Here is a 64,001-nt window from a genome sequence, read left to right on the forward strand (position 1 = left end):
ATTGTAATTTATGTTGACATCTACCCGAGGGTAAAAGTTGTGATCGACCCTCTTGGGTGTTTGTTTATGTAATTATATCTATTTTTAGGGGTGTTTATGTAATTATATCTAATTTTAGGGGTGTTTATATAATTTATTCTTATTATAATTTTCAGTTATATGTGAAATATTCTGTTTTTTACATAATTTAAATATTCTCGCGTAAGTGGGTGGGAGAAAAATAATTTAGATTTAAACCTATTTATATATGTATTATATATAAATACAGAGGATATAATTCAGAGGATTCTGGAATATGGCGTGTTGTGATTATTGCTCTAGAGGAAATTAATATCAAGGGATAATCACACCCTCCTTTCGTGAGATTTAGTGTGATTATACGTAAATTTTCTGTGATTTGAAAAATTACATTTAATATTTTAGAGATTTGATTTCGTCTAAAAAATAAGTCTCTTCATTAGTTAAAATTAACTGAATTTGCTGAAATTAACGAAAAGATTGAATGAAAAATTGATATTTACCCTTAATTGACTTAAAAATCACTTATTGCAGGTCAAATAATTTTTTTTGGGCTAAATTAATCTTATAATAGTGAAAATATACCTCCTTATATCCACTAATGTGTTAAGACGTATAGGGATAATTTGATTATAAAATGATTCATTTGACCTACTATAAGTAAGTAATAAGTCAATTTAGAGTAAATTTTTTTTTATTTTTTTTGTTAATGACAAATTCAGTGAATATTGACTAATGGTGGGACTTATTTGTTAGATAGAAGCAAACTTCAGGAGTGATAATTGTAATTTTTCAAATCACATGGGACTTACGTGTAATTATTATATTCATAAGTTGTTATAAATTGCATTTATTTAATAAATTGATATATAATGTATTGATATGCTACATATATATACATATGCATGTATATAATATGTTATGCGTTAATCGCTTTTTTAATGGTTCGATCAATCGAATAGTGACTCAATAATTTATCTGATTCAATTATCGATCCAATTTTCAAAACATTGACTACAAAACTGCTATTTTTCTGCAATTCATACTCACATTTTAGCTCTCGTTTTCATATCCAAACTCTGTACATCAATTGTTTGATCATTATCTCACGTCTATTCAAGTTTTCTTATTTTATCTTTTTTAAGTTAGTTATTAATTTAAGCATCGAAGTGCTAATTTAAGTTAGTTATTAATTTAAACTCGATTTGATCAGTGAAAAATTAATATAATATATTTAAAAATACCAAACTACTTGAGTTGGATTATATTTGTTTCATTTAAAACTTGTTCGAATTCAATTCGACTGATAATGAAATAAAAAATTCTTATACAAATTTTCAAGTTGAATAACAATGCAATCAAGTTTAAACGGTAATGTGTTCGATTCGACTCAAATTATTTACATTTGTGTCCCCCATGACTTGGAGCAAAGTGTTCTAAACAAAGAAATTTTTGGGGTGTAAGTTGATTTTTACTTAATTTTATGGGTAAATCAACAAAACAAAGAAAGTTAGGGGGTAGAAGTGATATATTGCCTACCGAGTTGGATTAGATACCCGAAGCTGACAGTGGAGAGTCGAACTTCAATTCACTCGGTTTCTTCTTCTTTGCACATTGCGATCTCATTCCCCACCAAAGCAGAGAGAGTTTGCCGCCCATATACTTCTGCTGATCTGCTCTGCGAGAGAGAGAGAGAGAGAGAGATTTGAGCGAAAGGAAAGAAGGGGAAAAGGGGGAAATGGCGTTAAGAACTGGGGTTTTGAAGGCGGTTCTGGGATTGATGGCAGTTTGCCTGGCAGCATACATAGTGGGACCGCCTTTGTATTGGCACTTGATGGAAGGGTTGGCGTCTGCTTCTGGCTCAGCCTCTTGCCCGCCGTGTAACTGTGACTGTGATTCGCTGCCCCTTTTATCCATTCCCCAAGGTATTATGTTAGATCTGCTTCGATCTCTCTGTTTCAAGTGTTTTTGCTGCATTGTGCCATCTGGACTTAGCTTTGTTTTGTGTTTAAACTTGAGTTGGATGTGCTATTTCGTGGTCTTTCTGGTGGTATTTGCTTCCTGTAGGCATGAGTTTCTTCTTTGTTTGTTTGATGTTGATTAAGATTGAGCCTTTTGGTGGCGGTCCTAGTTACGATTCAATGTAACTTGTTTTTAGATGATCGAATGTCTGAAGATGCCGATTCGGCTCTGTTTGCTTGTTTGTTTCCACACTGAACTATATGGGCTCACGTTCTCTTTCGTGTTAAATCTCGATTTTGGTTTGAAGCCGAAACATTTCAGTGCTTTTCGCTTGGTAGCACAAGGTTTTTGCTTCTTCAACTAGGAACTGAGTAAAGACTAAGCCGTGGTGTGGTGCTTATCACTGAATATATCTGTATGTTTTTTATGACTTAATACTAGAGTGACTGAATAAAGATGTGAATTTTACAGCTGTTTCAGTAGTATCCCTGTTAGGATTTTCTATTTGGCGGTCAGAATCTGATGAAGATTCTATAGCAACCATTCATAAATGGGTGAGAAAGGACATGTAGAAATAGTCTAGGGAAAGTCTTTCCAGAAGACTGTTAAGCAAGCAAGATTCAAGCTGTGGCTTTGGCTTATTCAGTTGCTATGGTTCAATCAAAGGCCTTCGATTATAGTGTTATGTGCATGTCCTGGTTACAGAACTTCTACTAGTACGGTACTCTAATATCTTAGATAATTAAAATACTTAATAACTGTGCTGTATCCCCTTAAACTAAAGACCTCACCATTTTTACGGTTAGAATGCTTTTAATCACAGTAGAAAACCCTGAAGAGAAAGATTGGTGAATGTTGATCTTAGAGCAGGTTAGTTCTCATTAAAAGATGATAACTGAAGATATCCACAGAACCACTTTGAGAAGCCATTGTGATTAGTTTGGGTTCGAAGTTATGCCTTTTGTGTTAGTAGTACCTTCAATCTCACATGGATGACATCTTTGAAGCTTTTTAAGCTTACTACTTTTGACTGTAAAAGCTGAAAAGAGAATTTCTTGGAATGAAGGGGTACTACTTCAATTATATATAGAGCATGCATTCAATTGCAAGCTTTTGTACTATATAGTCAAAGAAAATGCATTGCAACAGTCCAGAGCAAATCATATGGTTATGCCCACCTCTGATGATTGCGAGTAATCAATGGAATAATTCTGTTGCCGCATTCAATTACTCTATTAACTAAAAAAGGTGACAAATGGTATACTAAAGTATAACCTAGCTCTAGCTCAATAAAGAATGGTATCATGCTGACTGAAGCATGACCAATAAAAAATTGATAGTTGGCTAGCGATATATCGCAAACCTAAGGAGTTGAAGGTAAGCATAAATCGGTATCATGTTTGGTGGCCTTACAGTGATGTTGGAAATTATTGCACAACTGGAACTGGAAGTTTCTGTGAGCTTCTTTTATTAGCACGCATAAAGGTCCTCCAAATGATGCAACCATATCACATCTGTTTCTTGCTACTAATAATTATTCTTCCCCTTTGTCATAGCCCAGTACTTGCAAGTATTGTTGCCTCATCATGTAGGTTGTATAATAAGGTATCCTAGGTGTAGTTTGTGAAGGATGCACCTTTCTGAATTTGGACGTATCTCGTAGTTATTAACTTCCTGAATCGTGTTATCTTTCACTGTTCCATGGTTAGAGCTTGTATTTAATGATTACTTCTTTATCTTTCTTGCAGGACTGAATAATTCTTCGTTTGCAGGTAAGCATTGTAGGCTTCATTTTAGCATTTTTGCAGTTTCACATGTCTCTACTTTGTTTTGATCTGGTATCATGCTTTAGTTGTTGGTTGTTGCATAATGTGGTATTACTAATAAAACAAAGAAAAAACTAACGGAAAACGTGGCAGGATAATATCATCTTTCTTCATTCATCCAGGTTAAACTTTCAATTGATAGAATACCTTCACTAGTTTACTCCTTAAGTTTTTCTGAGCAGTTAATTCGATAGTACGAGAACATCTTGAAGCATTATTTCTTTTGAATGCATAAAATGTTATTTTGGCCAATATGAATTGGTTTAGCTGCTGAACAGTTGGCAATCACATTGAAGTTGGTCAACTAAACTACAGTGGACAAACTTGGTCTATATATATATATATATACCTAAGTAGCAAAGTGGTTATTTAAAAATATACTTTCATTAATATTAATTCCACTGATGATGGATTTCCTGTTGGTTTCTAGTTTGAGATTGGATTAAGTTTACTCAATCTACTGCTCTACTCCACCTGAATTTTATTAATTTCTTGTAAGAGATATCGTAACTATTGTATATCATGTATGTCAAAATTATAATACCTCTTGATCTATATTTGGTTTGTTTGTCTAACCCTTTTTTATGCATGGTAAGAATGCTTTGGACGTTGGTTTTTAGCATGGAAACCACTTGAGGGATGTTTAGTTTTGAATGGGAACACGAATTAAATGGGTGTAGAAATTTGATTACGTGATATATTTTAATTTATACATCCGTTCCATTTTTCTTCATTATGCTCAACAACATGCAAAAAGCATTTGAAAATCATTCATATATGATTCAGAAAAAAACAAGGTATGGGATTTAATTTTCTATACTTGTTCCTTTTAATCCACTAAACCCTTGATGCAAAAATTTTATAACTTCATATTGTGTTATATTCCTCGCTTAGAATACTTATATCTGGTACTCAAATGTTAAGCTGTTTGAAGCCAAGAGTTAGTTTTCGGGAATGCTTTTTTCTTCTGACTAGATTAATTGATTCAAGTTTCCTGTCTAAATGTTTCATTTTATCTTCTATCACCATATGGTCCTTGGAACATGACATTGGCACTTTGTTTACCATCATATTAGGAACCAACTAAAGGTGTCCTAATTTTAGATGCAATGCTTGTGAGATTTTTTATCCTGTAACATTTATCTTCCTTTAAAAGGGCAGTTAGATGAGATGGAATTAGTCTATGATAGGGAAAATTTACTGAAGTTCCATTAGTTTTGGAGTATCTCTGAATTGAATCCTCAGACTGTGTGCTTCATCTGTTTCTTTCATGTATCTCAGAATGTGCAAAGCATGATCCAGACGTGAGTGAGGACACACAAAAGAACTTCGCAGAGTTATTGTCTGAGGAATTAAAGCTGAGAGAAGCAGAAGCTTTGGAAAATCAGCAGCGTGCGGACATGGCACTGCTTGAGGCAAAGAAGATGACATCCCAGTACCAGAAAGAGGCAGACAAGTGCAACTCGGGAATGGAGACATGTGAAGAGGCCAGGGAAAAGTCTGAAGCAGCTTTGCTGGCACAGAAACAGCTGACGGCTATGTGGGAGCAGAGGGCACGTCAAAGAGGTTGGAGAGAAGGAAATGGCAGGTCGCAATCCTAGTCGAACGTTAACACGCAGTCTATTAGAATACCAGCAAATTTTTATATATAGTTCTTCGAATTGGTGGATTGGATCGAACGCATCAGAGAAGCTCCGAGTATCAGGTGTCAGCTGAAAGCGGGCATCAGGTTTACGTGTATCATCAAACTGTCAAGAAGATGTAACATTTTACCCATTGTTATTACTATTCTAGGAAGTTCCATTTTGTGAAAGAAGTTGGCATATCCATTTGGAAGAATCTTGCATATATATATATATAAATACCTGTGGCTCTGAACTAGTTATTTTAAGTGAAGCAGATATTCATATCTTTGAAGTTAGTTTTGGTTCATGAAAATATAGGATTACAATTTTTATATTTTCACAGATATGGACACAGAATCATTTTGTTCTATGCTAATTTTCAGTTTGTTTGAGAGCAATATCTGATTATTCAAGAATTTCTGTCAAAACAAAGCATGTTATGAATGTGCATCTGATATCATAAAACCAGACAAGCGTACGGAAAACCTCCAATCTTGCCAATTTCTTTTTATGTTACCCATTAATCATCACACACACTTCACACAATGTTTAGACTTCATGGATTTGATATATATCTCAAAATCCCATCACTTGGCCTTCTTAAGAGTGGTGAAGGAGGAAGAAGAAATAGCAATCTCATCATATCTCTGAAACAAGTAAGCCAGAAACAAAGCAGCCGTCATTGGCACGACATCCCTTGCAGGGCACTGCTTGTTGGAGGCCGACGGCGCGTTTGTCCCACTCTGCGGTCCATTCGACCAGAACAGGTACTTGAGCAGCTTGTCACCACCTTTTTCCTTGGTAAATCGGTTGTACACAAAATCCTCCGGATTTTCAAAGATTTTAGGATCCTTCATCACCAGTGGCTGGTAGCCACACAGCATTTCCCCTTTCTTGATCTCAAAAACAGCATCATGCGAGCTGAGCTCGAAGTCCTTCCGAGCTCTGCCAAACTGCGATGGGACCGGTGGGTTCAAACGCAGAGTTTCATACACGAAGGAGAACACCAACTCCATCTGTTGCACCGTCTCGAAACTAAGCACATTATTTGATAGTTTCTCCCTCACTTCCTTCCTGAGCTCGTCATGTACGCTCTTCTGCTCTCCAAGACTGCTGAGAAGCGAAATAAAGAAGATCAAGAACCCGCCAAAGGCGTTGAACCCGAGTATGAAGAGGAGGTTGTGGACGGCTTCCTCTTCGGTGAGTTTGAAATCCGTCTCTGCTCGTTGCACTGTTTCTTTTGCTTCAGTTTTCACGAAATTCGCAAGCTTTTGGTAGTCGGATTTGACGAGCCAGAAGGGGTACGAGAAGGAGTGGAGGAAGATCTCCTCAAGCGGTTGCAGAATATTGATGCTGATGGTGGGGAGGAGCTGCAAGGCAAGCCACTTGTCGAGCATTATGTAGCCGGATTTCTTGATCTCCGGGACAGCTGAGGGGTCAGCATTGAGGAGGGCGCGGCTGAGGAAGGTGAAGAGGAAGTCTTGGAGAGGGAATAAATAGCTGGCGGAGCTGCCGCCCTCGAGCTGGGCGTCGAAGGAATCAAACATGCTGTCGAGGGAAGTCACCAGCGTCGATGTCCAACTCCTGGAGCTCCGTTTCAAGATGTCTAAGGTGAAGTTCTTTATCTGCATGCACCACGCCATTTTGCCTTATGAATTTTCCGTTTTGAATTCAACCAATCACACGATTAATAACTATACTCAAACTATACATTTCGAGATTATTAAAGTCAGATCTAAACACGCTTTATTGATATATTACGCTTTTCAAATACGTGTTATTACGCTGATTTAAATAGTTTGAATTAAACATTATGACTTTAATTCGAACACATTCAAACATTATACTCAAAGCATAAACAATGATGCAAAATCAGTAATAATTAATTGGGGGTAAATATAATTTTTTATCCTTACTTTGTTAACATCATTAAATTCAGTAAATTTTAACCAACAATGAACTTATTTGTTAGACGAAAGTACTACAGTAAATATAATTTTCCAAAATTATAGGAGATTTATGTATAACTATACCAAATTTCAGAGATGGGAGATGTAATTATGTCTAATAAAAATGTGACATGTCAATAACTCTTCAATGCTCATTCTAATTTTTTACTTTAAATCCTATTCTATTAATTAAGTATACAATTTTTTTTAAATAAAATAAATAACAGGTGGCCATGCTGGCAAGCAAATGGACCATATCAAATCGAAGTAGAAAGGGGGGGGGGTTACCTCAAAAGTCAAAAATAAAATAAAAAGTAATTATTGCCAATCAATTAATCAATTCATGTCTATATTGAAAAATAATTGAAAGCAGGGGTAATGTTATGATCTTACAGGAAAGTTATAATTACACTCATTTTTATGAGATTTTGTATGATTACACGTAGATCTCTTGTGATTTAAAAAATTATATTTAGTATCCATCAGTTTTGTATTCCTCTAGCAAATAAATCCCTTCGTTAATTAAAATTTATCAAACTTATTTATATTAGCAAAAAAAAGTCAGATAAAAATTCATATTTATCTCGATTGACTTATTGTTGATTTATTGCAGATTAAATAGATATTTTTTTACCACTTATCCTTATTCATATTCACACGTTAATCCATGTATGGAAGTATATCTTCAATGCCACAAGAGTAGTTTAGACAGAAAAAATTTTGTTTGGCCTGCAATAAATCAGTAATAAGTCAATCGATGGTACTTATCAATTTTTACTCAATTTTTTTGTTATATCAACAAGTTCAGTGAATGAGAAAAAATATAAATAAACCAATACATTATATTTCTAAAAAGAAAAAAAAAACGAAAGAAAGAAAGCAAAAAAAAAAAAAATCAACTTAGAGGTATAATTGGTATAGCGATAAAATTGGTGTGGCGGTGTCATAACCGCCATTTGTGAGAGAAAAAAACATTTTCTTTTTATATAGATAAATATTTATATTTATATATACTAATATAAATAGGAAACAGAAATACTTTTTACTCATAAATAACTGTCTATGACACCACTACACTAATTTTTTTCGGTTATGTTCGATAATAACCTTAAATTGTTTTTTGTCTTTTATTCTATCTTTTTTTATGAAATATAATGTATTAATTTATATACTTCATTTCTATTTAATTATATTTTAAAACATAAAAAAATTATATATTATATGCACATGTTCGATAATAACCTTAAATTGTTTTTTGTCTTTTATTCTATCTTTTTTTATGAAATATAATGTATTGATTTATCTACTTCATTTCTATTTAATTATATTTTAAAATATAAAAAATTATATATTATATGCACACCTAAACAACATATCATGTCGGTAAGTATGTACAGAAAGGAAACGAAGATATTTCAGAGTAAAAGAGTTGAGACAAGAAGACATGAAATGTAAATTTTGGGCACGAAAAGGAAAATGGACCCATTAAATTGACAAACTTTGTCTTATCAATTGAAAACAACACATGCAATTATGGCTAGCTTACAATTTTTTTTTATAAGCTCAATTTTTATGTCAAGTTAATTAAAAATTTCTATTTGTAACATATGATTATAAATTTTATAAGATAATAAGCTAGCCAAACATCCTCTTAGTCTGTCTTTAGTTTTATTTTTTTTAGTTTTTTTTTATATTAACGCACACACATAAGTTCAAAATACATTCCATCCACATGCATATTTATAAAAATTTATTATGTTTAATTAACTTTAAGAAAAAAAGAAAATAAAATGAACTAACCAAATCTAATAAAATGAATTAACCTTAGATATTAATTAATAAAAAGTTATTGATAGAAAAGTAATAAAAATAAGTATAGTTGAGGGTATTTTAGACCACACACATCTTCCCAATCAATAATTATTATTATAATAAGCCAATCAGGCTAATTTAAAAGCGAATTTGAAACCCCATGACTTTAAGGTTATGGGTTCGAACCTCACCAATATGTCATGATGTTATTCTATTTTAATAGTAAGTGTTGTTTTATTTTAATAGTAGTTATAAAAGTTGTTGATTAGATGTAATTATTTGATATTGGTGATTAATATAGTTGTCGATTGTTGTCAGGTCTACATATTTAATATTGATAATTGTAATTGATTATTCAACACATAATAATTCATTATTTTCACTTAAAAAAATATATTGTTATGATAAACTCCTCCCATGCTCCCACTTAAATAGTATTAGCAATCGAAGCACTCCTGTTGTGTACGGACAATTTAATTTTTTTATTATATTTAAAATTAATAAAATAGATAAAATTTGAATTTATATGAATAAACAACAATTAACATAACTAATTAATTAAATAAATGGTAATTTATTCGAAAAAAAGTATTTTAATTAATCCACGTCTTGGCTGTTAAAAGTAGTTTTTCTGAGGCCTTAAACTTTAATATATAATTAGCAGGAGGAGGAAACTGGATAATTAGGTTCGGTCGAAGAAAATCAATGATGTGATCGATCATTTTTCTTAAATTGTATACTAATCACACGATAAATATTTTAAGGACATGTAACATTTATTCAATAGTATAGATATAGATAGATATATAGGTAGGTAGATACGTCCATTCTTCTAGCTACTATATCATAATTTTTAATATATTTATAAAATTAATTGTATTATGAAAATTAGTAAATCGCAATTATTTCTTTTGAAATTTGGTATAGCCCCTCAACAATAATGTGAAAAATATGATAAATTTATGATGTGATTAATCATTTTTCCTAAACTGTATACTAATAACACGGTAAGTATTTAAAGGCATGTGCTTTTGTTCAAAGGAAACCAATCACAGAAAAGTATAATAAATTTATGATGTGACTGGTCATTTTCTCTGAATTATATATTAATCACACGACAAGTATTTTAAGAGCATGTGCATTTATTCAATAGTATAGATATAGATAGACATGTGGTTCGGTAGGTACGTGCATACTTCTAGCTACTATATCATGATTTTTAATATATTTATAAAATTAATTGTATTATGAAAATTAGTAAATCGCAATTATTTCTCTTAAAATTTGGTATAGCCCCTCGACAGTAATGTGAAAAGTATTATTTTAACCTTATTAAATATTTTTTATTTTAAAAAAACAATGTCTGAGAAAATATAAAAAAAAAATGAGGGTGGATAAATAAATAATCAATAAAAAATATTAGCCAATAAAAATAATTTAAAAAATTCTAAAAAATATATAATATTATGACTTATAATCTAATTAGACATTTTAAACAGTTCACTAAAAAAATTAAATAAAAATCTTACGAGACTAATAAAATAAATTTATTATTATACGAAGGTTAAAAATGGGATTAATTATAAAATTTTTAAATAATAATAAAATATTTATTATCACGGCAAATTTCAAAAGGGACCGTAATTATCTCAAATAATATTTAATTCACTTTTTTCTCTCTCTATTTTTCCGCACCACTTATTTATTAATTTTGTCCTCCCGTCGTTTTCATATGACTTTTCTTATCAATATTTTTTTATTAGTTTTTTAATCGCTCATATTATTTTATCTTATTTTAATCAATTTTTCCTATTATTTAACGTAAAGACAATAAATATATTATATAATAATTATTAAGATAATAATTTTTACAGAAAATTACTAAATATTTATAATGTTATATTTAAAAAATTAAATTTACACATCGAATATGCTAATGATGATAATTAAAATAAAAAATTTTATCAAACAAATTAAAAAAGAAAACATACACACACACACACACCAGAATGATAGTACTGAATACATACCTGAGAATGTTTAGGCTCAGAGGTATCAAGATACGCACAAACCCTCAACCCGCCGGTGTAATTCACGCTGGGCATGAAATCTCCGACGAGCGAGTTCGCTTTCTCCACCACCTCCATCTCGAACAGGTGGCCGAAGGATTTCACGTCCAGCACCGCCACCACGTTCGGGTTCACGCCGACGAAGAAGGGGAACGCCGGCGGCACGTTCGTCCTGAAAACCGTGCTGCTGTACTTGTCGATTCTCTTCTTGAAGAAATCGGACGGCCCCTGGAACCAGAAGTACTGCAGCCGGTCCCACAGCGGCCCCACCACTGGCCACCCGTACCCGCCGGGAACCGCCATCCGCTGAAGAGCCGGAGGCGACTGCGGCGTCAATGACGGTGGCGTTGCCATTCTGATTTTGGAGAGACGATGAAGTGTGTGAATCTGTTAAGTAGGAACCAACTCTGAAGAAGGCGTTGGGAAAACGTGAAGTCGCTGGCAATTTTTATACTGAGAGATGCATTTTTCGTCGGCTGGTCGGCTCTATTTTTGTTTTGCAATTAAAGACAATAATTCTAAAAGTACTATATGAATTTAAGGATAATTACAATCTTCTTCCCAAAATTTAGTATAATTATACTTTAACCCTTTGTGATTTAAAAATTGCATCTTAAAGATTACTTCCGTCTAGTAGATAAATTCTCCCGTTAGTCAAAATTGATCGAATTTGCTTATATTAACAAAAAAAATTGAATAAACATTTATATTTACCCTTGATTGACTGATTATTGACTTATTTAAGGTCATATCATTTTTTTCGAACTTTACTATCCTTATAATGATGAAAAAATATATATACCTCCTTACATGCATTAACATGTGAAAACGTATGAGAATAATTTGATCATAAATAAATTTTTATTTGACCTATAATAAGGCAGTAATAAGTCAATCAAAAGTTAATATAAATTATTTTTATTTAATTATTTTATTAATATCAGCAAATTTGGTAAATTTTGACCAACAAATGGACTTGTGTTAGACGGAAGCAAACCTCAAAAGTGCTAGATGTATAGGAATTTACGTGTAATTACACTAAATCTTAGGAGAGAAAAATGTAATTATCCCTTAATTTAATTTTTTTAAAAATATATATAATATTTACTATATATATTTTTTATTTGGTGAATTGGCATTTTCCGACAGAAATCTAATGGAACTTGTTACTTTTTTAAAATCATTTTCGTCAATTGTAAAATGAAAATCTGGGTGACATAATTTTTTTATTTATACTTTATTATTAAGGGAGAGCAGTAGTTTAGTGTCTCATTCTTCGTTGTCTGTATTCTTTTTCCTAATTTTATCCTTTTCTCATAAACACCAAGTTGGACATTGTTCTCAACTTTAATTAATTTTAACTTATAACTTCTTTATCTTTTTCAGGAATTATTACACTCTCTTTTTTTAAAATTTGGTGTAATTATATTGGAGTTTAAAAAATTACATCTAATACTCTTGATATTTTCTTTCATCTAACAAATAAGTCTACCCGTTAGTCAAAATTTATCGAATTTGTAAATATTAACAAATAAACCGAATAAAAATCCGCATGTACCCCGATTAACTTATTACTTATTTATTGCGGGTCAAATAAATCTTTTATGCCAAAACTGTTCTTATACATCTTTGCATATTAATGCATGTGAGGAGGTATATCTTCACTATTATAAGGATGGTTTACTAATAATTTTTTTTTACCTACAATATGTCAGTAATAAGTCGATCGATGAAAAATATCAATTTTCTTTCAATTCTTTGTTAATATCAATAAATTCAATGAATTCTAACTAACGGAGAGGGACATATTTATTAGACAAAACAAACCTCATGGGTACCAAGCAAACCGTGGATAATCTGCGTGTAATTACACCAAAGAGAGTGTAATTATCCCCTTTTTTATTTTTTAATGTTTTCAATTCCTTCAAATAATGTTAAATTTCAATCTTAAAAATAAAAATTATTTCTTAAAATTTTTATTTAATTAATTGAGTGTGCCACATGCACTAGTTACTAATTACAGTAAAACCTCTATAAATTAATACTCCATAAATTAATAAACTCTCTAAAATAATAAAATTTTCCGATTTCGACTTAGGCCTTTGTAAAAAATCATCAAATTCGATAAGATAATAAGATAATAATTTTTCAGAAAATTTCTTTATAAATATTAGGTCCCATTAAAACTCTAAATTAATAATTCATAAATATTATAATTATAAATATTATGGTAATTTGCTAAAAATTGAAGTCTGTAATGCTTTATGCATTTGATCATTCAAGTATAATTTTGCGATGCCTTTTAGATAAGGAGACATGGCCGGGTGTTATAAATTATTTTATTTTCAAATTGAGATTTATATAGTATATGTTTCTGAATTATAAATTTGTACTAAATTCGCTCAATTTAAAAAGTCTCTCTTTTAATTAATATCTCTCTGAATTAATAAAATTTCATGGTCCCAAGGTTATTGATTTATAGAGGTTTTATTGTATTGTAATTATCATTTTTAATACTATAAAAATTTGAGGAAAAAAATGTCTAGTAATACATAAAACCAATGATAAAAATTAATACTGCCATTTATTTATTTATTCTTGTTTAATATTTTCCTTTTTTTTGGTAATGTCATTTCATTTTTAAATAATTATTCAAATAAATTGTTGAAAATAAAATATTAATGAAAGAGACGAATATGACAGTTGATATTATTGAACACGACGAACTGGCTTTCTCCAATTGTCAATTATTGAGCTCTTAGGTGGTCCCAGTGGCAGGACAGAGATGAAGGTTGTGTGATGCCATGGGAGAAATGAAAAGTTCGTTTTTTTTTTTTTTAGATTTGACATAATTATAAATGCTCTCTTGTTGATTGAAAAATTATTAATATTTTTTATTTAATGGGTATTTAATAATTTTTGTTAAATTTTTATCTATTTTAATTTTTATATGGTGAATTGATTAAATGTCCTTGTAGGTTAAGAATTATAATTTTATTTATTTTTAAAAAATTTATGAAGTTTTTTTTATAGATTAAGTGAATATTTTTTTATAATTTTATAATTTTTGTTTGAAAATACAATAATGAAAAAATTGACAATTTAAATCTCCATTCAAGAACTACATAATTTCATCAAACACGAGAGGGTATTTTTCAAATGAGCTACATTACTTTATTTTAAAAAGTATAGGGGGGTAACTAACTATATTTTTTTCATAAAGAGGTAATGTGCTCATTTTAAATATCACAGAGGGGTAAATTGTTGTTCACCCCTTCTCAAAGTGTGGTAGAAAATCCTTCATCAAGACGGACAATATGTTTGGTTTAGTTTTTCAATAAAGTTTTCTTTATTACACTTTGATGTTATGTATTAATGTCATATCAATATATAATTGATACTATCTATTTTAAAATTCTTAAAAAAAATATACATGTCCATCAGCTACTTTGCATCTTTGGGATGATTTTAGGACTTGACAAAAGAGCATATCGTTAGGTTTGTTGGGAGGTTCCCAGGTAAGAATCTCCAATGTTTAAAAATCAGCAAAGTAGTTCGAGGTAGAAGAAAACGACCTTAAAGTGTTTTCAAAGTATTTAATGCGAGTTTTAGTGTAATATATATTTTATCATAAATAAACTGTAGATGAGGTATTTATAATATTTGAATGAGTCTATTTACTTGTTTGAAGGGTACATTTGCATTGAGCCACATGTCATGATCCTACCTTGTAAAATATAGGTGAAATCAATGGTCTTCAGCAATGGATCCTCTGAGTCGACCTGGATCTTGCGACCCAACCTAGAATAAGAGGGCGCAAATCTTTGGCTTGACCTTGTACTAAATGCCTTTTTTTGAGGGAATTTGTGTCATTTCTTTGATAATTTCCTTAATCCCCATCAATTATATATTCATATTTTTCAATTACAGCTTGATTTAGATATATATTTTACTTCTCAAAAACACATCGCAATCACACATTAACATGACATCAAAGTGCGGATCGCCCTCTGAAAGAACAGTATAGAAAACGTTCAAAGCCTCTCCAGAAACCATACAAAACCCTCAATCACATATCTTAATACACATCTCAAGATCTTTAGCTTCGCTTGTTTCCATCTTCTCACTGTTCCAGAAAATAGCAAAAAACATTCTTAATGCTGAATGCTTATCCACAATTAAAGATAATTATATAACAAGATCTATTTTAGTATCAGTTGATAAGATGAATACAGACCAAATGAAAAGAGACTTACGAATTTGTGACTCCACTATTAATAGAAAACCCATAAACTCAATTAACACATCACTTTTTACGTTTTCTCGATCACAGAAGGGTCTCGAATCTGTTTCGAAATACAAAACATATCAAGAAGAAAAAACTCATCTAATTCAAGTTACACGAGATCCACAAGATTAGTGTTTGATGGGGACCTTTTTCTCTTAAATCACACAGCATTCACAAAACGTACAATTCAGTGTGTTTTCATTTATCTAAAACTAAAAAGACAAAACTCCGACGTCGGTAGGCTGGAGTTGATGTGATGGCCACACATTGTCACTCCACTCAGAAATATCTTGTTTGAATTTCAGTTCAATTATAAACACGTGTATCATGTGATGATAGTGTCATAGTTGTAAGAGCAGATATTTTTGTGTAGCTTATTTTTCGAGGACATTGAAATAAAAAAAATAATATTAATATTAAAATATTACGTGATAGTATTTAAATTATTGATAAATATATGTATTGAGCGATAATAATTTGATCTTATTATAATAAAAATGATAGTGATAATAATCGTGCATAAAATTAGCCATTGTAGATAATTAGTGATACATGTATAATGATCAGATAATTTTTTTCGTTTTTTGTTTCTATTCTTTTACTTTATTTTTGAGTGAATTAATTATGCTTATATTATGAAGTTTAATTAAGAATTAATATACTCATAATATCTAATTTTTATAACTAATTAATTAATAACTACTATGGTAAAAAGGGGCCGACATGTGCACATGATTGATGGGATTGGCCAATTGAGTAAGGCATTATGACACTGGAATAAATATAATTTTTTTTATAATTAATTATTATAGTAAAACAAAAAAATTATGGCGATCACAAATTAACCACAGTTTCGCAATTGTTGTTTCTGCAGGTAAGACCATGGCAATATTGCAACGAAATTGATTCGTGGCAAAGTGGCATCTTGTAAGTTGTTGCAAAATCCATAGCAATATTTTGCCCCGACTTTTACAATGACTTCAACCCGTGGGCCATTCTTTGACCAAATTTTGCAATGGGTAATTCAGTATAAAAATTCATCGTTATTTTGCAATGAAATTAGCTAAAAAAATTTGAAAATCTTTTATAAGGTTATGACAAAAGCCATTGTAATATTTGTTACTATAAGTCTATTTTTTTGTATTGTATATCAAATAGAAATTGTCTTACTATAATTTCTATTAACGAGGACTTTAATGTTGTCATCACTTTATGTAACAAATTTAGTATTACAGATAAAATAAAAATTATTATTGATTTTTAGTATAGTGAGGAATTTAAATTATCATAATAAATATTTGTAATGAAAACACTGTTCCGATTCAAACAATTGGTAACAAATTCATTTTCTTTAGTAAAGTTTCCATAAGTTTACTTGAGGATAATATTGTAATTGTTATAAGGTCAAATTGACGCGTCTGGAATGCCTTCAGAAAGGTTTCCAAAATGTCCAGTACCAGATTGTCAGGGCTCCCGCAAAGGAGTAGCAGGGTGTCCCCTTCTCCGAAGCGGTAATGACGGATGAACTCCCAACAAATTGACGCACCCCAGCCATTGCTTGTTCTTTTATTCGTTGGCCCAATTCCAACATTGAAGTCCAAACTTGTTAGGCCCGTGCTATTTTCACACACATAATTATATATTTTACTTTGTTTTATAACATATTTTAAAGTATATAAAATTATTTATTATAATATACACGTAAAGACACCGTGTTGTGAAAGTTAGTAAAAAAATATACATCCAAAGCTTATGTTTATGCAATTTGACCTTATCTTAATGTATGTACGCTTATGTAGCTGAGAAAAAATCAAAAAAAAAAAAAAAATCAGTCAGTATAAAATCCCCAAATAAAAAAGTGTCTCCTCCCTTTTTTGCATGACATTGTTTGGTGCGCATTGTTTATTTAAAAAAAAAATTATAAAATACAATTTATCAATATTATATATTAAAGTCAGATAAAATCGATGCAAAAAATTAAATTTTACCATAAACATTCACTATAGTTTTATTTATGGTCAAAATATTTATCACAATTTTTATATCTTGATTTTTTACCTTTAACTAACCATAATAAAATGCCATATTTCTTATAAGGAAATTTGGTCTCTGACATAATATTTCACAAAATATAGTTCAAAGTAAGAGTTAAAATATCTCAAATTATTTCTAATTATGGAATTTCCAAACTAATACAAACAATTTATTATTGGGTATTTGACATTCTTATCTTGATGAAATCCATCAAATGCATATTAAAACTCAATTAAAAAAAAAAGAAAATCAACCAATATTTGAGTAACAACATGTTCAACTAGATTTTACATTTATTCATCACAAAATTGATGAATGAGAGACTTCGGAAATAATAAAAAGCATTAAAAAAATGAAAAATCAAGAATCTATTGACGAGATCGTTGAATCTTTGCCCACCTCTCCTGGATCCTGGCTTTGGACTTGATCAACGTCTCCTGCTTCTGCTTCGCTCGCTTCATCAACTTCGCCAACGCCGTCAATGGATACTCTCCCAGTTCGCGCTCCATCTTCATAAACTCACGCCGCCCGCCGTACATATTCCGGATGCACGCCAGGTTAAGCGGCGAGAAATGCTTCTCTATGTCTGCTGGAGATGAACGGCCCCGGAGGAGGTGCCGCCGGAATCTCTTGGCGCTCCTTTTGGTTGCAATCAGGTTGCTTATCTGTACTTCCACGTAAGACAACGAGTCCTCCATGTCGAAATCTGTTTGCTCATCGGGGCTGACGATCCTTGGCGGGTTTCTTGGTGGAGGCTCTGCTTTCTCTTCTTCCTGGTTGTGGCCGGAATTTCTGGTTCGCCGCTGAGTCGTTCGCGACGGTGCTGCGGGGGTTTTTGTCTCATCATGGTTTCTAGATTCTTGGCTCTGCGCGACTTCGAGATCAATATTGTCGCCCGGATTCATCTTTCTTGATCCTTCTTGAACATAAGATTCCGGCAAGAAGGACCTGAACTCCGCCTTCAGATCACGGTGCTCGCCGAACAGTCTGCCGACCTTAGCATCAACTTCAGAAACAGTGAACCCTCCACGTGAGTAAGAATCCATGCACTCCAAGAACATCCTGTACACTCCATCGCCGCCAAAACGAGTCCCGACCCGGTTCAAGAAATCAACACAGGCCTTGCAATCATCAGTCTTCATAGCGGCGTCCGTGGTGGCGGAAGCGGAATCTGTGGCGGTGGCGGTGGCGGGCATGGAAGCTTTGAAAGCGGGAAGCCAATCAGGGTGGTCGAGGAAGATAGTGTAGAGAGCGGAGACAATAAACGTTGAAAAATGAATATTTTTCTCGCGAAGCTGCTGGAGGAATTGCCGGAAATCGCCGGTGATCTGGCCGTCACTTTCAAGAAACCTGGTTTGAACTTGGGAGACGTAGTTCAGACACATAGCCTTTACCTCCTCCTCGTCGGAGAAAGCCATCTTAGGGAAAAACCTCGGAGTACTATGAGTAAGCTTATATGTGTTGTGTAGAGAGAGAAGTGGTTCGCAAGTAGGGTTCTAATCCTGTTCTAAATTGGAAAATCAAAGTGTATTACATATGGAACTATAATATTAGGGTGATTCCAGTGTTCTAATTCTATTACATTAGAATAGAAGATTCCAAAATTAAATAACTAAAGACCTAAAGTCTAAAATGTTTCAATAGTAAAGTGTGCTAATTAATTATGCGACTTTAGTTTATTTTTTTTCAATGATAATTACACTCGATTTCTCAAAAGTTTGGTGTAATTACACATAAATTCTTTGTAATTGAAAAATTATATGTATAGCACCTCTGAGGTTTACCTCCTTCTAACAAATAAGTACCTCTATTAGTTAACAAATTTTGTGAATTTTGATTAACGAAGGGACCTATTTGTTAAATGGAAGCAGACCTCAAGAGTACTAAATGCAATTTTTCAAACCACAGGAGGTATATGTGTAATTACACCAAACCTCATGGGAGAAGAGTGTAACTATCCCTTTTCTTTAACAATACATCGATCTCAACCAATATATCAATATGTTTAAGAATAGTAAATAAATTTTATCGATTCAATCAATAGATCAATATTGCTATAACAGTAATCAAATTACAATAACTATCACTTATCAATATGACTAGAATAGTAAATAAATTACAATAACTTTAACTCATACGAAATTAGAAAAGTAAACAAATTACAATAGCTATAACACACATAAAATAAGACAAACATTCATATAAAGCAAGACAAATATTCACACATTATATGAAACTCAAACCCATGACCTTAAATTTGTTCGTGAGACATCAATTTTACTCTTGACCACTAAATTAAGATATCATTGATTAACCCGACTCTAATCAGCCATTGCAAAAAGGGGTTACCCAGACCTAGGACGGGTTTTTTTTTTTTAAGAATAGTGTAATTATTATTACATTTTATTTTCTTGTAATATGAGAATTATACTTTGCACCCATTTTGAGAATGTTCTGTTTCAAAATACAAATGAAAATGGTAAATTTTCATTTTACCTTAGGTCAAAAGTTTTTAGAATAATGAAATTATAATAAATTTATGAAATGACTATTTTGATCGTGGATGTATTAGTAATTTTTCCTATATTTTTCATCCATCATGGATGAACGTACTATATTTATATAACTTGAAGAATGTCTATAGGGTTTCTCTTGTTTGATTATTTTGATAAGTTATTTAATCATAACATATAATTTTTTCATAATGAAAAAATTAATTGTGTGCATCGATTTTATTTTGCTAAAATATTTGTCATGAATATCTGAACTTTATTTTTCTAGTTATGCTCATTTTTATGTAATATGCGTATAATTTAATTAACATATATATTCAAAAAAAAAATTGACAGGCGTATATATTCAATTCATTATATATTATTTGCATATATATGTAGTGGTGTCACAGGGTGTTTATTGCAAGTTTTTTCTCCAATTCCGAAATGGTATTTGTGATTTTCCTACAAATAAGAGTGTGTTGTGATATTTGAAAATGGTAATGGACGTAAAATTAAATAGGTACACACATTTTTGTTAATGAATTTGTAACTATCAAATACTCGAGCAATAAAAATAAAAAGGGTAAATTACAACAAATTTGCCTAAAATTGGCATAATTAAGTATTCATATTCGTTAAAAAAATAATAAATACCCCTATTAATTTTTGATGAAATTGTGCATTATCAATTCTGTCCTTACTGTATTTTTTTCTTAAATTGTAAAAAATATTATCCACTTAGTGTATAAAAACAATTCAAAAAAATTTTAAAAATAAATAAAATTATAATTCATAATTTACAAGATCATTGTGGTCAGTTCACCAAAAAAACAAAGCGAGCCTAATAGAAACTAATAAATTGAGCTAATTATTACACCTTACCCTAAAAAAGAGCTTGCTAAAATTGGTTCAATAATTGGGGTAATCTCAAATCGCCACTAGCTATAAAAACACACGCAACGAATGTGTATATTCAAACTTTTATTATATTTATTTAATTACATGAAAGAGAAGAAAATTAAAATATATAATCAATCAAAACTATTAGTTTTTGCAATATTAAATTATGAACTTTGGAATGTACATAAATAGAATATTATTGATAGAAAAATTAAAGAGACGATCATATTGCGCAAGGGCAAATATGGTTGAGGACATTTCAATTAATACGCATTTCGCCAACCAAAACTAGTTACTCTAACTATGCACATTTAGTAAGTAGGTGGAAAGATTATTGAAAATTAATATTTTAAAACTACATAAAACTTTTACGTCATTAAAATTCGTCCAAGTTAAATTAACCCTATCATCATGAGACAGGAAGGAGATAATTTCAATAAAATCATAGGCTGGCTTTGGCCAAGAATTCTCGCAATTAGTTCAGACTTTTAGTAGCATATTTTTTCATGCAGCAGTAATCAATCAATTTTCCTAAGAAAATCATCTTAATAGAAGAGGTGGTTTATGTTGTACTTACCATTCAAAAACTCCTTTTTTCCTTACCTCAACAGATTCAGCAGCAGTCCAAGGATCAAAAGCTGCAAGTGTAGTCTTCCTTTGCTTTCTAGTTTGTAGCACAGAGGGGCAATGATTATAACTTTAAATGGTTACAATTATGAAAATGTGCTACTACAACAGCACACAAATGAAATATCAGGAGAAAAAGTTATCGGTCATTCGTCTCTACAATTATTAGTGAGCATAGCATAACTACAACGTCAAGACCATCGATATGTCTTGTCGTTTTGAGTTTGGATGGATCAAGCGGGTGTGGTAATCTACACAAAATGCACATATAGCAATAACAATAAGTAGGCAGAGGTTTGGAGGTAAAGCACCTTAAGTCGGGGGGTTGTGAGGTTTGAGGTGTATGCTGAGATCATCCAAGCTGGGGCAGCCAAGGATCCGCAGTCCATGCTCGTTGGCCAGATGCAATAGGCATATGAAGCACAAATGTGGGGAGATGTCGTTGAGAGAAGCTGCTGCTGTGCAGCTGTCTGGGAAACTGGCCAAGACTTGCTTGAATGATATGGTCTCTTCTGGTGCCTCTTCCTGAGAAGGTTCCTGCATCATGCAAGTTCACATAACTTCAGGAATAATCACATAACTCCTTAAATTTGGGAGTATTACATTACAAATCCCCCCTTCTATCTGATCTTTCGGGAAAACATGAAGTATAAAATAAGATTGTAGTATAGTGTAATATTTCAAAATTGGAAGTTTCCTTTAATACGTCTAAATTCCAGACTCCAGAGATATTTGTATAACTATCTGTAACTCCAATCATTGTAGAATTGTCCTCTCCTCTAAAACCACCACCACCACCACCACCAAAACAAAAAAAAAATACGACCGGATAATAGGGGAGATATGCATGTGCACATCTACGCATCTGCACCTGTATCCCATCAGACCATATACATTTAACCAACTCTGGAAGCGAACTCTTAGGTGAGGACAACTTACCTCAACTGAAGTTTGGTTGATTTGTTGTATTTGGCCCCAAAGAATTTCCTTTAGTACGTGAACATCTACTTGTTTACATGTCTTATCATACTGGACTTCGATCTTACTTACCTGTTTACCAGAGAATGAAAGCAAGAATAGTCATCAACCCCAGTATATCCTCAATTGGAGTCAGCCCCAAATGATTAAAAAATGGTGTAATGTCAACAGTTTCATTACAGGCTCTACTACAAGTTTGTTCTCTGTTTGTAACTGATAGACAACAAGTATCTAAAAATCTCTAAACATGTCAAGCAATCAAAAGAGAAATAGAGAAATGCCATCCACGTATATTACCAATTTAGCATCAAATACTTCATCAACTATCCATCATCTTACTGCATGATATTCCTGCCTTCATTTGTAATACAAATTTTACATGCATTAGAAAACTGAATTGTAAATACACTGAATTTCAATTCTGGTGTTTATACGGTAGGAGGATATTGCCCATAGTAAGGATAAAATCATACACTTCAGAACCCAAAACAAAGTGATTTGCCTACAGCATTGAAGTATTTTATATGTTATTAAAACTTAGAGAGATCAACGTAAAACAATTCAACCAAAAATTGATAAACAGGAATTTCCTAAAGAAACTTAAATTGTTAACATGAAGCTTATGGTCCAGACCACAAGGTAGTAAATAAACATGTCAAGAGAAAACAAACAACCTGTCGAGGTTGAGAAACAAGTGTACTTGTCTCCTCATTATCACTATAAGCATGTCCATCATCAAAAGCACCACCAAAAGCATCTTCATCATCCCAGGATGTCGTTGCTCCATATCCATCTCTTTGTTGACTTTCTTCATCTAACCACAAGGATTACCACCTCAATACCTCAACATGTAATATGAAAATCAAATAGCAAAAAACCTATTGTCATAATAAATCATGTTCAGACACACTGTTAGGTCAAAATAATGAGAAAAATATGTTGTATGTGTTTCTACTACTATTTATATCAACACCGAGCTTATATAGTAAGATTGCGCACACAGAGACTTTATCTGTGCGCGCGGGGGCGGGGATGGGGGTTGGCCATTTAGTGGACATTTTTCAATCATGCCGTCGCACAAACTGATATATCACGATACAATTTTGCATGCCAGCATGCATCTCAATCAGGATGCTGCTTAGGGTTTTCGAAAATTCATTACACCTAGACTTAAAAGATTTTGTGTTTCACCTGTGGAGCCGAAGTTGTTTAAGAAATTATATGTAATTTTTAGATATTATAAGAGTAAGCATTAAACTCACCCGTTCTCTTCCTTCCACTTTTTCCGAGGGACTGCAATAAGGAATAAATAAATAAGGAATATGGTCACCCTCAATCTTATGGACCAATTAGATAGATAGCAGACTCAAAGACTAGGTACAAAGACAGATGAACATAATCTCAAGGCAAGTCAAATGTATTTATATGTCTTAATAAGCAATGCAACAAAGGTCAACAAGTGGCCAAGGCTAGGAATGGGGGTATGGGGGCAGGTGTAGCAGTTCATGTTTACCAAAACATGAGGTAACAAAAATAGCTTCACAAGATCCTCCGGTTGGTAGTGACAATCTTCTGGAAGCTTTGTGTCGCAAGGTGCTCTATTTGCTGGCAATAACAGGGACTTTGGATTCTTTGGAGGAGCAAAGATATGTGAAATATCAGTGTCTATTGCGTTTGAAAAATCAATGTCGATATCTGCTTTCTTGTTTTTCGTTTTCTTGGGCTTTAGTGGTCCATTTTCCTTGTCTGGAACCTCAGGATCTATAAAAGAATTCTACCTTCAACGTTAATGAAAAAGAAAGCAGAAAAGAGAAAAGAAGTGGAGATGCATAATGTTTTAAAGCCTATAAACTCTGACCTTTAACTTTCCGGTATTTCCAATGACTAGGACCTGCCCATGCATTTTGCTTCGTTGAGAATCCCAAACTTAAGAATAAATAGCTATCAACTTCTTGAACTCTATCATCCCAATCAGGGTCATGAAAATTTAATTGCTCATCAGCCTGCAAAAAGTAATCAAAGTTACAGAACATATTGTGGAAAATGTGAAGGGACATGTAAGAGTCAGAAAGGAGAATAAAGCAATGAAAATTCTACCATATCAGTAGCTTCTTGCTGACTTGGGAAAACTGTATCCTGGTCATAAGTGTCCTCATCTACCACACTTGCTTGATCATCATGATCAAAGTCCCAAGTTCCAGCATTCCCAAATGTCTCGCCATCTAAGTCAACATTCCTATCAGGATTCTCGTTAACTTGCTCAGAACTTTGGCCAGTAGAATATGTCTCCAGTGGTCTTCGGTCATCCTTATCAAATTGGTTTACTATAGCCGTAAGGCTGGGAGATATTTCAGACTTGTTAAGCACATTTGACACCATCTGTTCAACACACTCTGAGTAAAATAAAATAACTTAGAAGCATTACACATCCGTACAGACCAATCTTTCTCTAAGGAAAAAGTAAAATCCTTACAGGAAAATCCACAAAGACCGCGGAGGTACATACCACTAGCAAAAGACAAATCAACTGTCTCTACGCCCTCACACTGAGACACAGGGGACAGACATTTCCCAGGTACTTCCAAAGAATCAAAAAGAACACGGCAATTAGCGTAAACACCAAGATTGTTCAGTAAGAGACCCTTCGCTCCACCTTCATCAAACTGTGCAGATGTCTGATGGTAGAGAGGATCTACCACAAAAGCAACTAAAAGAAAAAACAAAAATCAACAATCAAGAAATAGGCTAAAACATATCATACATTACACATGCCACTGAGGGAAACATGAACATGATAAGAAAGAAGGGTTATTCGCAGGAGAGGCAGATCTGCAAACACGCAGACAGACAGAGAGTGCTCTTACAGAACCATATAAAATCAATAGTTGTCAAATACCTGCTCTGGATGGGACTTACCATCAAACTTCTTTACATTTATAGCTGCAAAAGAGGACTCTAATGTTGACAGCGGTGACAACTGTAAAAGATATGCTACTACTTCAAAATACATAAAGAATTCAATTTAAAAGATATTCAAAAATCAAAAATTCTCAACCCAAAATATTGGAAAACTCTTAACCTTTCTCCCTTGCTCTTTCTTTGGATCATTTTCCCCTTGTTCAGTACTGAAATTGGCAGCATCAACGGCATGGCCTGGCAGGGGTTGAGTTTATAAAACCAGTGAGTATCAAACCAAAGGAAAATAGTAACAAATAACAACATGTGCTTGGCTAACTGAAAGTGGCTTCAGTAACCAGCAAACATATAAATTAACACTGCAGATCATTCTTATGATAGGCATGAAGATCCAAGGGAGTACACACAAGAGGGAGGGAGGAGAAGAAGAAGAAGAAACCAAAGTCATGGACAAAATCAGCGCCAACAGGAAAATAAATCCATTAGATATGATGTTAGTAGGGAAAGAGGTTAAGTGATTTCCTTTAGCATCAACTTTCAATGAAAATATTAATGTGTCTTGCTCGCCATTGTGCTTATAATTTGCTTCAATCAGCCCACCCAATTAAATGACAAGGAATAGAGTCCTTTCATGTGAAAGGCCACAAAAGTTTGATTTAGTAGTAATGATATTCAGCCAACATGTTTCCATTTCACAAAATTGATAAGCTCAATTTTTTAAGCATGCTTAGTACATGTTTCTTCCTGTAATATTCAACCATCAAATACAGAGGCATAGCCAGATCTAAAGAAGTTGAAACACATGCTTAGTAATTGAAACAGTCTTGGTGAAAGTTGAAAGCCTTCTTACCTCATGCATTCTATGTACAACAAATAATAACAATGATTATGATGATGGCGATGATGATAGTAGGAAGAAGAATATCAAATGTTATATTATTAGTTGTGTTAGTACCAAATGAGAAGGCAAGCATGACTGGGGTAAATATGGTGATGGTAAGCATGAATTGATTACTAAAATGTACTAATACAAACAACAAAAGTGAAGCTAGCATTCTTGATGATTAGGACAACATGAAACAAAAGAATGATGGTGTAGCAACACAACTCACTACAGCATAATACTAAATTCAGGCTAAAGTATATCCTGATCATTTGCAAATCTTATCACCAGACCTAAGTTTTCCTTACACCATTTAAGTTCTTATGAAACTATATACCAAAATAATTTGTAAGTAAAAGGCAAAACAAGTAAAATAATAACAAACAGATAGCAAGGATGCTGTCAAACCAAACCTTCTTCATCTTCTTGCCCAACCCGATTAATTCCTCCAAGGACTTTATATGCCTCAGAATGCACTGAATCTACCCTCATGGAATAGATCTTAACCCCAGCTTCAAGAGTACAACTTGCCTACAGTCAAGTGAATCACATATAACTTTATACAAACGGTACATATGCACATATACCCAAAAGACAGTGAAAAGAAACACAAACACAATCATGAAAGATGCTCATGCAACCATCCAGCTTAAAGGTCTGAATTTTCTTCCTTCTATTCCCTCTATTCTTGTTTTCAAAATTCATAACCTAAAAATTAGGTCCAGTAATTCCAGTTACCGACAAAAGTGAGACTCTCAAAATGTTCCAGTTTATTACCTACAATTCCAATTACAGACCAAATTGAGCCTCTCAAAATGCTTCTGTATTTAATACCCCCAAATCCAGTAAGTATTAGCAACATACAGACCAATTCCAAGAAGAAAAACAGAGAATTTTCTTTCTTTGTACTTAATATATCCATTACTGTAGAAAACAAGAGAAATCCTGTCCGAAAATAGATACATAATTATACCTTCTGAAAGTTGGTCTCGGTGTCATTTTCTTCCTCGACCTTAATAATCTCGCAGAGATGATCTATTAAATTCAGCTCCCATGTATTTTTCTGATTAATTTTCTGTAATCCGAAACGCACAAGTTAAAGATATTCGGGAACAAATGAGGTCAGAAAATGTAAAAAAAGAAAGTGAAACTTAAACCCGGACATTTTCACTGGCGAGTTTGATGCAGTTGTGAAACAACTCAAGAATCTGTTCTTTTCCGAGACATGGGTCGACTTCAGAGGTGACGGAGGTGGTATGGACAGTAGGCTTACGTCGGATGGCGGCGGCGCGTGCCGCACGCGCCTGAGCGCGTTCAAGTTTGTCGTCATTGGAGCCAATGAAGAATGGGCTCTTCGTAGGGGAAAATGGAGCCCTAGATTTGGGATTGGGGCTTAGGGTTTCAGCCATTTCCGGTTGCTACCAGAGCTCAGAAATTCCAGAGTCTGCAGGGAAATTGAGAGAAAAAGGGTTCAGCTTTTGAAATGGTTTTTGAAAATGAGTCGTTTCCCTCCAAAGTTTGAGTTTTGGGGTGGGTTCGGATACTCACGTGTAATGGCCTGCGATCTTTCATGGGGTAAAATTGTAAAACTAGCCCCATAGTTTAGGATTATTCCTTATCTGATTTCATATTTTATGTGATTTTAAAATTAACCCCATATTTTGTTAAAATTATAAAAAGAGTCAAAAAAATGTTGCAAATCGACCTTTTTTGCAACATGTGGGACCTTTCTTGCAACGTGGTAATTTTTTTTGAAATATTTTTGGACTCTTTCTGCAATTTTTAACAAAATCTAGAATTAATTTTAAAATTTGAGTCAATTATTAAATCATCATAAACTATGGAGTCATTTTATTATTTATGCATAAACAGCACACTCGATACACGAGTTTAAATTTATTTTATGTGAAATTTAAAAATATTTATGTATTTTGTATTTTTATTATGACTAGCACTACAAAAAAATGCGGAATTTATGATGGATTTTGGAACAGTTATTTTATTATTTGGCACGGTTAGAATTGGAAAAATTATTTTAGACCGAATTTTGGAACGATTTATAAACCGTCACTGCATAAGGCGTTACGAATATTTAGAAATGGTTGGTTTAGGACTGTTCTAATTTGGCACGATCATTGTAACACATTGATGGTGACCGTTCCTAATATTGAATTTTGACTAAAAATTCTTTTTTTTAATTGGAACTGATTGGATAACATTTGGAATGGTTATATAACTTATTTTGAATTACTTTTCGAATGGTATTTGTGATACCATGCCTTAGTTTTGGAACTATTTTAATTTGTGTTGATGAAATATTTATAAAGAATCATTGGAATGATTTGGTTGTCAATTTTTGAAATAGTATTAGGCACGGTTTAATTTAGGAATGGTCAAATATTAAACGATCATTCCTAAATTTGAATTTTCTCCACTTTTCATTTGGCGTCAATTGAAAATTGTCTGGAATTTCTCTAGGCACGGTCAATTTATTATGACCGTTCCTAATTTTTTAATTTTTCTCATTTTTTTAAATAATTTTGTAATAGTTTCAAGAATAATTTTATTTATTTGTTTGTTCCTAGTGTTAAATTTAACAATATGTGCGTACCACGAGAAACGCTTACAATAGAAATGATTTTTATATTGATCGAAATTATTTAGAACAATTGTGGAATGGTTGTTTTTATTTATAACTGTTCCTAAATATAACAAATATTTTTAAGAAAAAATATAATTAATCAGTAATTTTTACATAAATATTTACAGATGTCTAATTACAGGAATACTGAACTTTCAATCATAATCATTGTTTTCTTCAATCTCGTAATCCTCGTTAAAGATATCTTCATTAGATTTGTCATCAAATTCACAATGCGCCGAGGGGAGATGTACCTACTCCTTGTTGATTAGCAATAGAAAGCTCAACGACTAATTGTATACCATTTGGGTCATTCAGTTCATAATTATATTTGTCCATCACAACTTGTAGAGTAGGTATTGTCTCATCTTCTTGATATGTAACTTCAATCCATCGAGAGTTATCAATGACTTTCCTGGCTTTTGTTTTGCAGACAGCCATCCAGTCCATCGAAGTTTTCAAATAATTTAAATTTTAACAATAATTAAATTTACACTTTCACATATTTAATATTTTAAGTTTTTTTTATATTTTATGTGCTATATCATCTAATTATATTATTTCATTCACATGTTATTATTTGATTAATTAATAAATTAAGTATTTTTTACAATCATGCAAGTTTAATTATTGTATATGAATCAATAATTATATTACTTAGTAGGAGCATTATATAAATTAAATATATTTTTATAATATTTTTAAAAATATAAATATGAAGTATTAATCGAAATAAAATTTATGAATTTTTGTGGAAAAGTAATTAATAGTGACAAACGACAAATGGAATAACAAGCAAAATGATAGTATCTTTTTAACACATATGGACAAACCAGTCTTTCATCAATTAAGTTTATTTTAAAAGTCATTTTTCTCCGAACACTATTCAATTTAGCTTTGATCTGCTTTTCACTTTTTTACAATTACTATTCACTTTTCCTTCTGCTATAACTTTCAACTTTTTTGACAAAATCACTTCGTTAAAAGCAGAAGTTTTTGCAAACACTCTCTATAAGAGGGTAGTCCGAGATGTGCCTCATTTATGACCGTCATCCCTAGTCTCATTAGAGCACTAGCTAAAATTTTAGACTTTGTACCACCTCGTTAGTGCATCGATATTGCTTACGTCACGTGTTTTCAAATTTCAATAATCATTACAATAATATGCAGTTGAAAGATCTTTGTTGGAGAGCTGACTTTAACTATCAAATAAGAAAAACCAATCAAACTATGGAGGAGATTAAGAGCCACAAGCTAGAAACATTTGCATACTTAGATCAAATCAAAACGGAAAGCTTCTCATGACGGCAGTGGCGATGCAGTATTCCGGCAACCAACATGTCAGAATGCATCAATGGAGTTCTGAAAAGTGCTCGCTACCTGCCTGTGACTGCAATAGTGGAAATGACATTTGTCCGTTCTATCCATTATTTTCGTGAGAGGATGGCGCGAAGTATTGTAATGTTAAACAACAACCAACTCTTGACTAATTATGCTTACAAGTTGTTCAAATGTTGATATGAAAAAAGTGTTGAGCTTGCATTCATGAGATACCATCAATTTAAACAATAGGCTTCTGTTGTTACAAAGCGCCACCATAGACATAGATTAAATACTCATATTGTTAAAAAATTGCCACCCGAATGTTCATCTGACAAATGGAGTCAATTTCGAATTCCTTCATCTCACGCTCAAAAGGTATGTGTTGTATATATAATTAGCGCGTCACTAATGATTAATGATTATTATGATTTGACAGCTTATAGAAGGACATATTTTAGGTCCTTCCAACCTTTGACGGCAGAAGACTATTAGGATGTCCCGAACTTTGCATCGGTCCATAACACTACTTTTGTCCTTCTACATGCCCTGATTGAAGTTAGACATCATGTATTCATAACGAGATGGACTTCTACAAAGTCATCAAAGACAAGAACACCAACAACGCCAAGATCCTTCAAATGTGCAGTGCGGGGTCATGACAAACCATAAATAATATTTGTACTTATTGTAATATTTGTAACAATTAATTGTAATTTTTTATTTAATAATTTTTTAATGTTGATTATAATTAAAAAAATACTTAAATTCATAATCAAATAATTATAACATATAAATAATATATAATATTTAATAAAATAAAAAGTTTGAGTCCTGGACTCGGGCATTAAAAAAAATCTTAAAGTCAGTGAACAATGTCGGCGATTTGTAATAAAAGTGTTATGTATTTTCAAAAAATAATATTTTTATTATAGTTTTTTTGGTAATAAAAAGAATAAATAAGCCAAAAAAGAAAGGCATTAGACAGCAGTTGCTCTTCCCATCATTATAGAAGGCAGAGTCAGAAAGAGCTGCACTGGACCTCTCTTTAGACCCATAAAATTAAATGAGTAGGTATGAGTAGGATCTAATACCCTAAAATATCCATTGGTATAGGTAATGGCTTAATACCTTAAAAATTAAAATACCGATAGGTATTGATATAATCTAATGCCCAAAAATATTGATTTATTCATTGCTTTAAAACTGAATTTGTAAACTTTTAGTAAATCAATCAACTAAATTTATTTATTATTTACAAAATATTAAATAGTATATAATTATTTCATTATAGATTTTATTTATATTAATTACTTATTGAAATTTTGACTAAATGCTAGAGCTTGTCATATTGATTTCGTAATCACTCAAAATTATTTTTATGATCAAATTAAGCAACATTTAACTTGACATGTAATAAATAAAAATAATGGGGTCAAAATGTAATTTGGTTAAATTTGAGTAATATAGGGAATAAATAAAATTTGTTTAAATTAAATTATTAGAATTCGACAAATCAAAGTTGAACACAAATGCAAATTCAAATGATACGTGAGATATTTAAATGAAAGTTAGATATATTATACTTAATTTTATTTATTTTTACCAACTCTTGTGTCTTCATTCTTATTTTGAACTTGTCTCGATTTCATAATCAATTAATATTATCGGTCCATCATTTGAACAAATTTAAGATTCTTATTTAAAATAAATATTGGTCTATCATTTGGAGAAAATCAATTTCATTATTTAAATTTCAACGATGATCAATTTGCACCTATTGAAATTTAAGTAATTAATTTTATTTTATAGACCGACGGGTCATAAAATTCCACTAATAAGTTAATGTTGTAGCATAATTATTTGGCTTGAATGTAAATTTAAATATATTGAAAGAGAAATAAAATTAAGTAGGTCTCAAATGAGTAAGACCCGAACTCTACCCAATTCTTTTGGGTATAATTTGAGTAAGACTCTATAGGTATATTATATGGTAGCATGTGGATAGAATATGAACAACAATTACTACATATATTTGTTGAGTTCGAGTTCGAATAAAGCGATACCCACCTATTGACAAGCCTAGTTAACGGGCCAAAGTCTTGTTGGCCTACCAACCAACCTGCTGAGGGGATCATACTTGGTCCAAGCCCAATTTTGGCAAGCCAACCCATCCACAACATTCGATACGTTAAACTTATTGTACACAACAAATAATACATGACTGCTCCAAACACGCTAGCAAAGATGTACATGCCAACTTTATCCGTCGGATAAAAATGAAAGGTAACGACTTTCATGATTTTAGACTATTATCTTGCTAATGTGATAGGATTGCTTCCGGCAAGCATGGGGCCCATTTGACGTCGCAAAAACAGGAATAAATATTTCTTATATCAGGAAATTAATGCGTAATTCATATTGAACGGATGATTGTAGGACCGTATGAAATTTGGATAGTTTTAACCAAAAAAGCATTATAGTCAAACTTTACAGATATGTATAGTCACTGAACTTATTTTCAACCACATACTTCTCATGACTTAAAAGCGTTAATCTATAAGAAGTCGAATGCAACACACTCGATCCATCTGCCAGAGTGATGCTCTCTTCATTATCACTGGGCAAAAGCAGACGGCATTTCCACGTCTATACTCAAACGAGCCGTGTGATGATCTGCGTGGATAGCATTTGGTTAGCTCAATTTGGTCCTTTTTCTGCACTTGAAATAGAAGCTAAACATGCCATCGACACATTAATCAGTTTCTACTGTTCCTTCCGATGCAAGGATCGGATCGTTCTAAAACAGTGAAGATCGATCCTCACCCAGAAAAATCTGTACACTTATCTAAAAGATTTATACATCGAAGCCACTCTCTTTCTCTCTCTCTCTCTCTATATATATATATATTATATGTCCAAACAGATTTAGCTAATACTCTGATTGGAGGTGTAGGTTTAATGAGATGTCAAGTGGATGTCCTGAGGCCGAATTCTGCCACCTCTTGTCTTCTCATGCCTTATGCGTCGAGCAGCCTCTTGGATCCGGCGGTCGTGCTCTTTGAGCACCTGCTCTATATTGTTTGAAGGGACAAGTATAGGACCAGAAAAATGAATTGTTCTGTCCTTGTGGCCGCGTCCATCCTAGCCAGGGAAGAATTATAACAAAAGAAATCAATAAATCATTCAAGCCTGAGACTAGCAATCGACAGCAAATAGGCAAAAAACTGAAATGACAAGTTTCAATATATCACAACACAAATTCTTGTTTGCAGAAAAGCCAATGCAGCGGAGGGAGCAGCGAGAAATATTGTTTGCTAATGGAAGTTCAAAGCACTAAATATTTATCTCTCTCTTCTATTTTTTCTTTTCAAAATATACGGCTTGAATGGATTTTTTTCCCCTAAAATACCTTCTTAAAGTTTTGAAGCTCTCATCTGGTACTATTAACAAAAATAGTATAAATCTAGACAGAACTTTATGCTTTTTAGTCTCACCCAAAACAACGTTGAGGTGAAATGAGAACTATGAAAATGGGATGGATGGAATAAAAAATCGAATTCAGCCCACTAAGGATGAGGCTAATCAATAAAAATAGAGTACTTCAAGTTGAGTTTTGTCATGAAACTCACCATAGCAGGTTCTCCTCCAGTTTCGGCATGTTGTGAGCTAGAAAAGTTTGGCATTTGGCGTCTTCGATCCTTCTTTCTTGTTGGATTCCCAAATGATTCCAAGAGCCTACCGACTTGATTTGTGTCTTCCACATTTGAAGAAATTAAATTATCTCGGGATTCTAAAGATGACAAAGCCCTAGATGCCACCAAGCCTGATAGTGTTGACAAATTGTTTCTGGTGGCAAGAATGGAAGAATTATTATTCTTCCTCGCAGATATTGTCCCAACTGAACCCACTCCTGAAGCAAGAGGCCCTGAATGAAAAACTCGCTCTGGAGGATTTTGGTGATGATCTTTACTGATCTCTCCCAAACCTTGTGCAGGTCTTGCTGGATCCATCCAAAAATCAGAAGTAGCTTCCTCCTTGTGAGAGTTGAACACTTCACTTTGGCTCTTAGGATCCACATAGCCATGCCTCCTCTGAAACACAATTGAAAACATCAGTAAACAACAGGAAGGTAGCCTGTGTCTCTAACAATTAAAGACCACTGTTCTCTCAGTAGGTGCGGCCACCAGTTCATTTAGATTTCATCAAGATGCATGCATACAAGTTAAAAACATAAAATGGACCAAAGGTCACAGACATAGGAAGATCACTTGAGGCATTTTATGTGCCTTAATAATTAATATCTGTCCTGTGGAGAAAGTCATATGGTGGGGTGGGGGGAAGTCCACTGATGCAATTGATTGCAAACAGTCAACACAGACCAAATTTCGTATCCCCATTTCTACTGGTTAAATACAGCGACCTACAGAACTTGTGGGCAGTAGCAGCCCTTAGGAGAGCCAATTAGGTGGAACACAGAAGACAGATGGAATCTTTTGGCATAATTCTACAGAAAGAAAGATCTCATCTTTAGACATAAAGGATTCTTAAGATGTTAGATTTCTTAAGAGCCAAATTGATCTTTTTAACAGTAATTAGTTCTTGGGGAAGACACTGTATTTTTTACTTCTCCACAAAGAGAGTATATATCAACTCATTAAGGCAAAAAGCATAGAAGTACCATTAGCATCTTAGGAGGTGATTGGTATGTACAAATGAAGTGGGAATGGAATGCACATTTTCAAGTCTATTCCTACATCTATGGTATGCTCTAGGATTGAGAATATTTATTCCCATGGGAATTCTTATTTCCTTATAAAAGGGATTAGCCATTTTCTTCCCCAACTGTCTATGCATGGTAATAAAAAAGTTAAATTAGTTTGATATTTAGGTATTTTTATTAATTCAAAATATTTCTTTCACCCAGTATTAAAGAAATAACGGTAGAAGGTAGATGCATTATGATTAAATAAATTAGTCCATTTTGCTTGTTCGAATGATTTTTATTTTGGCAGAAAAAAATATTATCTATATGTTTATTAAGTCGATAAATTATTTATTATGTAAATAAATAATATTTTTTCATATATATTCAATAACATATGAGATGGTGTATAAATTGCTTATAACCTTCTATAAACGATTTTGAAAATACAACTGTTATGTAGTTGAATTCAACATATTCACTAAAATATGAATAAGTAATTTTTTTTAAAAAATTACCAAAGGGCAAATTTGTTATAAAAAGTAATTTCATTCTATTACTAATCATTATTTTCTAATTACCGATCATGTGAATGGAATCAACTAAGGAATGACAATTCTATTACCTTTTAATTTATCGTGTATACCATTCATAGGAATACTATTCAAATGTTATTCCTTCCTATCTTTATTCCGTTCCTTAATTTATTCCATTCCCCTTAATTGCATTCCTACATACCAATCATGCCCTTGAGATTTCCTTTCAATTGAACCATGGTATGTCAAATTGCTTAGAATCAATATGTACCTGCATTGACCAAGCTAACCCAGCATTAGCACCAGGTGCTGGGGGACCTCGTAATTCTTTTGATCTTCTCAAATCATTTTCGCTCTTCTGTCCCTTAACTCCTGCCGTTCCTTGCCTGCAAAAGTTGGTTCAAACAACACTGTCAAAGACCTTAGAAATAGGAGAATATGAGAGGTTAAGAGAAACCTTAAGCAATACGAAACTAAAATTTGTGAAACGCAAAGTTGAGATGGCAAGTTGACACAAAAAAAGTTTAGATGCCAAAGTGTAAAAACGGGAATAGTTCGGATGGAAAAATGTAATTTACCCTAATACTATAAAAGTCAAAAAACAAAATTTCTACCAATAAGAAACCAAATAGGAGAAACCATATCTACTACTACAGCACTGTCAGAAGTCAGTAGTATAAGCACAGACCTTCTTGCTTCCTCTTCTCGCAATTTTGCATCTATCTCTTTGCTTGGAGGATATTTTGGCAAACTTGATGGATCACAAGCAAGCGGTTTTGTTCTGAAGAACTGTAAGAAAGAATTGGATCAATAAAAAATACTGCTCGAAATGAAACCATCAAGGGAAGATCTTCTATGGGATAAATTTACGACGTAGACAACTAGAAATGCAAATATTGCAGAATATTCAAGGATGCAGAGAAAGAAGTACGAAAACATCCAGCACTTAGCAAAAACAATAATGATAGCAAATTAGCATCTAACGGCAGCAAGCAACAATTTTTAGATTAAGTAACAGATCACCTGAAAAGACTAGGACAAAGTTCAATTAGATATACTGTAATTCAGAGATAGTTTCAGATTTGAAGAACACATCTTAGCTGCATGAAGTATCCCGCAAATTCAAAAGCCAGCCAATAGAACAGTGTACAACGCAGGAAGACAAAACAGCTAAGACAAAGGTAGAGACAAATAGAGAAGATATTTCCTCTCATGGTAGCCTGCCCCAGTCCTCTTATGAGACTTCCATTTATTGGTAAAGTTCTGGACTGCCACATACACAGATTCATTTAAAAAAATATGAATCATCTACATAACTTTAAATCATTGCATTGCTGCATTAAGAATGTTGTGACAACCAATCCATTACAATCACTAACAGAAGCTTTATCCCTCTTCGTCTATGTTTATTGGGGGCTATATTATTTCACATGATCTTTGGCAATGGTTGTTGGTATAAGCAGAATAATAAGAACAATAGGAATAAATATAAGATAAAGCAGCAGGAGAAGGAAGAAGAGGAACAGGTAGGACAGAAGAAGAAGCAGCAGCAGGCGGAGGAGGTGCGGGGTCACCTCCTCCTACTACTTATGAGGAAGAAAAAACTGCTTCCTGCTCCTGAGGTATAGTATTATATTTTACCCAGAAATAATTAGCCTTACAAAGAGAAGAATAATTTACTTCTTCAAGGGATATTCTCCCATGTATAATGATAAATTGCAGAAATGTGAAGTAAAGAGAAGCAGGCAGAGGGGAGGAGGTGATGAGAAGCAATAGGACATTAGGTGGACAAGGAGCAAGCAGGTGGTGCTGCTGATTCTCGTCTCATTCTCATTCTCCTTCTCTCCTGCTCCTGCTCCTGCTCCTGCTCCTGAGGAAGTGGGAGCTGCTGCTCCTAAGCTATTGTCATTACTACTTTTTACAACTTCCATGGCTAAAGATTGACAATAAATTAAGTAGAGTTATAGAACATGTGGGTGAATGAATAACAATAGCTTAGGATATTGGAAAAGTGGTGATAATATTAGCAGTTATACTAGCCCGTTCCAGTGACTGAAATATTATTACTATTGTAGGAATATCACATGCAGAAGTCTTCATTTAGTTTGGCTTTGGGCCTTGTTCATGGGTAACTAGTTTGCAGCGTATATTCTTCCATATCTCGTATAAGGAGCATTAGTCTATGATTAAAATATGCAATGTCTTTCGTTTGCCTTTTTACACAGTATTATAGCTCAGGACGAGCTCTACATAGAGCAAGATTCCGCACATGTTGCTGAGCAGTAGACTTGAGCAATTAAAGAAGACTATTCATGGTGAAATAGCACCCATGTGCTTGGTTTCAGAAGCTGGCAAAAAATTATAGTTTCTGCAGGTCCAGGAGACACACCCATCTTACTCATTGTAGTGACAAACTTGGCACAGGAGATATAAAGATTTTCTAAAGTGACATTTGTCACTAAAGAGTTGGGAAAAGCAAGGTACTTCATTGAGACTTAGACTGCTCACAAGAAAGACGCCATTCTCTAATCACAAAGAAAATATAGACCTCATCTTGGAGAAGATGGGATCCTTGGTTGAAGCTAGAATATATACCCATAGAACAAAATCCAAACTTATGCCATGAAGAATCTGAAGATTTCACAGATGATGTTGGGAGATATAGATGGGAATTACCTCACTATTGAGAGCATTACATGCAGTCCCCCGATCAGAAGGGTCAATAGAGAGTAAGGTCTCCATGAGGCCCACAGCAGCATCAGGAAGATACTTAAAGGTTTCAGCAACTCGCCGTCTATAGGGCTGAATAGGCTTAAACACTGGTGAATGAGGTAATTTTGACTTTCTCCAATAATCCTCAGAGGGAGAACCACAAAGCTTGAATATCTTGTGCAATTGCTCAACCTACAATGTTCAAGATAAATTAATTCCAGGAACTGTATACAGGAAATATCATAGGGTGCTGCACGTCTCATAAGTACCCATGACTGAAGTGTCATAGAAGCAAGTTTAAATCATAACTATCAATTTTTGTATTAGCACAGTTCATTCCATTATTGCAGGGAACAAATGCTTTGCAATTCCTCCTTTGAACTGCCACTTTCAGCTGCAACTGAGCACCGCAAGTGGGTAAATGACATGCACTGCAAATTAGTGATGGCAATGGAAAAAGTAGAAGCCATAAGGAGTAGGTATACACTTATTGAGACAATGGAATATGGTAGGATTGAATTATTGAATATTCTTCACTTGACGAACCTCCACCTCAGAAAAGTATTAGATGAGTACAGACACCTCTATTAAGTGCACACTTAAGAAGAGGAGGAATAAATAGTAGCCTTGTTAAGTCTCTCCTTATTCAGCTATGAAATAGATATTCATCAGCACAAATCCATGTCAAAAAAGCTTTAAAAGCAAGGAGGAAGCGTTACGACTGTCATATACAGAGGACACATTCTTTGGTTAAATCCCATCGAACGACAGAATGCTCATAATAGAAGCTAGTGTGAACAATCAGGTCTTAGACCGAACGTGAACATTTGACAAATATGCTGAATTTGGTTGTTCCACGACACCAACTTGTTTTACTTAAATTTAAATGTCTAGATACTTCTTAGGGAGTAGAAAATTGCACTAAACTATGAAGCATGCACCTCCAATCATGTATCAAACGTTACATCACATAACTGACTCAATAACAGACCATTCTGATCTGGTGCCTCCTCTTCTTTTATCGTTCTTGCACACCTTTGTAGTACTACATTTTACAAAATATAATGGCCTGTTAATCATTGTAATGCTTTGCACCAGAAGTTGGGAACAGATAAGTATAGTTTATAGAAAAACACTGAAAGAAGCTACATAAAATTTAAAGCAGATCTTACATGCACGGTGGCAATACTAATAACAAAACCCCGAAACAGAGTGCTATTTTCAAAGAATCCATATATGCATCTAAAAGTAATACCTGAAGCAAGCAAGAAGTTAAGGACATCTATGAGCAGACATGCAAATCTCAAATCTAACCCCCCACCCTTCCCCCGGTAACAAAAAAGACTCTGTGGGCAGTGACCGAGCACCAAAATTTCTGGCAGTAGTAACTAGTTAGTTTGTGGAGTCTCAAGTACTTCAGAGAAAGGAAAAGGAAGAAGAAAATTCAAAGATAAGTGCTTATTTTATTGTCTTCACATGACTCAAGCTGGGTCTCAATAATACCTCAGTTCTACCAGGCATGATGGGCTTGCCAGCATACAATTCTCCAAGTATGCAGCCAGTACTCCACAAGTCCACTGCAACTCCATACTGAGTTGCACCTAGTAAAAGTTCAGGTGGCCGATACCACAAAGTCACTACGCGGCTTGTCAATGGAGCTTTCTGATGATCATCAAAATAACTTGCTAAGCCAAAATCTGCAATCTTCAAGATGCCATGATTGTCAATTAAGAGATTTGAACCCTTAATATCTCGGTGCAGGACACCATGACTATGACAATAATCAAGTCCACTCAGCAGCTGCTGCATATAACACTTCACCTGAAAAAATAAGAAAGAATATTAAAGTAAAGTTAGTGCATCAACCAAGCAAACAAGATTACAGCTAGCCAATCATTTGAGGGCGTTGTTTCATTTCACACTCTTCAAACGGATTGTGAACTAAGAACGAATTCCATAGCCAGATTCTCCCACTTGGTATTGCATTTAAGATAAACAAACATAATAAAGAAGAACAATGAAGAACTCACCTGTGGTTCTGTAAACTTAACGCCTGGAAGTGATGCAAGTCCAGTGAGATCATGCTCCATATATTCAAAGACGAGATATAAACTAGAAGATGTTCTTGAAGTAACCAAGCCTTCCAGTTTAATTATATTTGGGTGATCAAGCTTTCGCAAAATCAGAATCTCCCTTGCCATAAATTTGACACTTTCAGGATCCATATTATCAAAGCGTACTCTTTTTAGAGCAACAACTTTATTATGCAGGAGATCACGACCCTTGTACACGCTACTGTAAGTTCCTTGGCCAATCTGCAATAATAAAATGCTATCACAGAAGAACCAAAACCAATCATATAACGGTACAACATAAATCGTAAACTATAATATAGCCCTAAAATACATGACATTTTAGAAGTTCAAAGAAACATCTCCGCCGGTTGCTGCAACAAATATAACATTAATAAATACTTTTGACCATAAGAAGGAAATTTCAAACAACTCTCACATGAATGTTTCAACCATTGCAAGCTTTTGACACTATATGTTCTATCAAAATAATCAAGCAGAGTCCATATTCCTGCCACTATCCAGTCCCAACTTCACCAAGAAAAGGCAAAAAACCCTAACACGGAGAGCATTATCATGGGGTGATAGATAGCAAATACTTTTTAGAGCAATAAGCTTTAGTTGAAGGAAACCGGAGAATTATATGGTGTGAGTGACTACATCCTTTTGGAGTTGGCCCAGGTGGGTATTAAATAACAAAGTGACTTGCTTTCAGAATACAAATAAAAGCATGAAAAACAAAGTGGCTCAGCTTCATGAGCACGGCATTGACATGGACAGACGAAATCGCTTCTTGCACCAGGTATATTACTCGATCCTCACTTCACATAACATCAACATATAGCAACAAACAATCTCAACAAAATAATCTTCATAAGGCAGATTACTAACATCCATCCAACTCGTGGACAGGTCAAATGAGTTCATTGTTATCTCCTATTACTCCTTACTCCTTAGCACTCAAATACTTGTAAATGAATGATTCTGGACAAAAACCAAAAATTTAGAAAACCATCTATCTTCAATTGTATGTATGATCTTGGAAGAACTGACTTCTTCACAGCTGATGGGAAGAAATCCCAAGTCATGTTCCCCCGATGGAAGAACACCAACATAGTTGAGAAACATAATAATAGATTATGACTTAAAAACTCCTGAATTGCTGCCTAATCTACACTTTTTACTCTGATCATGAACTTCAATCTTCATACTAAAGAACACTAGCCAGAAACATTACCTACACATTCTATAATGAATTTCACAGGCTAGACAAGAATAATACCTTATCAAGTTTTTCAAAAGTATCAGCTTTGCGTGGAATCCATCCTCTGATAGCTTCCCCGGCCACCGCAACTAGCCAAGACGGCCATCCAGCCGCAACCTGTTCTCCTTCTATGGCTTTGGGAAGGTTTCTCAATCCCGGAAAATTGCCCACATCTTCAGAAGAATCTCTTTTTTTCTCATAATAATCATCCCTCACCCTTCTAGACCCACTAACTTTCCTATCAATCAACCCAATTTTAATATCACCAGTCTCCAACTTCTCCTTCCGTGACAAACTCTCATCCCTTTTCGAGGAAATCGCTCGAGCCTCACGCAATTCAGATGTTTTCTTAATCAATTCTCTCTGCTTTGGGCTCTCCTCACTAGCTTTAACAGCTGAAGAGGGTTTTCCACACACACAACCCATAATTTCCCAAATATAAATCCCAACAGAGAATAAATACACCCCCTCTTTCACGCGTTCAAAGAACTAACCAGAATACTAATCTCATCACGACCTCTTAGGGAATTCAACTTTTCACAAACCCATCAACATAAATCATCATAAGCTCAAGCCAGTTGGAAAAATACAGTATCAGCAAAGAATTCTGTCCTTACATGCAAACCAAAGCTTAGAAAATTCAACTTTCCACAGTCAAAAGCATAAAGCAAAATACCCAGAACTTCTTACAATTTCATGCACACACACACTCACCCACCATGGCAGGGCAAAAATCCAAACTTTTCACTAAATCAATAAGAAATAAACCAAAACTACTCTGAACTTCAAATCCTGAATCATAACAAAAAACAAATTCCGATTCATGAACTCTTGATCTTCAGAAAGTTTGTGAAGCGAAAAAGACTAGGTCTTGAAGAAGAAATGTCATGACTCTGTCATTATTGACTGTTCAATACGCGTATACATTATTTATATATATAGCAATAAAAATTGATACTTTAGAATACATGCATGAGTTGAGTTCATATGTATAGATATGTAGAGAGAGAAAGGGGGTAGCCGGCAAGTTTGTTTCTCTCTCTATATCTAAATCAGCAGTTCTATAGTCAAGACACAATGACGGCGTAGGATTCTCTCTCTTCACAACTTCAAATCAGTAGTTTCTGAATTTCTTGTTTGCTAATATGTTTAACTTTGGTGATGTTTTCTTTCCCTCTTTCCTTACAAAAACTTTTTTTTCCTTGTATTTGTCGGAGACTCGGAATTATACATTTTTTTTATGCAGATAAATTTAAGTTATATATACATACTTCGTACATATATAATTAAATAGATACAATATAAATTTTAAAAACATAAATCTATATATAATTAGAACCAAAGCAAGTGATGAAAGTGGAAAATATTAATGATTAAAAGATGACGTGAATTATTGAAAATAAGTAAATAATTATATCGCTATTTGAGTTTTTAAAATTTAGAGATAATTACATTTTTTTTTCCCGAGGTTTTTTGTTATTATATATAAACTCTTTATAGTTTGAAAAATTACATATAGTATTTTTTAGGTTTGCTTCCGTCTAATAAATAAGTCATTTCATTAGTAAAAATTTATCGAATTTATTGATATTATTAAAAAAACTAGATGAAAATTTCTATTTACCCCGGTTGACATATTACTGATTATTACAGATCAAATAAATTTTTTAATGATCTAATTATTCTTATACATCATTAATGCATTTGAGGATGTATATTTCTACCGTTATAAGCATAGTTTAGTTCGAAAAAAATTATTCGACCTGCCACAATTCTCTGTCAATTCGCTGGCCACTGCTCGACCCACGGCACCGGACCTCCACCAAAAGTTTCGCCATCCTCCAACGATCCTAACACACCGTCTCCCATCTTTTTTCATCAACTCTTCAGCCACATCTCACCAATGTCATTTTCGCATCGCTGTCGTGATTTTCCAACCTTTCCACCGTCACTTCTCTACCGTTCAGCGTCCTCTCACCTCCAGACTGCCCCTTTTGGAAAGCCCATCGTCTGACGATCATTTTCCACCAATTAATTTCAGTTTTCTTCAACTTTCGAGCATTTAGACATCCTTTATTTGTCGCCAATTCCTCCCCCTTGCGGTTCCTTCTCGTCACCAACTTCTGCCATGGACTCAGCTCCCCACCATACCCCATGCCACGTCAGCAATCGTGTAAGACGCCACATATTTAAGTTGAGACTAGTAAGCAGCCAAAATCCTAAGTCCCAATTTGTCCAGCTAATTTTTGGGTAATTTTGGTAGAGGGACCAAAATTGCTAGTCCAATACGTACAGGACTAATTCTGCGACCCCCTACACACACAAGACTAATTTTACAATTTTGTCTTCAGTGAATTTTGATTAACACAAGGGCCTATCTGTCAGATAGATGCAAAACTCATGGATACTAGATGTAATTTTTTAAATTACAAAAAATTTATATATAATTACATCAAATTTCAAGGAATGAGAGTATATATCTCTAAAATTCAATATTGCGAAGTTAGATTGTTACTTATATAAGTTGAAAGTACCTTTTTTTGTATATTAATATTATATATATACCCTTTTTGTAAGCCAAATACAAGTGGGAATATTTGGTGGTTATAGTGTTAGGAGTGGAGGAAAATCCGTGGAAAAAAGAAAATTGTTCCCCACCTTTTCTTCACTTGTGGTGAGCTTTTTTGCTTTTACAACGGAGAATAATACCAAAAGTTTGGATTGCTTGATAATAGAAATTACAAGTAAAAAAAGTTAAAATTGGAGTACTTGCAAAAGATAATTTAATATTTATAATTTTATGAATAAAATGTAAAAATTATAGAAAATTGCTTTAGCTTATGAGTTAAATCAATTTATTTTAAATAATATTGAGCATAAGTTATAAAAGAAAAGCACTCTTTTGGGCTTATTTTTAGCAATAAACTAATTTTGAAATAATTAGTTTTTTAATATATGATTATCATTTAGATAAATAATTTACTTCATTGATAATACTAAATATAAATTATATCTATACTATGCATTAAGAATCAAGACCTTGGGAAAACTACTTTTGGTAGGACCAACGTGGATTGACTAAAATATCTTTACTTATACTTTTTCCTTCCATAAATAACCGTTTCTTTAATTACTTAGTTATATCGATTAATTTTTTTCATGTAAATTCAAATTTAATCTATTTTCATTAATTTTTTCTTCTATTTTTATGCATATTGGAGGATCGAACGGCTTTCACAGAAATTTTAAAATTAATTGGGGACTAACCTGCAAAACATAAGTTGGCACTCCAATGCTTAAGTCAGTAACGGTTTAACAGAAAAACTAAAATGGGAAGATAAAATAATATGAGAATAATGGATAAAATGATGATCGAGTGACAAAATTCGCGTAGAGTGCAAAAAGTAAGCTGAAAATAGTTTATGTTGAGTAGGAAGAAGAGAAAGAATTGATTTTTATTGAAGAGCTAGTCCCAAATATATAGTATTAGGACTAGAGAGAATTACAAATAAGGTAAGAATATGATCGATCTGTTTACCAGAAATAGAAACTATAAATAAGGCAAATATAAGAGTTAATTAATATTTTATTATTAAAAAAATATTATATTATTATAATTTTTTTAATTATATAATAAAAGTATGATCAAATCGCGACTCGTCAATAAAATACACTGAAAAATTGCAAAAGTGGCCAAGTCGGGATTTAATCTTCGAACACTTCCCCTCAAGCTGGAGCAAATATATCAACCATGCTCAGCTTGCTACATAGGAACTGAAACTGCTTGCCCCCTAAAGCTTTGGTTAGGTTCGGTTAACCTACATAAAAAATTAAAATTGAATCGAATAATCGAAATCTTAAAAAAATAACCAAAATTGAATTGATATTTTGATTTAGTCAATTTTCGGTTGGTTAACTGAAAATTGCACACCTCTAGTAGATCTATTGATAAATAATAATCAATTGAATTGAGATTAAAAAAAAAAACAGACATTTTTTAAGTTCAAATTGAATATAAAGACTCATGGGTGTTGATGGGTAGAGACCCAATCTATATTTTTTTAATGGGTCAGAATCAGCGTCTAAGCATATTCATTGGGTTCGGGTTTGGGTCTTTAAATTATGTTATGGGTGTCTGGATAGGATAAGACCCTACCTAACACCCCTAGTTGTAAATCATTGGATCTTATTAAGGGTAGCAAATGAGCAGGTTGGGTTGGGTTTGGGTGGGGCCAAAACGGGTTGGGTTAAAAATGGATCCAAGTAAGTGGGTCCAAAACGAGTTGGGTTGTGAATAGATTGGGTCGGATTAGTATGAACCATTTTTTTAATTTTAAGCAAATGTCTCAAAATTTCACACAATGAAATAAGAAATGATCATATTTGAACTACTAAAAAAGGTAACTACTACTTGTAATGCAATACAACTAAACTTGTATCATATGTCATTCTGACTAATGATATGTATATTAATATTCATTTGCTAAATCGTAAAGTAAAAAAATCTAGTAATATATAATAAAATACTATATTTTATTAAAATAATTCATAAAATTTTGGATGTTCATCTTGAATGAACACCAAGTCGTGCAACCAAATTTTCTATACTTGTTGAGAGGCAATTTTCATTTTTATCACCTTCAGAATCATAAGCTGTAATATGAAATAAAAAGTCATATAAAAATATAAGAATAAATTACAACGACCTCCCTTGAGGTTTGACACAATTACGAATACCCCCTTGTTGTTTGAGAAATTATAAATACCGTCCTGATATTTGATGAAATTATGTAAAATCCATGGATGGAGGTATGAAATTGTTAATTATGCCCTTATTGTATGTTTTTCAAAAAAAAATAAAAATTTGTAAAACGATCGAACTGGTGGATGAGAAAATTTAAAAAACTATAAAAAAAAATTCACTTAGTCAAAAAAAATTAATTTTTATACAAAATAAATAAAATTATGATTCCACAAGGACATTTTGGTTAGTTCAACACAAAAAATAGATGGAAGCCTAATAAAAATTCATTGAATGGGATAATTGTTAGACGACCGTTAAAATCAAAGGGGTGTTGGTAATTTTTCAAACAACAAGAGGGTATTCGTAATTATACCAAATCTCAGGAGAAGTTGTTGTAATTTACTCAAAATATAAAGTATGTAGAGATAGTGTTGTGAGTGTGTGTGTGTGGAGAAAAAGGATTGCATGTGTGTGTGTGGAGAATAGGGGTGTTCACAATTCGGTTAAACAGACCGAAATCGAACTAAACGAAAAATTTGGTTCGAACTAAAAATCGAACTAAACCGAAAACTGAAAACTAGTCATTGTAATTTTTTGTTTAGTTTTTGATTTTATTAAAGAAAAATTCAGATTTTTTATCGTTTTCTTCCTTGTTTGGTGGCAGAACCAAATCAAAAAATTAAAATGTTTTTATATATATTTTAATTTTATTAATTACATATAATATATATTATGTTTATATAAATAAATATATATAACTAAATTGAGTCAAAATTGAGAGAGTACTTGAGTTGACTTGACTTGGAAATATTTGAGAAGTGAGAACCCTCTCCCCACCTCCCTCTCTCTCTCTCAGACGGCAGAACGCCAAAAAAGAAAAAAATACTAAAAATCATTTTTAATTTTTATTTTTTTAAAAAAATCAGTTATAACCAAAATCGAGGTTTTTTTGGGTTTATGATTTTGGGGAAAACGGTTCGATTCGGTTAACCGAACTAAACACCCATAATGAACAAATAGACTTGTGAATGCAGCTAATTGAGAAGAGAAGATTACGGGTTTGTTTTAGTTCAATCCATTTTAAAGTATAACTAAAATCAACGTCAAGCTAATAATTAGCAAGTAAAACTTTCATTGCTAATCTACATTATTTAATATTATTTCGAACAATTCATTTCTAAATTCGTTAGCAAGCAAATTTCTGCTACTAAATTTATCAGCAAGTAAATTTCTTGTATTAAATAATATAAATTAGCAACGATAAATTTTACTTGCTAAATAACTCGACGTTTTTTTTTTTTTTGGTTGCTACTGAGCTGTTTTCTTATAACGTCAAACATGTCTTGTCAATCAATCCAAAATAAAACAACAATTCGTATTCTTATCTTGAATCAATCCATCATAATACATAAGACCCAAATTTAGTATGAATTTATTACGAATCTATCCATCTTGAAAATATATATAAAATTCACATTGTTATGAATTTTAATTTTAAATCCAATTATAAGTCAATTTACTTCAACTTTAACTGATAATTTACTTCAAAAGAATTTAATGTGAAGAATCTGACCAAGTTTCAACTAAATTGTCTCTATAATTATTATCCTCAGAATTTTATTGATATATTTTCTAATCAATAAAAAAAAAAGGATAAGTTGAATGTGTGCTATCGGTCCAATAATTCCACCCATATTTTATTATCATTCATACTTCAAACATATTTGACAATTTACAATCATTGTTTGACAATTCAAATCTGCTATTTGGGACGTCAGTCCAAGTAATTCGTTTTTTTAAATTATAACATATTTCTAAAATCATGTATTTCTTTCTATATAAAAATAAAAATATATATTTAATATATATATATATATATACGTAAAATGAGAGAGTCAAGTATGACCGTTGCATCAATAGAGTAGGATGGAGGGTGGAGTAGGTGATGGAGACAAGGACAACGATGAGGGAGGAGAGGGTGGTGGTGGTGGTGGAAGAGGCGCCCGCAGGGTTGGAGTGGTGTACGAACGGTAACACTTTTTTTTTAAAATATATATATTAAATAATTATTTGCTAAATTTGGATCTTTAAGTGAGATCTAGGCCATTGAATTCAAACTTTCAATTTAAATTTAATGAAATTCAGCAATTAATTTATTTTTTACAAAATTCAAATCATAAATCCACAATAATTGAAATCCGACGGTTCATAAGATAAGATGTAAAATTAATTTTAATGCTACAAATCTAAGCCGGGGCAAATTAAAGGCGTGTGTACCACACTCCCACATCCGTACGGGTGTCTTGCAATATCTCGACAATCATAACAGGGTTTTCAGTATTTTATTTTTCATGGGGAATATATTTAAACATTTCCATTTTCCACTAATATATATAAGTAAATTGCATTTTAATATAAAGTTTTTTCTAAGGAGCTAGGGTTGTCAAAATCATAATGGCAAAAATTCAAGAGTGTGGGGGTTGATGGCATAAATTTTCAAACTTTTAAGGTGGAACAAGTCTTTGTCGGGTCGGGTGACATGTCCGCACCTGCACTCCACTCTATGGATAAAACAACACCACATTGCCAAAAACCAGCGTCTTTCATTTCATGTGGTTTTGGCAATGCTTATTACAATTATATCAAGAGATATTTTTTCGATATAAATAAGGACGACAAGTGGTCGGATTTGTCTGTTACCTTATGTTTGTATTTCTGTTTTGAGTGTTTTATTTTGTATTTTGGAGATAGAGAGTGAAAAATAGAGATAAATAAATATGTGTTGAAAATAGATGGTATGTTTGAATTTGTGTTTTGAAGTAATTTAAAATATTTTAAAATAAGTGGTGTAAGGTTTGATGTTGGGATTTGGGAGACAAAAATCACTGTTCATTATCAAATCATATCTCTTTTATATATATTTTTATATATAAATATGTATATATAATATTGTATGTTTAATATTATATTTTTTGGAGACAAAAATCACTGCTTATTATCAAATCATGTCTTTTTTATATTATTAAATGAATATATATATTATATACAGAAAGTTGAAAAATAAAAAAAACACACAAATAAGGTGTAAAAATACAAAAACAAACATTAGGTGCGTTTTATCTTGTTTCGGAAAATGCGAGAATATAAATCCAAACATTGCCTATATTTTCTGGACTCGTATCGACTTGTTTCAAGTTTGGGATCTGACGAGTTTTGTTTTTTTTTTTTTTTGTAAAGGTAATTTTTATTAAATAAAAAAAAAGTATAATAGTACAATACGGGATTTGACGAGTTGGACCCGTTAGATACTGTGACGGTTTAAATTTTTTTATAATAGTAAGATATATTTTTAAAAAATAATAATACTATAACTTTGTAGATATGTATGAGGCCGTATATAATATTGTGAAAATTAAGGATTTTTTTTTTCGTAAAATTTATATGTCTTCGTAATTTTAGACTTTGAAATGTTAAAATTCTAAAAAATGTGTCGATTATATATACTTGAAAGATACAGCTTGTTTTAATATCTTTATTTTAATTTACCAAAAGTATTAATTTCTTTTATATATTATTTAAGTATAAATAAAATATACACATACATTTAATTAGTATATGTATAAAATTTATAAAAACATATAAAAGGGGAAATATTAAGAGAATCTTTTTCAGGTGATGCACTGATAATAAATAATGAATCCCTAATAGACATCCATGCAAGTTCATTATCATTTTTTTTTTCTGAATAATATATCGATTCAACTAATATATTAATATAATTAATATTAATAAATAAATTATACTAATTTAATAAATAAATGAGATAAATACCCACACATTTGATGGAATTCGCTCGAATCCATGACTTCGAACTTATTTATGAAATCTCAGTTTTAACCTCAGCCTCAACCACTGAGTTAAGATATCATTGGTTTTGCATTATCACTTGTGATGCACGTTTTAGTAAAATTCGTTTGTCCCTGCAGATAATTCCGTTAAATTGTAGTTAAAAATTTAATAGGTATATTTTTTTGGTAGAATTCAAATGTCACTATAATATTTTTTTTAAAAATTAATTATTATTCCAAAATAAATTCTCTTATAATTTATTATGCAGCCGTCGAGCCAAATTAAGTGGGGGCTTTAATAGAGTTTACCATATCAAATTTTATTGAGGTTGTCTCTAATATATATTGATACGTACCGAAATCCAATAACACCACAACAGTCGAAGAATCTACGTGAAAATTCTAAGACTGCTTGAAGACTTTGCACTTGTCCTGAGAAACTTGTGACCATCCAAATGGTCATTAACAGTTAACCCAAAAATCTAGGAAGTGGTTACCAACTGCTGGATTTGGCCAATCCTTCTGATTTATCATGTTACGTTGAGAATATATATGACAATGTTTTGTTGTTCGTCGAGTAATCTTGTTGAATCAAATATATTTTGGAGCCTACCACATCAGTCTAAACTTAGAAGATATGCATTGGATATCTTCTTGGTTTAGGTCACCAGGATTGAGCTTGCCATACTGACCGGTGAGGGCTCGGTCCTTTGTTTTGAGCTTTTGAAAAAATAATCGAAGATCCATATTATATATATATATATGTATATATTTCGACAAATTTTGTTATTAAATGTGTCATTTTTTATTAAAAAAAAATTACAGAGCTTAATTGTCAACTTTGATTCCAAACGGACTAATATTGTCATCCATAATTACAAGACTAAATTGCAATTTTTGTAATTTCAAATATAGTGAAATTTGGGCACGTGCGCCTCACATGAGTCCAAAATTCAAACCACATTGCAATTTCTGGCAAATTTCGTCTATAATGTGCCTTCTAATTGTATGGCTTAATCATCAAATTTAATTCTAATAAAATTAAAATTGACATACCATAATTAGGACAGTAATATTACAATTTCCTCATTAGTCAGCAGTAGTTGTCATTGTCAACAAATGTGTCAACTTTTAGGTATTGTTGGTGAGTTATTAGGACTACATGTGACCAAAAAAAAATTCAAACAGTCCAAAACTACCCAAATTAAATTGAATCAAATTATTTTTTAAACCACAATTCTAAATTTAAAGTAAAATTGCACCGCACAATTAATTTAGTTTTAATTTAGAGTTTTAAAAAAAACCACCAACAACCACACCGCAAAGCCAGATATATAATTAATTTTTTAATTATATATATATAATAATATAATAAAATAATTAATTCTTTAGGCAATTTCATATTCAAACTATATAATCTCAAAGTTCATATATTATCAAAGATCCATATTGCAAAGTCAATCTTTGTAAAATTTATATTTGTAATATGTCCATAATCGACCCTTGCTCTTTGTTGGATTACTATATACGTTCTTATTATTTAATCTACTTAAAGTTGGGAAGAGTGTTGGTGGTCTATACTGCATAATGTTGGTCTTTCTTAATAGCTACATACAAATACTTGTTTCATTTTTTTTTTATTTTTGCTAGTCTCGACGTCTTATTTTTGTTATAAGTATTAAAATCACCAAACCACTAAAAGCCGCACCTTTGATTTTAGTTTTTAAAAGTGACAATTTAAAAATTTATTTTATAAACCGTTAATGGAAATTTAATTTTAAAAAAATCGAAACCATACCATGAGACCCCTTAATTAGGCCAGCTTCTCCCTTTTGACTTCACACCCATTTCAGCATTCAGACAAAGAAGGATGATGAAGTACAACTAATTTCTAGAATCATTAATAACAAGCTTCGGGTTTAATGTAATTTGGTCGAATATCATATTATAAATGAGTAAATTATTCCATTATAAAAAAAATTACGATTTATCTCCTATCATAAAAGGATAATTTGCTCATTTACAATATCACATGGAGTTGCTCGCATCTTTTCCTAACAAGTACCCTTTATACCTTTTTTTTTTCGGTCAATTACATTCACCTCATTCGGGTTTTGTATTTTTTAAAAAAAAAAAATCAATGAATTTGTTTAGAAGACTAAAATTCCAAATCCACATAGTTTTGATAGAAGAATTCAATAACGTGTGGAGATTTTATTTTATTTTAATAATAGGTGTCTTTCTACTTTAATAGTAATTGTTGATTATATATAATTATGTGATATTAATAATTGATATAATTGTCGATTCTTGTTAAATATAAATATTTAATATTAATAAATATAATTTATTTATTTAATAAATAATAATTCATCACTTTTACTTAAAAAAAAATCCGAAGACTAATATTGAAGGACAGTCTTTGTCAAATATTAAAAAGTTAAGGTGGATATCAACAACCCATTTTTTGTTAAAACTAAACCACTTTTCAATTGATACTATAGATGAGTACCTTGGGTGGCTTTTGACTAATTTATCATAAAATAATGGGTTAATTTCATTTTGTCATTCGAACTATGGCTGTTTTTACATTTTGACATATTAACTTTTTTTTTATATTAACATATTATTTTAACTTTACAAAATTTTGCGTTTTGTTATTTATAACTGTTTTTCAATCAAGTTTTTTATCGAAAAAAATCATATGCAGTGCACATGTGATATTTAAGGGTTATGAGATGTGATATTTTCCACTATGCCCCTATAACAAAAATTCAATTTTAAAAGTAATATTAAAAATTTTACTTAATTACATTTTTTTATTTCAATATATAGGCACTAATTTAGTTTCGGTTCTCAAAGTAGTTTGGCCGTTAAATTATAGTCCACGTGAAACGCACGTGAGGTCAGTTTAGGAGGAAAAGTTGGCCAATTTTCCCGCTTTTATGACCAGTAGTTGGTTTATATACAGGGATTTTTGGTAACCAATAAAATTTTTGGAAGAAAATTTAATCCATAATTACTCTGTAAATTGTGTTATTTGATTGTCTTTTGAATTATTCCATAATTTTTTATAAACTTGTTGGAAGAGATTGCACTTATTTTCTTTTTCTTTCTTTTTTCTTTTTCTTTTCCTTTTGCAGTCGACGCACCAAAATCAGGAAAAAATCATAAGAAAAAAAATTAAAAATAATTATTATTTCCTCGTATCCAATCACAAAAAAGGCGTGAAAAATGACTCACTTTTCCTCCCGTATTAGCCTCACGTGCGTTTCACACGAAGAAATAAATTTGTCAAAAATCATCGAACTTTAGGTACCAAAACTGATGACGAGGAGTTTGAGGGACAAATATCGAATTATTACTTATATATAAGGACAAAAAATGTAATTAACCCTTGAAAATTTAGGAGGTATGACGAAGTTAATTCTCTAGAGTTTGTAAATAAAATCTCAAGTTTTCCCAGAAGAACAAAAAAAAAAAAAAAAAAAAAAGAGGTCAACCAATCCCTGATAAATGCTAGACAATGGCTTCCCAACCATCTGTTTTGCTCCATATAACAAAGCAAAGTTCTTGTCCAAGTTTAGTCTAAGCATAATCGTAATCAATCACACGGCAAGTAGTATAATGAACTCACCATATAATTAATATTAATCACATAATAAGAATATTATACTTACGTGTAATTAGTTCAGGTCTGACCAGATTCGATCTAGGCTAAAATTTCCCGTACGACAAGATACTTTTGTTTAAACGGCTTCAAGAACCTGTTCCGAGTCCATACAAGTTTCTCAGCTGCAACAAGATCCATCTGAAAGAATTTTAGGATAAATTCCGAGAATCGCAAAGCAAAAAAATATTTGCATATATGCTTCATTCGATGAAATTATACACCTATATGTGAGACAAATATTAAACTTCCCTCGCTATAGATAATCGAAACAAACAAAAGATGCAAAGGGGATATATTATACTTCAAAGAGATCATTCGAGTTTTATGTATATGTGGTGTCGCTTTATCAACTTCGTGTGCATAATCTTCTCAAGTAACCCAATTGCGAAGGAAGCGCTCCTTGAACTCTTGCAAGTCTACAAGACTGTTCCGTGAAAAGCTTATATGTTGACGGCCTCTTCCATGGAATGATCCCGAAGTCGTCGTTGAAGTCTTCCATCCCTTCAACCAGGAACTGCCAGACTAAAGCTCCAGCACCGGCCTTGTTTCTTAAGGCAGATTTGTAAATGACATCGTAAATCACTTTGTACATTCTCTCTCGCTGAGTGGGGGTGAAATCATTGTTCTCAGTGGATAATCCGAATTCTGTGAACATTACAGGCTTTTTCAGCTCTTTATCGCCGTCCTCAATGTGAGATAGCATCCACTTGTAGACGAATTTTAGCTTGTATTCGAAGTCTGGATTGTGAGTCCTGCCAAAAGGATCCAATCAACATACATTCTATATTCAACAGAAAAGAGAAGATGTTTAAGTGACCTTATAAGCTCTTTAAAAACATCTTAGAAGCTGAACTTATTAGATACTGCAAACTGTTTGGTAAATTTTTCCGTATATGAGCTTACACGATCCAAAAACAAGTTCTTAGGAGCTTATAAGCTCCTTCAAAGAAAGTACGGAGTTCCAAACTTATTTTCAAAATCCCGACAATTTGGTTTATTTTTTCTAATAAATTAAAATTTGCAATCAGTAACATATTATAAGCTCCACAATCTTATTTATTCAAACACTTTAATAACTTCTTTTTAGAATAAGATTTAACATATTATAAGCTCAAAAAATATTTTATAAGACATGTACTTATAAGATCTTATAAATAACCTTAGTCAAACACCCGTTTAGTCTGCCGACTTCACAGTGCAATAGTAGATATATTGGAAAGTCGAGCGTGGATTTGCAAGCATCTTTGTAAAGGACAACCACAATGCTTTACGGTACTTCCTCAAACTTATCTCAAAAGGAAAATGCGTAGGTGAAAATTGTAGACATGGGCAAGCACTTCAACATGACAATTGAACTTCACATTTTCAACTTGCCCTGTTCTTTAATATGTTTTCCCTTTGTCCCTAATTTTACTTCTACAGTCTCTCTAAGGTTCATAAACTGAGTATCTGTCTTAGGATTTTTCCAAGCTTTGTCCTCATATACCGAATGTTAGATAATTTATGCAGGCAAGTAAAGGGACAAGCAACACAGTATATACGCAAAACAATCAATAGAAATGAAGATAGCTGCGCACCAGTGATCAGGGTAAATATGAACCGATGCGAAATCAACAGCTGAGATCTTTGAATTTCGAATAAAATCAGTTCCAACATCAGCTGCCCAGAACTCGGGATTGACTGTTAGTCTTTTGGGACTTTTAGGTCCGTAAAATCCTTCAAGGCCCACTGTTATCATATGGTTCCTGTCAATTGATTTCACGAAAGCCGACATTTCTTCTATCCAATCCTGCAGTTGCATGAAATATAAGTATATCTTCATCATCAAATGCAAATCATGATGATGCTAAAAGACTCTCTTGAAATAAAAGATATAAGTAGCTCGGGATATGTCCAAAAAAATAATGGTTTCGACGGCACAACTCAAATAGTTATAAAATTGATTGTAATCTTATAGAGGGTAGCAACTGGCTGCAAAACACCAACAGAAATTCACTGATGTAACAAATTAACACCAATAGTGTTGTTGTTGGTCTTCATGATTTAAAGGGACAGTCATATGCAACCCCCCCCCCCCACCCCCCCGGTCAGCTTTTGGTGGTAGAAAATAGTAGCTGGAAACTGTTAATTGTCTTTTTAACCTCTCTGGAAAATAACCAAGAAAAAAGAAAAGAAAAGAACGAACAAATTAAATATTGTATGAATGAAAAAATACCTATCAAGTTTTAAATTTAAAAATTTCAAGTCTCCTCTCTTCTCCCATCTCTTTTCTCTCTCTACAGTCTACACACACACACACAGGGGTAAGTATATAAGACATAACATAAATGCACAAAAGATATTTGGATGTGCAGGGTGGGGTTGGTTGCGGTGGGGGTGGGGAGACTGGGGAGATGGTGTGTTGGGAAAAGAAAATAAGAGAAATATGAGGACGGACATACAGGAGAGAAATAAAAGAAATTATTATGTATTTGATTTTATAAAAATAATGAAAAAAGGTTTTGAACATCTTTACTATTGCTTGATTGATTATATATAATATTACTTCATGATAATTGTCAAATTATTAATTAAATTATATTTTTATAAGTTAATTACTTTTTAGCTATGTGTTTAATACATTTAAATTATTTGTCACTAATTAATTAACTAGTGGAAAACTTCAGAAAAAATATTCTAATTACTTTAATTTATTTACTTGATTAATATAAATCTACTCATGGTTAAATTATTTTTCAAGTGATTAACTAATGAACTAGTAGACTGTAGATAAACACATTTTTTGTTTCTTTTAACTTTTACTTGATTAATTACATAAGTTTTAGCTATTTCTCCAGCATTAATTGAACTTATTAAAATAAGATTATTAACTATATTATATTAGCTTAATAACACTAAGGAAAAATTAAAATTTAATTTGACGGCAGCACCTTACAGTTACACCCTTGTGTTTAGCTAAAATAACACCTTTGCACCTCGCATCTGCGGGGTGAAAGGATATCTTTGTTGGTGATGTCGTTAGTAGACATAAGTCAAAATCGAACACCAAAAGTCAGAGGGACATTTCAAGGATCTCTGGATGGCATCATCATATCCCAGGCTGGAAAACTCGCCAGGGCGGCGCATGTAATTAACACCAAAGAGGGGTTTGCATGTAATTTCCACTACCAATAGATAGATTGTCATATGACCAAACTTCAAAGAGTCTGTAAGTAATTAGTCCAAAATTTAATACAACTGACATAAATACTAAAATAGTTCCAAGTCCTTTGTCATGAAGAAGATCAGAACAAAATTGAGTTCAAAGAACCTCAAAGATCAATCAACCTTCAATATGATGTATCTTGAATATTTCTATGAGTTTTAAGAGGATAAAAATTTGCTATTTACCTGAAGTGTATCACCAGATTTATCAGTTATACAGCGGGGTTCGTTGATTAACTCCCAGGCAAGGATTGTTGGATCGTCCCTGTACTCGACTCCCGTTATTGAGTTCTTCCTTGTTAGAACAGTCTGCCAAATGTGAAATTAGAAAATATTGTTAAATAATGGTTGATAACAATTACTGAAAATATTAAATTGAGAACAAAGATAAAAGGGGAAGGAAGCTTCGCTTATTTTTGGCAACTGGAAAGGATAATGCTGATGGAGAATAATCTACATCATTTCTGTAGTTATGAGAAGATTTAGAAAACTTAAGCGGTTTGTCTCAATAGAAACGACAAAAAGAGAGAGGTATGGGGGCGGGTGGGCGCGACTGAAATTTCTTTCTTTTCTTTTCTTTTCTCTTCAGCTTCCTAAATTTGTTCCTCCGTTCTTAGCTTCTTATTAACAACAGTGTTGATACCAATTATGTTCATTATAAATTAATACCTGCTAATACTTTATTAATTAGAAGTGCGAGAATGTTTAGCTAAGTACAAGACATATATTTGAAGTAAAATCATAGTATTGACAATATTTATTGAGAATTTTCAATGGAGCTCTTCAACGTGCAGATTGCAACATATTGAGGCAATACAATGTTGAATAATATAAAATCAACGCAGATATAATTTCGAAAAAACACGGAGATGTTAAGCTGCAAAGTAAGTTACCAAAATCATCAGAAAGATAAGTGCAAGTATTAATAGCAACATGACCTCACTGGCAGTTTTTATAGTCTGGATTGATCGATCATTTAAGATTGCTTTTGGAATAACTAGCAGCATCACACTTCATGTTTTTGTGTTCTCAAGTGCAACATAAATTGAAACACGAGAATGTTGAAACAAAGACTAGAAATTTCTGGAAAGGAGGGAATAAAAATGCGTTTGGGAACTCCTACTGTCAAACTGCTTCAATTCCAGAAATGCATATTACTAATAAAATGAGAAGGAAGGAGAAAAATAAAATGGTTTATGCAGCTAAGTCCTGTATCTTCTCCTAGAAAATTAAGATGAAGGGACATAGTTGAGGAATTTTAGTGGTATAGTAATGGAAATTTGTCAATACGCTGACAGAAACAAAAGCATAGATCCACTGTTCCCGGTAAATATTTCTTTGTATGACAACTAGCAAAGATTTTGTATACCAAAATGTACACTGTAAAGAAACTTCGCCATATTTGTTTATATGAAACAAATATCCACCTTTGGCCTTTGGGCATAGTAAATCCTTCTCATAGCTTTGCAAGAGCTCATTCAAGAAGATCAAGACAAGATTTTCCATTCCAGAAAAGTCGTCCTTTTAATGAGAGAAAGTTTGAAATCAAGGACTCGTATGGATAGTACCATAACATTCAAATGTGGCAGGCAATATGATGTATGTCGACAAGAGTTTATATTCCTAAATTTGGAAAGGAAATCCAAAAGTCTCACAGTCATGATGTAAACCTTTCACTGGGTTTACGGCAAGACAAAAGAAAATCGTAGTTTGTATTTTCTTGATCAAATTTGCAGTTCAAGCATGCCAGTTCTCCCAATTTAAAGATTGCAAAAACAAAGTTACCTTAACATAATTCTTGAAATAACGCCGTATTGATGGGTCATAAAAGAACGAATCGTTAGAAGAACTTAAACCGACACCTTCTTCCCATGCCCACTTAACATATTGTGTCTTTCCACCATATGCTTGCAAGTTATTGACCAAGCATAGTATTAGTCTTATTCCATATCTCCTAGATTCTGCAATGACATGATCCAACGCCTGTAATAATGCATGTAAGCATTAAATCGGATTATCCATAAAAGTATAACAGCAATAAATGACAATGTAGGATGGGTAATATAAGGCAGGGCGTCAACATAAGTTCAATACAGAAAACTGAAAGAAACCAGTATATTCAAAAGTTAGTGGGTCATTACCATGATTTGGTCGAAAACAACGAGCACTTTACACAAGGACACTAACACCCACAAGCTTACACAGACAAACACCATCACTATGCTAACTAATTCTAGATTACAATTCAAATACATCCAAATTATGTTTTTACTTTCTGCAATTTTAACTAAATAGAGGAACTTTTCAAGTAAGAGTAAAACACTAAAACAGCAAAAATATAATAAAAAAATAGCATTGTGAACTCAAATGAACCAAGAGATTTGGACTGTACTGCTCCATATCCAAACATCAAAGAATAGCTCTTAAAAAGAATTAAACAACGGATCGAATCTTTAAGTTAGACTAACGATAAATTAGAAACAAAGATCAAACTAGCAGCAATCAACTCCAACGCTATACAAATAATCATACTGACAACAAACTTTCTCTTACTCTGAACACTCTTTCGTTGAATCGACCCGGGGCAATTTGGAGAGCGTTGTAATCACCATCATTGAAAGCCCAAGTTCTACACACAGTAAGGCCCATTTTGGCACCAGCTTGCAGCATTGCCCTGATTCTAGGTTTGCTGGATTCATCCACAGCATGGTCCATCATCCAGTAAGAGTTCCACCCATTAAAGTAGAAAGGTTTACCATCCACAATGAACTGACTCCCATTCCTCGCCACAAAACTTAGCTTCGTATCTCCTTCAAGATTGATCCACAAGTCTCCAAAAGACAAGTATATGAAAGCCACACATGAGGCAAAACCAATAATCGGGTACAACACCCCATTGCCTCCAAACATTTTGCTCTTAACCATCAATATCGATCAAGAACCCCTCCTCCCAATAAACGAAACAAAGCAAAAATACAGTCTTTCAACTGTAAATCAAGAAACAGCTCAAGTAAAGGTACCAAGATGATATCTTTCAGCCACAAACCACAAAAAATGATAGAAAATGTGAAAACCCAAAATAGAAATTGTGGTGGTTTGGATCTATTCAGCTTTCTAAATCTTTGGCTTCCAGATAAAGACAAGACTTTGAAGGCCAACCCAGATCCCCATCGACAGGCAGCAAAAGGGTATTTCAAGAATTAGTTGAAAGACAGCCCAAGTCCAAGAACCATGAATGAGGCTTCATATTTCAGTTACCCATAACCGAAACTGCTTGATAAGAATTACTGAAGACAACAAGGAGAAAGTGTGTGTGTGTGTGTGTGTGTTTCTATATCCTACAATAACGGAAGCCTTATAGTAAGGTAAAACCAAAAGTGAATCATAGGGCAGTTGATGGTGGAAATGAAAGAGGGCTACACCATATGCAAGAAATTAAGGAAAATCCCACCATCCATATATATATATATATATGTATGAAAAAAAGTCTTAGGACAGATTTTAATGAAGAAGAAGGTAGAATGTTGGTATCAAATGCTTTGCCTGATTAGATCTGAAAATCATCATTTCAAACTTTCTTCAAATTTAATAATCTCTGCCTTTGAATAATTGAAGAGGCATCCTCTGTGATTTTTCTATTTGTTTTTTCATTTTTTATATTTTTAATTAGTTTATTAATCTTCATATGTTTTTTTAGATAAATGTAATTTTTATTAAATAAATAGTACAATAGTACAGTACAACAGTGCTCTGTTAATCTTCATCTATTGCTCTTTTTCTAATAATTTTTCATATTTTTTTTATTTTATTTAATTCACATAAATATTTTAAATATTAAATATATTTTCAATTTAGAATTAATTATGCAGGCAAATAATAATAAGGTAATAATTAAGTCACGGGCCATTTATGAGACAGCCCTTTTATCTTTGTCACATTATATTTCCATTTAATTCTTTTCCTGTTTTTCTTTATCTTATTATATATTAGGATAAATTACATCTACTTTTTTTAGATCTGTTATAATTATAAATGTCACTTCATTATTTGAAAAATTACAAATACCTCTCTAATTTTAACATTTGTCTAACAACTAGCTCATGCCGTTAGTTTTCGTTAGATTTCTATCTAAATTTTGTGATAAAATGACCAAAATATTCTTTTGAATTATAAATTTAAATTTTAAATATTTTAAAAAAAATATTTTTGTGGACTAATATTCGTTATGAATTAATAAGTATTATACACACACAAATGTTTTTATATTCTTTTAAAAAATATATCAGCAAAAATAAAAATAGTAATGTCAATTTCATCATCTAGAATTTTTTTTAATTTTTTTAACTTTTAAAATAATAAAAAAATATTTGTAATTATATTAAATCTTAAATAAGATAGTCATAATTTACATTATATATTGTCACATTGTTTTAATACTTTTGAGGGCATCTGAGTCAGTGACCATTTTGATATGTGTACTACTGAACTTCCTTGATTTCAACAAAGAAAAATATGCCCATTTGCTTTTTATTTTCCTTTTCTTCTTATAGTATATTATTTATTATATAATTTAATACAAATTCAAAAAATATTTTAATACATAATTTAAATTAATAAATACGTACAAACGAGTTAAAAAAATAATAAATTATTATAAAAATAACCATACACTAGACTCGAACTTGTTGTTGAGTCTCTCTCTCTCTTTCCTTTTCTGAAGTGAAAGTAATTATTATTCTTTTTTTAAAAATATAATTCGATTAAATTATTAATATCAAATATCTCATTAATATCTGATCAATGTTTTCTGTTAAAGTAGAACAACACCTACCATTAAAATAAAATAATATCTCATATATTAATAGAATTCGAGTTCATAAATTTAAAATTACGAGAATTCAATTTCACCAATTAAACTAGACATCGTGAACAACTTATTGTTGAGTGTGTTGTGCATAGAATTTGGTGCAGAGTCAGAGGAAAAATGAGATATGGTTAGTGTTGTGGGCATGTGCAATTGACCTAAATTAGGTAAAACTCTCTCAACTTATTATTATTATTTTCATCCCCCCCAACATCTTTGTCTCTTCTCTTTTCCTTTGTTTACAAATCTCTGGTAAATCATCACATGGTTGGTACAAAATTGTCATTGCTCCATTTTTTTATTTTAAATTATATCATATTTTATTACAATTAATATTATATCTATGTTATGTGTATAAGATTAATTATTTATCTATATCTATATTAATATAAAAAACAGGTCTTCTACACTCACAAACGATTTTACCAATTTTTGAATATGACAATTATATATCTAATAGATAATATTTATTAACATAAAAATGAAAGGGTTTCAACCCTCACAAAGGACGGTTAGTGATATCATTGCTCCAAATTTTAAATATGACCGTGTTCCTACTTAGATGATTTTAAAAATTAATTGTAATTACTTTGGTTTTTTTTTTCTTTGCAAAAGTGACTTAATGTCGTCACTTTAATACCACTATACAAATTCTTTTGTTGTTTTGATAATACCTTAGTTAAATCTTTTTGCTATTTTTTTTTCTATTTTTTTGTCGGTTTACATGTATTATTCTTATTTATAATATATTTTAAAACATAACACAACGGCTAGTTAATAATAAAAAAAATGTACTTTTCGCTCACAAACAGCGATTTATGACACTGCGACACCAATTTTTTTGTTGTGTCTAAGTTCGTTTTCTTTTTTTATTCCATTCTCTCTTTTATATCATCTAACATTTATGTGTCCATTTAATAGGTATTTTATATCATCTAATATTTTTCATTTCTTATCACAGGAAAATTCATATTTATTTGTTATGCATAAGAAAATTTATATTTCCATTTAAGGAAAATTGTGGATTTAGTTCTGTAAGTATAGAGGTCGGAATTTTAGTAATGTACAAATTCATCTTGCTAATTTTGTTGTATGATTTTAAAATAGATTTCGCACATCGAGAATAAAATGGGCAGAGTTTCTAAAATAGAGGAAAAGTGCACGTGACCAGATTAATTGAGTGTACGTGGCCAGATTAATTGAATGGACTAGTTGGGTTAATTTTAACAAATTTCGACTATTTTTATGCTTAATATAAGAATTTTATAAAATTATAGAACAAATTTGTCAAAATAAATTCGTACATGATTAAAATCGATTACATTCCTATATTTACATAACTAAAATTATAATTTTCCATTCTATTTAATATAATTGTTGATAATTGGAGGAGCCATACCTACTTTTGTATCCCATGCATACAAAAAATAAATAAATAAAGTAGTAAAATAATAAATAAATATACCTCAGAATAGATTGGAAAATCTAGACCGTCTACTAAACTAGCCAACAATATTTCCTGAACTGGCATGACTTTGTCGTAATGGATCTTTTGAATTTCCTGAACTGGCTTTTGTCTACCCTCAACCCAATGCAAATGACTTTTAGTTCAAGAATGGTGTGGCGTGAAAATGATTCCGACTAACAAATAAATTTATTCGTTAAAATAAAATTTTATCAAATTTATTGATATTAACAAAAAAATAGCTTAACGAGACTATACTTATAGATCTTCATACGTTAATGCATGTGATGAGGTACATCTTTTTTGTTATAAGGGTAGTTTGGTTAGAAAAAACATTAGTTCGACCTGCAATAAGTCAATCCCGTGTCAATATCTATTTTCATTTAAGTTTTTTTTTTTTTTGCTAACATCAGCAAATTCAGTGTGTTTTGAACGAATGGATCTATTTGTTAGACGAAAACAGATATCAAGGACACTAAATATAATTTTTTAAACAACAGAAAATTTACGTGTAACTACACAAAACCTCGTAAAAGAACAATGTAATTATCTCATTATTCTAATCTCACTT

General features: G+C 32.2%; 6 protein-coding genes across 7 annotated transcripts; 1 reads left to right on the top strand and 5 right to left on the bottom strand.

Moving 5' to 3' along the window:
- Nucleotides 1-1,580: 1,580 nt before the first annotated feature.
- On the top strand, nucleotides 1,581-5,727 carry LOC105178484 (uncharacterized). 2 transcript variants are annotated; one of them, XM_011101965.3, is made up of 3 exons: nucleotides 1,583-1,943; nucleotides 3,729-3,752; nucleotides 5,088-5,727. In XM_011101965.3, the coding sequence occupies exons 1-3, from the start codon at nucleotides 1,757-1,759 to the stop codon at nucleotides 5,405-5,407; spliced, it is 531 nt and encodes a 176-aa protein (XP_011100267.1). In that variant the 5' UTR covers nucleotides 1,583-1,756; the 3' UTR covers nucleotides 5,408-5,727. The 2 variants fall into 2 exon arrangements, with proteins under 2 accessions (XP_011100268.1, XP_011100267.1); XM_011101966.3 differs by lacking the exon at nucleotides 3,729-3,752 and having other exon boundaries at nucleotides 1,581-1,943.
- Nucleotides 5,728-5,907: 180 nt separating this feature from the next.
- On the bottom strand, nucleotides 5,908-11,749 carry HPL1 (hydroperoxide lyase 1). The gene is made up of 2 exons (XM_011101964.3): nucleotides 11,223-11,749; nucleotides 5,908-7,056 (listed from the first exon to the last, which is right to left on the bottom strand). The coding sequence occupies exons 1-2, from the start codon at nucleotides 11,613-11,615 to the stop codon at nucleotides 6,019-6,021; spliced, it is 1,431 nt and encodes a 476-aa protein (XP_011100266.1). The 5' UTR covers nucleotides 11,616-11,749; the 3' UTR covers nucleotides 5,908-6,018.
- Nucleotides 11,750-17,730: 5,981 nt separating this feature from the next.
- LOC148784840 (uncharacterized) lies at nucleotides 17,731-19,667 on the bottom strand. Its single transcript, XM_088876585.1, has one exon. It carries the CDS (start codon nucleotides 18,999-19,001, stop codon nucleotides 17,952-17,954), a length of 1,050 nt encoding a protein of 349 aa, XP_088732711.1. The 5' UTR covers nucleotides 19,002-19,667; the 3' UTR covers nucleotides 17,731-17,951.
- Nucleotides 19,668-21,691: 2,024 nt separating this feature from the next.
- Nucleotides 21,692-27,911, bottom strand: EMB2795 (condensin complex subunit). The gene is made up of 13 exons (XM_011101963.2): nucleotides 27,546-27,911; nucleotides 27,356-27,457; nucleotides 26,796-26,913; nucleotides 25,663-25,736; nucleotides 25,500-25,560; nucleotides 25,090-25,290; nucleotides 24,681-24,976; nucleotides 24,442-24,586; nucleotides 24,097-24,344; nucleotides 23,846-23,876; nucleotides 23,258-23,397; nucleotides 22,545-22,655; nucleotides 21,692-22,142 (listed from the first exon to the last, which is right to left on the bottom strand). The coding sequence occupies exons 1-13, from the start codon at nucleotides 27,789-27,791 to the stop codon at nucleotides 21,918-21,920; spliced, it is 1,998 nt and encodes a 665-aa protein (XP_011100265.1). The 5' UTR covers nucleotides 27,792-27,911; the 3' UTR covers nucleotides 21,692-21,917.
- Nucleotides 27,912-33,072: 5,161 nt separating this feature from the next.
- Nucleotides 33,073-42,754, bottom strand: LOC105178481 (putative serine/threonine-protein kinase At1g54610). The gene is made up of 8 exons (XM_011101962.3): nucleotides 41,651-42,754; nucleotides 40,327-40,611; nucleotides 39,800-40,117; nucleotides 38,261-38,488; nucleotides 36,273-36,373; nucleotides 35,856-35,970; nucleotides 33,976-34,437; nucleotides 33,073-33,487 (listed from the first exon to the last, which is right to left on the bottom strand). The coding sequence occupies exons 1-8, from the start codon at nucleotides 42,056-42,058 to the stop codon at nucleotides 33,302-33,304; spliced, it is 2,103 nt and encodes a 700-aa protein (XP_011100264.1). The 5' UTR covers nucleotides 42,059-42,754; the 3' UTR covers nucleotides 33,073-33,301.
- An 11,311-nt stretch (nucleotides 42,755-54,065) lies between these two features.
- Nucleotides 54,066-60,641, bottom strand: LOC105178480 (mannan endo-1,4-beta-mannosidase 2). The gene is made up of 5 exons (XM_088876628.1): nucleotides 59,655-60,641; nucleotides 58,887-59,084; nucleotides 57,288-57,410; nucleotides 55,475-55,686; nucleotides 54,066-54,649 (listed from the first exon to the last, which is right to left on the bottom strand). The coding sequence occupies exons 1-5, from the start codon at nucleotides 60,024-60,026 to the stop codon at nucleotides 54,244-54,246; spliced, it is 1,311 nt and encodes a 436-aa protein (XP_088732754.1). The 5' UTR covers nucleotides 60,027-60,641; the 3' UTR covers nucleotides 54,066-54,243.
- Between the last annotated feature and the right edge of the window lie 3,360 nt (nucleotides 60,642-64,001).

The sequence above is a fragment of the Sesamum indicum genome, linkage group LG12 (assembly GCF_026168435.1).
Source record: "Sesamum indicum cultivar Baizhima isolate 11 linkage group LG12, ASM2616843v1, whole genome shotgun sequence".
NCBI lineage: Eukaryota > Viridiplantae > Streptophyta > Magnoliopsida > Lamiales > Pedaliaceae > Sesamum > Sesamum indicum.

What these genes read in the sequence shown, in the direction of transcription:
- LOC105178484 (XM_011101965.3), top strand. Translation starts at nt 1,757, where the DNA reads ATGGCGTTAAGAACTGGGGTTTTGAAGGCGGTTCTGGGATTGATGGCA. An exon ending in CCTTTTATCCATTCCCCAAG is followed by an intron (nt 1,944 to 3,728) that starts GTATTATGTTAG and finishes TCTTTCTTGCAG; the next exon opens with GACTGAATAATTCTTCGTTT. An exon ending in GAATAATTCTTCGTTTGCAG is followed by an intron (nt 3,753 to 5,087) that starts GTAAGCATTGTA and finishes CATGTATCTCAG; the next exon opens with AATGTGCAAAGCATGATCCA.
- HPL1 (XM_011101964.3), bottom strand. Translation starts at nt 11,615, where the DNA reads ATGGCAACGCCACCGTCATTGACGCCGCAGTCGCCTCCGGCTCTTCAG. An exon ending in CTGAGCCTAAACATTCTCAG is followed by an intron (nt 7,057 to 11,222) that starts GTATGTATTCAG and finishes TGGTGCATGCAG; the next exon opens with ATAAAGAACTTCACCTTAGA.
- LOC148784840 (XM_088876585.1), bottom strand. Translation starts at nt 19,001, where the DNA reads ATGGCTTTCTCCGACGAGGAGGAGGTAAAGGCTATGTGTCTGAACTAC.
- EMB2795 (XM_011101963.2), bottom strand. Translation starts at nt 27,791, where the DNA reads ATGGCTGAAACCCTAAGCCCCAATCCCAAATCTAGGGCTCCATTTTCC. An exon ending in AGAAAGAGCAAGGGAGAAAG is followed by an intron (nt 25,561 to 25,662) that starts GTTAAGAGTTTT and finishes TATCTTTTACAG; the next exon opens with TTGTCACCGCTGTCAACATT. An exon ending in TGATTTGTCTTTTGCTAGTG is followed by an intron (nt 24,977 to 25,089) that starts GTATGTACCTCC and finishes TATTTTACTCAG; the next exon opens with AGTGTGTTGAACAGATGGTG.
- LOC105178481 (XM_011101962.3), bottom strand. Translation starts at nt 42,058, where the DNA reads ATGGGTTGTGTGTGTGGAAAACCCTCTTCAGCTGTTAAAGCTAGTGAG. An exon ending in GTAATGCTCTCAATAGTGAG is followed by an intron (nt 36,374 to 38,260) that starts GTAATTCCCATC and finishes TCTTTCTTACAG; the next exon opens with TTCTTCAGAACAAAACCGCT. An exon ending in CGAGAAGAGGAAGCAAGAAG is followed by an intron (nt 35,971 to 36,272) that starts GTCTGTGCTTAT and finishes CAACTTTTGCAG; the next exon opens with GCAAGGAACGGCAGGAGTTA.
- LOC105178480 (XM_088876628.1), bottom strand. Translation starts at nt 60,026, where the DNA reads ATGGTTAAGAGCAAAATGTTTGGAGGCAATGGGGTGTTGTACCCGATT. An exon ending in TCAACGAAAGAGTGTTCAGA is followed by an intron (nt 59,085 to 59,654) that starts GTAAGAGAAAGT and finishes GCATTATTACAG; the next exon opens with GCGTTGGATCATGTCATTGC. An exon ending in ATTTCAAGAATTATGTTAAG is followed by an intron (nt 57,411 to 58,886) that starts GTAACTTTGTTT and finishes CACATTTGGCAG; the next exon opens with ACTGTTCTAACAAGGAAGAA.